The following is a 72,089-nucleotide window of genomic DNA, read 5'->3' as shown; positions in this document are numbered from 1 at the left end:
GTGCTGAGGATAGAACCCAATACCTCATATATGCTAGGTGAGTGCTCTGTCACTGACCTACAGCCCCAGCCCCCCGACAATTATTCTTGATAATTTTATATAATCAATCTCTTTGAAAATTAATCTTGTGTGCTGACAGTAGGTGGGTGGGTAGAATAGCTCAGTGGTAAATGCTTGCTTAGCATGCATGAGGTCCTGGGTTCAATCCCCAGCACTGCAACAGACAAACAAAAAACCAACATGCTTTCTAATCTGCTATCTGCAGAGATTTCCATTAAAAACCCTTCCAAGAAAGGCCAGGGTTCTTGAGTTTGAACCTTATATACAAAAGAAAAGTAGAAAGGCCAAGATGTGAGATAAGGAAGAAAGTCCTACTGATAAGCCATCAGCCAAGACTGACATTTTGCTGGCAAGCAATGGAAGATGGATTACAAAGAAAAGGAAGAAAGTGGCTTAGATCTCTCCCAAGAAGTAACAGCATAAGAGAAAGGAAAGTTGAGATGGCTGTCCTGGGACACTATAAGGTGGACAAGAATAGCAATGTTGTCACCTTCGTGGGGAATGCCCTTCAGGGAAATGAGGTGCTGGAGTTTTAGGACCAGCCACTTTGACAGGTGTTATTGTGATGAGTATCTCACTCACTGTTCTAATAAACCAGAAGCCAAATAAAGTGTATGGATTAATAAAAGACATGAATTTGGGCCCGGGTTGTGGCTCAGTGATAAGAGTGCTTGCCTAGTACATGTGAAGCACTGGGTTCAATCCTCAGCACCACATAAAAATAAATAAAACAAAGGTATTGTGTTCATCTACAACTAAAAAAAAAAGTATTTAAAAGCCATGAACCTTTTTAAGATATAAAATGTTTATAATCATTGAACTAACATTTAAAAAATTTTTTTTTCTTATCTACAAACATTTGTTGAGGAACTACATTGAGCGAGGCCATGTGTCAGAGGCTTATAGCAGTGAACAGAGATGGGTTCTGGAATTACTTATTGATGGGAAAGAGAGATTTTAAATAAAGTTATATACCAATATGCAATAAATTTTGCTCAGAGTCTTCTATGTGAGCATTTAAAGGGAGGTTCTCTTATAATTCCCCAGGGTTCAGAATTCTGGCTCGTCTTTCTTGGTTAGAAAATTCTATTTCCAAGAAGGAGGTATACAGACTGGCATTCTTTAATAAAAGCATTAATAGTGTTCCAGGAGGTAACAGACACCTATTATCCACATAGCTTTTTAATCTTTTCTATATCAATTCTTCTATTTATAGCCACTCAATATATAAAATGCAGCTGTCCATGTATTCCTTCAGCTTATAAATGACACAACAAAGTCTTAGCCTAATTAAAATACCATAAAGTGGGTAAAAAAAAAATTCCCAGCTCCTTTCCCTTTTCTTCTCCTATCAATAGGATTAGAATATTTCTCCATCCAACTCTGCCTTCGGATGCTTATCACAGGCATTCTCAGAGCCACCAGCTAATGAGAGGTATCAGCAAGTCAGGAGGAGGGAGAAAAAGCCTTATTTTCCAATTATGAATGTACTGATTCATTAACACTGACTCAAGTGTTCATTTTAGATTCAGGTTGTCATGGACTTGCACTTAAACAATAGTGGCATGTGGATCTTTGCCATCTTTCATCAATTTTGTGTGGGGATGCATTTAAGCAAAACAGAAAGGGGAGCTGAAAGGGAGTAAAATATTCAAGCCAAAGTCAAAATTATATAAGCTTGCTGAGAAACCCTAATTCCTTTTATTCTCTGTTGGCCAATTTCATAATACATTGAAATAATGGCTTATCCTATAAACTTCAAACCAAACATTAAGGAATCAAAGTACAGAGGCCATTACCTGATCCTAAGTTAAAACTTGCCTAAAGTCATGGAAAAGTTAACATCAGTATTAAAGCATCTACTTACAAAAAACTAAGTAGTAACTCTGATTATTATTATTCCTCAATGTTGACAAATGTACCCAGCCTTTTTATAAGACCACACTTCTTTAATAATGCTCCACCAAAAATATAGCTGATCTTTAGTAGAAAAAATCAGATTCCAATATCCTCCATTCTCTGTGCTTCACTTTCTGCAGTTTCAGTGACTTATGGTCTACCACAGTCTGAAAATACTAAATGGAAAATTCCAGAAATAAACAATTCAATTTGGGAGCCTTTTAAGGCAGCATGATGAAATCTTGGGTTGTCCCACTCCATCCCTCCCGGGATGTGACCCATCCTTTGTCCAGTATCTCCACGCTGTGTGCATGACCTGTTGGTAGTCACTGTGGCCATCTCAGTTACAGACTGTAGTATGCAGTACGAGTGCTCCAGTCACCCTTATGTAGGAGTCTAATTCTATATCCCAACGTTTTTGTCACACCTCACTTCATCTCATCAGATAGGCACCATATCATCTTACATCATTACAAGAAGGGTGAGTAAAGTACAATAAGGTATTTTGACACAGAGAGATCATATTCTTTTAACTTTTATTTCAGTACACTATTATGATCGTTTTGTTTTATTATTAGTTGTTATTGTTAATCTCTTGCTAGGTATAAATTAAAATTTATCATACTATGTATACATAAGAAAAAATATAGTACCCCTAGGGTTCACTCAGTATCATCTAAGGTTTTGGACATTCACTAAGATCTTGAAATCTGTTCCCTGGGGATAAGCAGGAAATATTTTGCTATCTGAAAGGAATGCTTTTCTAAGTGACTCCAAACTTCATATGCATAAAGCAATACGTGTACGTCAGAGGTTCTAGTAGCTATGGAGCTGGGGAGAAAGGGTTGAAATTTAAGTGCTGCCAAGTGACAGCGATCTAGTACACATTTTACACTTTCCACTAAAACTGTGGAAAAAGCCACACCTATGAGTAAGTCGAGGACTATGGACTACTGTAGAATTTAAGGCAAAACATAAATAAATGCACTGTAATAAAACCTAAAACAAGTTTCCATTTAAGATTAATGTCGGGCTAGGGATGTGGCTCAAGCGGTAGCGCGCTTGCCTGGCATGCATGCGGCCCGGGTTCGATCCTCAGCACCACATACAAACAGAGATGTTGTGTACACCGAGAACTAAAAAATAAATGTTAATAAATTCTCTCTCTCTCTCTCTCTCTCTCTCAAAAAAAAAAAAGATTAATGTGATCAGTAACTTAACTGACTCCCAAGAAAGATACAAAAATGTGTCATCTCTATAACTTATTATCTAAAATATCCATGGTAAAATAAAAACTTACTAGATATTTGGAAGCAGGAAAATATAAAGTACCAACTGAAGGGAAAACAAAAGAAACAGACACACAAATAACTGATGTTAGCATTGAGACAAAGATTTTCAAACAGCTCTTATAAATATGTGAAAGGATTTAAAAGGAAAAATGGGCAGAATGAGTAATCAGACAGGAAATCCCAGAAGAGAAATGGAAACTATAATAGAACCTAGTTGAAATTCTAGAACTGAAAAATGCCATGTTGGAAAAGAAAAATGTACCTAGTAGAAGTTAGAGTAGATAGGACACTGGAGGAAAGGATTACTCAACTAGAAAACAGGCAATAGAAATTAAGCAAACTTGAAGACAGAGATTTAAAAAAAATAAATAAAAGAATGAATAAGGTTGGAGATATAATTCAGAAGTAGAGGGCTTGTCTAACATTGTTAGGCCCTGGGCTAAATCCCCAGTACCACAAATAATCAAAAATTAAATTTCCCTAATATAGTGAAATATACCAATGCACAGATACAAGTAGCTCAGAGACTCCTTAAAGGTTACATACAAAGGACACTATATCTAATGAAATGATACTCCAACTACTCACCCAAAGATAAAGAGAAGGAATTTTAAAAGTCAGAGAAGAGTACATATTGCATTAAAATAATATACTATTCTTGTCAGAAAAAGAAATGGAGCAAAAATTCAATATAATGGCATCTTTAAAGGGTTAAAATAGAAAACTGTCAATTGAGTATCCTATGCCCTATAAAAATATCTTTAATCAATAAAGAAAAAAATGAAGATTTTCAGCTAAAACAATGCTGTGGTGATTTATTTCCTATAGATATTTACTAAAAGCAGTATTTAAAAAGTTCCTGAGGCTGAAAAAAAAAATGAAACTAGGGGGAAATTTGGAGGTATTTGACAGAATAAAGACAACACAAATGATAACTATGTGGACACATGTAGGTTACTTTTTTTATTTCTTTAAGGTCAATTAATATTTAAAGCAAAAATAATAATTAAATGTATTATGGAATTTAATGACATGTATAGTCATAAAATATATGACCATAATAGTATAATAGCACAAAGAGGAAAGGAGAGTGAATAGGTTTGTATTACACATGGAAAAGGACATACAAACAAGAGCTAAAAAACTAATAGAAAAGTTTAAGTAAAATACTTAATAAGTCAAAAAAAAAAAAAGAAAAGAAAAGTAGGGGAAAACAGAATGAGTGGAAAACAAAGAGATTTAAGCCCAACCATATCAATAATTTCATTAAACATAAATGTCAATATTTCAATTACCAGATAGAGATTGTCAAGTAAGTTAAAAACTGAAAACCCACTTAATAATGTTTATGAGAGATGCATTTTAAATATGAAGGAATATTCTCTCATATGTGGAATCTACAGAGAAAAAAAGAATAAAAAAGGGGGATCTTGTGAAAATAGAAGGGAGAGCACTAGAGTAGAATCAGGGGATCAAAGGTGAGGGAGAAGGGGTGGCAAAAGGGAATAAGTGGGGAACACAGTTGGTCAAATTATGCCACATGGATGTAGGAACATACCACAATGCATTACAATTTTATATAAAACTGTAATGTACCAATTAAAATGAATGAATTAATTAATAGAAGGAAGTAACAGAAAGGGATCAGAGGGAGGGAGGAAAAAAGGGAAGGAGATAGTACTAAAGGTTGAAATGGAGAAAACTTTTATATGCCCATTTGCAAATTTATCAAAATGAAACCTGCTATTATGTATAACTACAATGCATTAAAAATAAAAAGAACAAAGACAAATGTATATCTATCTAGATATATAGACACTCATATATAGACATATAAACATACAATTTGAAACTAAGAAAATAAAAAATGCATTCCATAAAAATATTAATTCCCTGAAAGCTGGTATGGCTATGTTAATATTTAAAAAGTAGACTTCTAAATAAGGAATACTGGCAGAGAAAGAATTTATGATGATGTATAGATTAATTCAAGACATAACAATTCTAAATATTTATGCATCTTAAAACAGAATTTGAAACTACATGAAGCAAAATATGTCAGAACATAAAGAAAAATAGGTAAAATCACAACTATAACTAGAGATTTCAATACCCATTCTCAGAAATGGAAAAAAACAAGCAATAAAAAAAAGTAAGGGGATGGTAAGACAACAACATTACCTAATACAATAGTATATATATATATATATATATATATATATATATATATATATAATAAAATATATATATATAATAGTATATATATATATTTTACAGCATCTATAGTATACATACATCTATAGTATACATTCTTTCTAAGTGTACCTTGATCAAAACAGATATTTTCTTAGTTGTAAACAACACTGAGCAGATTTCCAAAGTTAGATACCATACAGAATATGTTGTTTGACCACAATGGAATTAAATTTGAAATCAATAACTATATTATCTATAGTATTATCTATAATATTCTCTATAATATTATTATCTATAATATTTCTAAACATTTAGAAATTAGGCAAATCCGCTCCAATTAAATGATGGCTAAAGCTCCTGTATTAATGCAGAAATGTTCAGATGTGAAATGATTGAATTGTGGGAACTGTAAGCTAATCAGTTTATCCTAGTTTGAATGGACAAACTGGGTGGTAACTATAGCAGGTGAGGCATGATCAGAGGAGGTGGCTCACTGGGGGTGTACCCTGGAAGGGTGCATCTTCCCTGTGGCCCCTTTCCCCTCCTCCTTTCTGCTTCCTTGCTGAAATGAGGTGAGCAGTGTTCCTCCGCCATGTCCTTCCACCATAATGTTCTTCCTCACCTTGAGCCCAGAGTAATGGAATTGGCCAACTGTGGACTGAATCTCTGGAACCATAGAGTCAACCCCATGACCAGTGTAACTCCACTTCATGTACAACCACAAGAATGGGAAGTTATACTCCATGGATGTATAATATGTCAAAATACACACTACTGTCATATATATCTAAAAAGAACAAACAAAATAAATAAATTAACTTTCCCTCCTGTTACTTGTTCTTGTCAAGTATTTTGATCACACTGACAAAAAGTTGTCTAAAATATCACTAAAGCAGTGATTAGAGAAAAAGTTATAGCTTTAAATGTATTTATTTGAAAAGGAGACAGGTTCAGAAGCAATGATCTAAGTTTTTTTTTTAAAAAGTAGCTTTATTTCTTTATTTTTATGTAGTGCTGAGAATTGAATCCAGTGTATCCATGAGCTAGGCAAGTGCTCTACCATTGAGCTACAACCCCAGCCCAATGATCTAAGATTTTAATGTGAGGTGTTAGAGAAAGAACAAAATTAAATGCAAAGTATATATAAGTAAGAAATAATAAAGAGTGGCAAAAAGTAAAAACAAAAGATGGCTCCTACAGACCCAATTGGGAGACCAGCCCAAGTCAGGCCTAGGACCACACCTGCTGACCCATGCCAGAGTCCAGGCCCAGGCCCAGGACCATCTGGCAGGCCCAGGACTCCCCCCACCACTGATCCACACAGGATCCCAGGCCCAGGCCAGATCCAGGACTGCCCACATGACCTGTGTGAGAGCCCAGGCCAAGGACCACCCCTGCACAGAGTGGAGACCATGCTAGGGCTCCCCATTTATCACCATTTTTTGTTCCCCCAGCTTGCCTCCGTCTTGGGACACTGCAGCCATTGCCATAGCCCTCCCCACATAGTAGCCCCACATAGTACCCTTGAGGCAACAAACAGGGTCTGGAGACAGCTGCATCTCCAAACAGGCAGCCCAAAGTCATTGAAGTTTCACCTTTTCAGCTTCAACTCTGAAAGTGGTTGCATCCATCTTGGGACACCCCCACTGTTATCCTGAGTTACTTCACAATTGATGCCACCACCTTTAGTTGCAGTAGCATTCATTGTGGAACACTGGCCCAGTGATTGGAAAGTCCAACACCAAGTTGAGGTACAGGTAATCTATAGGGACACAAGCTTATAGGGTAGAAACTGTAATACCTCAGATTCTCACTGAAAGAAAGGATGACACATAGACAACATCAAAAATACAGGGAAGAAAGTGCCCCAAACAAACCAAGATACTACAATAATAGAATCCATTCACAGTGCAGTTGATGAAATGACAGAGAAAGAGTTCAGAAGGTACATAATTAAAATGATCTGTGAATGAAAAAATGACATAGGAGAGTAAATACAGGCAAAGATTGGTCATACCAACAAAGAGATAAGAGAGCAAATACAGACAACTATTGATCACACCAACAAAGAGATAAGAGAGCAAATACAGGTAGCAAAAGATTATTTCAAGAAAGAGAGAGAGAGCAGCCTGCAGCAGGGCCCCGGAGATCCAGGCCAACTGATTCGCGTGGCCTGCCCTGCGGCTACAGAAGGCGTGGCGCCTCAGTGAAGCCATTAATTAGCAAGCAGGGAGGTTAGGGAAGGCCATTAGGTGGAATCCCACCAGCCAAGCCCACACGGACCCTTGGGCCGAGCACGGGATCTCAGAAGGGGAAGGAAGCGGTACAGTCCCATCCCCCACAGCGGACACTCCACCGAGGCAGTCAGCGGCCACCATCCGGGAAAGCTGAAGGATACACCGCCACTCTCCTTCAGAGTGCAACATCAAAACAGGTCGGTGTCATTCAGCTCACCCCCCAGACAGCGGGAATTTGCATAAAATCTCTCCTAGGCTTGCCGGGAGAGGGAGTATCAAGCTGAGCCTCCATACAGACTAGGGGGAAACCAGAGACACCTGACCTCCAACCCCTCCTCCCAGTAGCAGCCAAAAGGAAACCTGGCTAGCCAGCGCTGGGGGAGGGGCAAGCAGACAAAATCAAAGTGATAGAGTGCCAGGGATCCCAGCAGCCTGCAGCAGGGCCCGGAGATCCAGGCCAACTGATTCGCGTGGCCTGCCCTGCGGCTACAGAAGGCGTGGCGCCTCAGTGAAGCCATTAATTGGCAAGCAGGGAGGTTAGGGAAGGCCATTAGGTGGAATCCCACCAGCCAAGCCCACACGGACCCTTGGGCCGAGCACGGGTTCTCAGAAGGGGAAGGAAGTGGTACAGTCCCATCCCCCACAGCGGACACTCCACCGAGGCAGTCAGCGGCCACCATCCGGGAAAGCTGAAGGATACACCGCCACTCTCCTTCAGAGTGCAACATCAAAACAGCGGACACTCCATCCAGGCAGTCAGTGGCCACCATCCGGGAAAGCTGAAGAATACACCACCACTCTCCAACAGCTTGCAACATCAAAACAGCCAGCAGCAGGACCCCGGAGATCCAGGCCAACTGATTCGCGCGGCCTGCCCCGCAGCTACAGAAGGCGTGGCGCCTCAGAGAAACCATTAATTAGCAAGCAGGGAGGTTAGGGACTGCCATTAGGTGGAATCCCGCCAGCCAAGCCCACCGCCCACGCCCGGAACAGGCCCAGCGATCTGCCAGCATTGTAGTCACGACACCCCAATTGGAATAGGGACAGAGCAGAGCCGCCTTCCACTCCCGGAACAGGCCCAGAGAGCCGCCAGCGTGGTAGACACGTCACCCCAATTGGAGTAGGGGCACAGCCGCCGCCCGCACCTGCAAGGGAGACTTTTCAAGTATACAAGAGCAACATAAATAAATAGGGGGTAAATTTCAAAACACAACAGTTGCACCAAGCAGAAAGAAACGCGAGCAGTATGAAAAGACAAGGAAAGAAAGGACCACAAGCAATGCAGGTCAACTCAACTTTAGAAGAGGTAATAGCTGCAACAGATGGAATATCAGATAAAGAGTTCAGGATATATATGCTTCAGATGATCTGGAGTCTCAAGGAAGACATGAGACAGCAAAATCAGACAATGAAAGATCACATTGACAAACAAATCCAGGAAGTAAAAGATCAATTTCACAGGGAGATAGAGGTAATAAAAAACAAACAAATTGAAATTCTAGAAATGCAGGAAACAATAAACCAACTTAAAAACTCAATTGAGAATACTACCAGCAGAGTAGATCACTTAGAAGAGAGAACATCAGACAATGAAGACAAAGTATTTCAACTGGAAAAGAACAGAGACAGCTCAGCAAGTCTGCTAAGAAACCATGAGCAGAACATCCAAGAATTATGGGACAATATCAAAAGACCAAATTTAAGAGTCATTGGGATACAGGAAGGCACAGAGCTCCATTCCAAAGGAATAAACAGTCTATTCAGTGAAATAATACGAGAAAACTTCCCAGAATTGAAGATTGAGACAGAATCCCAAATCCTAGAAGCCTACAGGACACCGAATGTGCAAAATCATAAGAGATCCACACCTAGACACATTATAATGAAGATGTCCAACATACAGAATAAGGAGAGAATTTTAAAAGCTGCAAGAGAAAGAAAGCAGATTACATTTAGGGGTAAACCAATCAGGATAACAGCTGATCTCTCAACACAGACTCTGAAAGCTAGAAGATCCTGGAATAACATATTTCAAACACTGAAAGACAATGGGCTCCAACCAAGAATCGTGTATCCGGCGAAATTAAGCTTCAGGTTAGAAGATGAAATTAAAACCTTCCACAATAAACAAAAGTTAAAAGAATTCGCAGCTAGAAAACCATCTCTTCAAAAAATCCTTGGCAAAACATTACAGGAAGAGGAAATGGAAAATAACATTGAAAACCAACAATGGGAGGTAGGACAGTAAAGGGGGGAAAGTAGTCAAAGAGGATAACAAATCAGGTTTAGTAACATCAATAAACAAATATGGATAGAAGAACAAACCATATCTCAATAATAACCCTAAATGTTAATGGCTTAAACTCACCAATTAAGAGACACAAGCTAGTAGAATGGATCAAAAAACAAGACCCAACAATATGCTGTCTACAGGAGACGCATTTGATAGGAAAAGATATACATAGACTGAAGGTGAAAGGTTGGGAAAAATCATATCACTCATATAAACCGCGGAAACAAGCAGGAGTGTCCATACTCATATCTAATAAAATAGATTTCAAGCCAAAGCTAATCAAAAGGGATATAGAAGGACACTTCATACTGCTCAAGGGAACCATACACCAACAAGACATAACAATCATAAATATATATGCCCCAAATAATGGTGCAGCTGTGTTCATCAAGCAAACTCTTCTCAAGTTCAAGAGTCTAATAGACCAACATACAATAATCATGGGAGACTTCAACACACCTCTCTCACCACTGGACAGATCTTCCAAACAAAAGTTAAATAAGGAAAGTATAGAACTCAATAACACATTTAACAACCTAGACTTAATTGACATATATAGACTATACCACCCAACATCAAGTAGCTACACTTTTTTCTCAGCAGCACATGGAACCTTCTCAAAAATAGACCATATACTATGTCACAGGGCAACTCTTAGACAATACAAAGGGGTAGAGATAATACCATGCATCTTATCTGATCATAATGGAATGAAACTGAAAATCAATGATAAAAGAAGAAAGGAAAAAGCAAGCATCACCTGGAGAATGAACAATAGGTTGCTGAGTGATCAATGGGTTTTAGAAGACATCAAGGAGGAAATTAAAAAATTCCTAGAGTTAAATGAAAACACAGACACAACATATCGGAATCTATGGGACACATTGAAAGCAGTTCTAAGAGGAAAATTCATTGCTTGGAGTTCATTCCTCAAAAAAAGAAAAAACCAACAAATAAATGATCTCATACTTCATCTCAAAATCCTAGAAAAAGAAGAGCAAAACAACAGCAAAAGAAGTAGAAGGCAAGAAATAATTAAAATCAGAGCTGAAATTAATGAAATTGAAACAAAAGAAACAATTGAAAAAATTGACAAAACTAAAAGCTGGTTCTTTGAAAAAATAAATAAAATTGACAGACCCTTAGCCATGCTAACGAAGAGAAGAAGAGAGAGAACCCAAATTACTAGCATACGGGATGAAAAAGGCAATATCACAACAGACACTTCAGAAATACAGAAGATAATCAGAAATTACTTTGAATCCTTATACTCCAATAAAATAGAAGATAGTGAAGGCATAGATAAATTCCTTGAGTCCTATGATCTGCCCAGATTGAGCCAGGAGGATATAGACAACCTAAACAGACCAATAACAATAGAGGAAATAGAAGAAACCATCAAAAGACTACCAACTAAGAAAAGCCCAGGACGGGATGGGTATACAGCAGAGTTTTACAAAACCTTTAAAGAGGAACTAACACCAATACTTTTCAAGCTATTTCAGGAAATAGAAAAAGAGGGAGAACTTCCAAATTCATTCTACGAGGCCAACATCACCCTGATTCCGAAACCAGACAAAGACACTTCAAAGAAAGAAAACTACAGACCAATATCTCTAATGAACCTTGACGCAAAAATCCTCAATAAAATTCTGGCGAATCGGATTCAAATACATATCAAAAAAATTATACATCATGATCAAGTAGGATTTATCCCTGGGATGCAAGGCTGGTTTAATATACGGAAATCAATAAATGTTATTCACCACATCAATAGACTTAAAAATAAGAACCATATGATCATCTCAATAGATGCAGAAAAAGCATTCGACAAAGTACAGCATCCCTTTATGTTCAAAACGCTAGAAAAATTAGGGATAACAGGATCATACCTCAACATTGTAAAAGCAATCTATGATAAGCCACAGGCCAGCATCATTCTGAATGGAGAAAAATTGAAGGCATTCCCTCTAAGATCTGGTACAAGACAGGGATGCCCTCTCTCACCACTTCTGTTCAACATAGTCCTCGAAACACCGGCAAGAGCAATTAGACAGACGAAAGAAATTAAAGGGATAAAAATTGGAAAAGAAGAACTTAAATTATCACTATTTGCAGATGATATGATTCTATACCTAGCAGACCCAAAAGGGTCTACAGAGAAGCTATTAGAGCTAATAAATGAATTCAGCAAAGTGGCAGGATATAAGATCAACACGCATAAATCAAAGGCATTCCTGTATATCAGCGACAAATCCTCTGAAACGGAAATGAGGACAACTACTCCATTCACAATATCCCCCCAAAAAATAAAATACTTGGGAATCAACCTAACAAAAGAGGTGAAAGATTTATACAATGAAAATTACAAAACCCTAAAGAAAGACATAGAAGAAAACCTTAGAAGATGGAAAAATATACCCTGCTCATGGATAGGCAGATCCAACATCATCAAAATGGCGATATTACCAAAAGTTCTCTATAAGTTCAATGCAATGCCAATCAAAATCCCAACAGCATATCTTGTAGAAATAGATAAAAGAATCATGAAATTCATATGGAATAATAAAAGACCCAGAATAGCAAAAACAATACTAAGCAGGAAGTGTGAATCAGGAGGTATAGCGATACCAGACTTCCAACTATACTACAGAGCAATAGTAACAAAAACAGCATGGTACTGGTACCAAAACAGGTGGGTGGACCATTGGTACAGAATAGAGGACACAGTAACCAATCCACAAAACTACAACTATCTTATATTTGATAAAGGGGCTAAAAGCATGCAATGGAGGAAGGATAGCATCTTCAACAAATGGTGCTGGGAAAACTGGAAATCCATTTGCACCAAAATGAATCTGAATCCCTATCTCTCGCCGTGCACAAAAGTTAACTCAAAATGGATCAAGGAGCTTGATATTAAATCAGAGACACGGCATCTGATAGAAGAAAAAGTTGGTTATGATCTACACGCTGTGGGATCGGGCTCTAAATTCCTCAATAGGACACCCATAGCGCTAGAGTTAACAAATAGAATCAACAAATGGGACTTACTCAAACTAAAAAGTTTTTTCTCAGCAAAAGAAACAATAAGAGAGATAAACAGGGAGCCTACATCCTGGGAACAAATCTTTACTCCACACACTTCAGATAGAGCCCTAATAACCAGAATATACAAAGAACTCAAAAAATTAGACAATAAGATTACAAATAACCCAATCAATAAATGGGCCAAGGACCTGAACAGACACTTCTCAGAGGAGGACATGCAATCAATCAATAAGTACATGAAAAAATGCTCACCATCGCTAGCAGTCAGAGAAATGCAAATCAAAACTACCCTAAGATACCATCTCACTCCAGTAAGATTGGCAGCCATTAGGAAGTCAAACAACAATAAGTGCTAGAGAGGATGCGGGGAAAAGGGCACTCTTGTTCATTGCTGGTGGGACTGCAAATTGGTGCAGCCAATTTGGAAAGCAGTATGGAGATTTCTCGGAAAGCTGGGAATGGAACCACCATTTGACCCAGCTATTCCCCTTCTCGGTCTATTCCCTAAAGCCCTAACAAGAGCATGCTACAGGGACACTGCTACATCGATGTTCATAGCAGCTCAATTCACGATAGCAAGACTGTGGAACCAGCCTAGATGCCCTTCAATAGATGAATGGATAAAAAAAATGTGGCATTTATACACTATGGAGTATTACTCTGCATTAAAAAATGACAAAATCATAGAATTTGGAGGGAAATGGATGGCATTAGAGCAGATTATGCTAAGTGAAGCTAGTCAATCTTTAAAAAACAAATACCAAATGACTCCTTTGATATAAGGGGTGTAAACAAGGACAGGGTAGGGACGAAGAGCTTGAGAAGAAGATTTACATTAAACAGGGATGAGAGGTGGGAGGGAAAGGGAGTGAGAAGGGAAATTGCATGGAAATGGAAGGCGATCCTCAGGGTTATACAAAATGTCATATAAGAGGAAAGGAGGGGTAAGACAAGAGAATACAAATGGAAGAAATGATTTACAGTAGAAGGGGTAGAGAGAGAAAAGGGGAGGGGAGGGGAGGGGAGGGGAGGGGGGATAGTAGAGAATAGGACAGACAGCAGAATACATCAGACACTAGAAAGGCAATATGTCAATCAATGGAAGGGTAACTGATGTGATACAGCAATTTGTATACGGGGTAAAAGCGGGAGTTCATAATCCACTTGAATCAAACCGTGTAATATGATGTATTAAGAACTATGTAATGTTATGAATGACCAATTTAAAAAAAAAAAAAAAAGAAAGAGAGAGAGATTCTAAAAAAGCAAACAAACAATCAGAAATCCTTAAAATGAAGAAAACAATAAACCAAATAAAAAACTCAGGAGAAAGATCCCTTAGAAGACAGAACATTAGATAATGAAGACAAAATATATAATATTTTTTAAAAATATATTTATTTTTTTAGTTGTAGTTGGACAGAATACATTTATTTAATTTATTTATTTTTTTGTGGTGCTGAGGATCAAACCCAAGGCCTTGCATGCGCTAGGTGAACATTCTACTGCTGAGTCACAACCCCAGCCTCCAGAATATACAATCTTGAAAATAAAGTTGACCACACAGTGAAGATGGTAAGAAACCATGAATAGAACATCCAAGATTATGGGATAGCATCAAAAGACCAAATCTAAGATTTATTGGGATAGAGGAAGGCACAGAGATTCAAATCAAAGGAATGTACAATCTCTTCAATGAAAAAATATCAGAAAATTTCCCAAACATGAAGAATGAATTAGAAAATCAAATACAAGAGGCTTATAGGACACCAAATGCACAAAATTATGACAGATCTACAACAAGGAACATTATAATGAAAATGCCTGGCATACAGAATAAGGATATAATCTTAAAGGCTGCAAGAGAGAGTAATCAGAATACATATAGGGGGAAACCAATTTGGATCTCAGAAGATTTTTCAACCCAGACCCTCAAAGTCAGCAGATCCTGGAACAAGATATACCAAGCTCTGAAAGAATACGGATGCCAACCAAGAATCTTATATCCAGCAAAATTAAACTTCATATTTGATGACAAAATAAAAATCTTTCATGATAAACAAAAGTTAAAAGAATTTACAGCGAGATAGCCTGCACTACAGAACATTCTCAGCAAAATATTCCAGGACAAGAAAATGAAAAACGACAATGAAAATCAGAAAAGGTAGAAACTACACTAAGGAAAAGGCCAATCAAAGGAGAAACCACATCAAATTAAAAACCAAAAATAAACCAAAATGTCCAGGAATACAAATTATATTTTAATAATAACCCTGAATGTGAATGGCCTAAACTCATCAATTAAAAGACATAGACTGGAAGATTGGATTTTACAAAGACCCAATAGTATACTGCCTTCAAGAGACTCAACTTACAGGAAAAGACATCCACAGACTAAAGGTGAAAGGGTGGGGAAAAAATGTACCACTCACATGGACTGTGTAAACAAGCAGGGTTTTCCATCCTCATATCAGATAAAGTGGACTTCAAACCAAAGCTAGTGAAAAGGGGTAAAGAAGGACATTTCATTACTGCTTAAGGGATTCATACCTTAACAAGATATAATAGTCATAAATATCTATGCACCAAACAATGGGGCAGCTATCTATATCAAACAAACTCTTCTTAACAACAAGAATCAAATAGATTACAACACAATAATACTATATGACTTTAATACACCTTTATCACCACTGGATTGATCCTTCAAACAAAAACCAAACAAAAAAAATATAGAAACCAATAAAACAATCAATAATTTAGACTTAACAGACATATATAGAATATTTCACCCATCAATGAGTGAATACACTTTCTTCTCAGCAGCACATGGATCCTTCTCCAAAATAGACCATATGTTATATCACAAAGCAAGTCTTAGAAAATATAAAAAAAAAAAATAGAGATACTACCTTGCATTCTAGCTGACCATAATGGAATAAAATTAGAAATCAATGATGAAATAAAAAAGAGAACCTACTTCAACACCTGGAAACTAAATAATATGCTACTGAATGAACAATGGGTTGCAGAAGATATCAAGATTCAGAAATTCTTAGAAGTAAATGAGGACTCTGATACAACTTATCAAAATTTCTGGGATGCTATGAAGGTGGTGCTAAGAGGAAAGTTCATTGTATTAAGCTTATTCATTAAAAGAATAAAAAGTCAACAAATAAACAACCTGAAATTACATCTCAAAGCCCTAGAAAAAGAAGAACAAAACAACACCAAAAGTAGTAGAAGACAGAAAATAAAATCAAAGTGGAAATCAGTGAAATTGAAACTGAAGAAATAATTATTAAAAAATAACAAAACAAAAAACTGGTTTTATGAAAAAATAAATAAAATTGACAAATCCTTAGCCAAACTAACAAAAATAAGGAGAGAGAAAACTCAATTTACTAAAATTTGTGAAGAAAAAGGAAATATCACAGCAGACACTACTGAAATACAGAAGACAAAACTATTTTGAAAATTTATACTCCAGTAAAATAGAAAACCTCAAAGATACTGACAAATTTCTAGAGGCATATGATCAAACCAAACTCAGTCAAGAGGACATACACAATTTAAACAGGTCAGTTTCAAGCAAAGAAATAGAAAACACCACCAAAAGCCTACCAACCAAGAAAAGCCCAGTATCAGACAGATTCACAACTACTCAGCTAAAGAGAAGAATTAATACCAATACTCCTCAAATTATCCCATGAAATAGAAAAGGAGGGAACCCTTCCAAACTCATTCCATGAAGCTAGTGTCATCCTGATATCAAAACCAAACAGAGACACATCAAGGAAAGACAACTTCAGACCAATATCCCTGATGAACATTGATGAAAAATTCTGAATAAAATTCTCAAAAATCACTTACAAAAACATATAAAATTTGTGCACCATGGTCAAGTGGTGTTCATTCCAGGGATGAAAGGTTGGTTCAACATACAAAAATCAATAAATGTAATTCATCACATCAATAGGCTTAAAAATAAGAATCATATGATTATGTCAATTGAGGCAGAGAAAGCACTTGACAAAATACATCCTTTCATGTTCAAAACAATATGAAAACTAGGGATAGTAGGAACATACTTCAACATTGTAAAAGCTATCTATGCTAAACCCAAGGCCAACATCATTTTAATAGAGAAAAAATCGAAAGCATTCCTTCTAAAAACTGGAATAAGATAGGGATGCCCACTTTTACCACTTCTATTCAACATAGTCCCTGAAGCTCAAGCCAGGGCAAATAGACAGATGAAAGAAATGAAATATACCTCTAGAAATTTGTTGGTGTCTTTGAGATTTTCTATTTTACTGGAGTATAAATTTTCAAAATAGTTTTTAATTGTATTCTACATTTCAGTAGTGTCTAATAGGAAAAGAAGAACTCAAGCTATCATTATTTACTGATGACATGGTTCTATACTTAGAGGATCCAAAAAAATAAAAAAACTTCACCAGAAAACTTCTAGAATTAATTAATGAATTTATCAAAGTAGCAATATCCAGAAATCAATAATTATTAATCAAATGAATTTCTATATATCAGTGATGAATCCTCTGAAAGAGAAATTAGGAAAACTACCCCATTCATTATAGCCTCAAAAAAAAAATAAAATACTTGGGAATCAATTTAACAAAAGAGGTGAAAGAACTCTACAATAAAAATTACAGAACACTAAAGAAAGAAATTGAAGATGACCTTAGAAGATGGAAAGATCTCTCATGCTCTTGGATAGGCAAAATTAATATTGTCAAAATGGTCATATTACCCAAAACACTATACATATTCAATGTGATTCCAATTAAAATCACAACATTATTCCTTATAGAAATAGAAAAGGCAACATGAAAGTTTTTTGAAAAAATAAGAGACCCAGAATAACCAAAGCAATCCTTAGCCACAAGAGTAAAGCAGGAGGCATCACAATACCAGAACTTAAACCATACTGCAAAGCTATAGTAACAAAACAGCATGGTATTGGCACCAAAATAGGCATATAGACCAATGGTACAGAATAGAAGACACAGAGACAAACCCACATAAATACAATTATCTCATACTAGGCAAAGATGCGAAAAACATACATTGGAGAGAAGATAGCCTCTTCAATAAATGCTGCTGAGAAAAATAGAAATCCATATGAAGGAAAATGAAACTAACCCTCTATCTCTCACCATGCACAAAATTCAATTCAAAGTAGATCAAGGACCTAGGAAATGGACCAGAGACTCTGCACCTAATAGAGGAAAAAGTAGACCCAAATCTTCATCATGTTGAATTAGGCCTCAACTTTCTTAACAAGAATCCTGAAGTGTAAGAAATAAAATCAAGAATCAATAAATGAGATGATTTGAAACTAAAAATCTTCTTCTTGGCAAAAGAAACAATCAATGAGGTGAAGAGAGAGCCTACATTTTGGGAGCAAATATTTGCCACATACACGTCAGATAGAGCACTAATGTCAGATAGAGCACTAATCTCCAGGATATATAAAGAACTCAAAAAACTTAATACAAAAAAAGAAAATCCCAATCAATAAATGGGCTAAGGAGCTGAACAGACACTTCCCAGAAAAAGATATATCTGATCAGCAAATATATGAAAAACTGTTCAACATCTCTAGTAATTCGAAAAATGCAAATCAAAACTACTCTAAGATTTCACCTCACTCCAGTCAGAATGGCATTTATCAAGAATGCAAACAATAAGTGTTGGCGAGGATGTAGGGGGAAAGGCACACTCATACATTGTTGGTGGGACTGCAAATTGGTACAACCACTATGGAAAGTACTATGGAGATTTAGAAAACTTGAAATGGAACTTCCCTTTGACCTAGCTATCCCACTCCTCCATCTCTAACCAAAGGACTTAATATCAGCATACTACAAAAACATACCACATCAATGTGTATAGCAGCTCAATTCACAATAGTTATATTGTGGAACCAACCTAGATGCCCTTCAATAGATGAATGGATAAAGAAACTGTGGTATATATACACAGTGGAATATTACTCAGCATTAAAAGAGAATAAAATTATGGCATTTGCAGGTAAATGAATGGAGTTAGAGAATATCATGCTAAGTGAAGTAAGCCAATCCCCCCAAACCAAAGGCCAAATGTTTTCTCTGATAAGTGGATGCTGATCCATAATGGGAGGGGGCATGGGATAAATGGAGGAACCCTGATTGGGCAAAGGGGGAGGGAGGCGTGGGGAGCGAGCGTGAGGGCAGGAAAGATGGTAGAATGAGAGGGACACATTACCCTAGGTACATGTATGACTGCACATATGGTGTGACGCTACATCAAGTACAACCAGAGAAATGAAAAATTGTGCTGCAGTTGTGTACAATGAATGAAAATGCATTCTGCAGTCATATATACCTAATTAGAATAAATAAATTAATTTTTTAAAAATTAAAGTACACAACCATTAAAATTTTCAAAGCCATCGTACTTTGAAAAGATGAAAAAAATATACCCTACCATTTCTGCTCAAATGAAAAATAATAAAAAGAAAGTACAAATTGCTAGTATGTGAAAGGAAACATCACTTCAGATCTTATAAACATTAAAAGAATATAATAAAAGAATACTCTGACAATAAATTATACAGCTTTTTTTTTTTTTTTGGTAGTGGGGATTGAATCCAGAGATACTTTGTCACTGAGCTATATCCTCACCTCTTATTGTTTTTCATTTTGAAACAGAGTCATGGCAAGTGCTTAAGGGCCTCATTCATTTTCTGAGACTAGCCTTGAACTTGCTATCATCCTTTCTTGGCCTCCCAAGTTACTGGGACTATAGTCATGTGCCACTGGATGAATGACATAATTTTTAAAGAAATGGACACATTTTTTGAAAGCCATCAATTATTAAACTTAAAAACAAGAAATAGAAAATCTGAAGGATTCTATATCTATTTATTGAATATATAATTAGAAATCTTCCTAGAGAAAACCTGTGCCCTGATAGCTACCCTGGTGAAATCAACCATGCATTAAAGAATAAATGATACCGATTTTACATAATTTGTTTTTGAAAATAGAAGGATATGGGACTTTTTCCAACTCACTTCATGGGGCCATTAAATACTATATCAAAAACTAAAAAACATAATACTATCATAAAAAACTAAAGATCAAGCAGGGCCTGGTGGCACATGCCTATAATCGGGGACTCAGGAGGCTGGGACAAGAGGATTGTGAGTTGAAAGCCAGCCTTAGCAAAAGTGAGGGGCTAAGCAACTCAGTGAGATCCTGTTTCTAAATAAAATACAAAATAGGGCTGGGGATGTGGCTTAGTGGTCAAGTGCCACTGAGTAGTTCAATCCCTGGTAGAAGGAGGAGGAGAAGGAGGAGGAGGAGGAGGAGGAGGAGGAGGAGGAGGAGGAGGAGGAGGAGGAGGGGCAGGAATTGGAGAAAAAGAAAAAAATCTAAAGATCAATATCCTTCATGCAAAATATTCGTTCAATATAAATTCAAGCATGCAACACATAAAAAGACAAATATATCATAATCAAGAGATCAATCCCAGAAACTCATAAGGTTAATTTAACACTTAAAACTAGTCAATGTAAGTCACTCCATTAACTAAATAAAAGGGAAAAATAATATCTCAATAGATGTAGAGCAAATATTTAAAAAATCATCACCTTTTCCTATTAAAACCTATAGAAGAAAATATAGAAGAATATCTATATAAAATTTGGGTAGCCAAAATTTCTTATACATGACATTGAGAAATTTTCAAAAAGTGAAACATGTCGTACTGTAGAACAAAGCGTATAAAATGTATTAGCTACAGATCATTATCTTAAAAATTTAAATAGAGAAAAACCTGAACGGTTACTTCATAAAAGAAGATATATAAAGATGGCCAGTAAGTAAATAAAAAGATGTTCACCTTCAATAGTCATCAGTTAAATATAAATTAAAACCACAATTAGATACTACCTTACACCTGGTAGATGGTAGCGATTATGAGACCCAAAGCACGGAAGGTGGACAAAAGTGTTGTTACAAGTTGTTTTGTGTCCTCCCCTCCCCCCAAAAATAGATTGAATCTCTAACCTCTAATATCTCATATTGTGATCTTCTTTGGAAACAAGATCAATTAGATAAGGTTTTACTGGAGTAGGGTAGACCTTAATCCAATAGGATTGATGTTTTTGTGGAAGATGGCCATGAATGACGGACACCAGGAGAGACATCATGTGAAAATGAAGGCAAATTGGAATCATGTGTCTACAAGCCAAGGAACATCTGGGACTACCAGAAGATGGAAAAGATCCTCCTCTGGAGGCTTCAAAGCGGGTGTGGCCTTGCCAACCTCTTGATTTTGGATTTCTAGACTCCATAACTGTAAAACAACAAAAGATGATTGTTGTAAGGAACCCTGTTGGCAGTGTGTTGTTATGGCAGCCCTAGGAAACAAACACAGGTGTGAAGCATCCGGAGCTCTCATCTATTACTAGGAGTAACTTAAAATAACCATTTCTTGCTAAGTTAAACAAACATATGACTTGGCAATTCTGCTCTTAGGTATTTATCTAAGGGGAATGAAATGCCCACAAGAATATTTGTACAAGAATGCTCATAGTAACTTCAGTCAAAATAAACAGAAACTGGAGTTAAGCAAAAGTCCATCCATAGAAGAATGGAGAGACAATATGTAATGTTTATAATTTTGAGTTTCACTGAAAGATAAAACAGAAGGAGCTACTCCCAAATTCAACAGTGTAGAAGAATCTCAAAATTAACGTGCTGAGTAAAAGAAACCAGATATAATAAGGAACACATTGCATGATTCCACTTAGCTGGATATTAAGACAAGCAAAACTAATTGATTATGACCAAACATCACAACAGTGGTTCCTTCTATAGATTTACCTATAAAGGATCATGAGAGCACATTATGAAGCAATGGAAATATTCTGTATCATGATTTGGATGTTGGTTATGGCTGTATACATTTGCCAAACTTAGCTCTGAACTTTAGATCTTTGCATGGTGTGTGTTTGTTTTTATGCTATAATAAATGGTATTATCTTTCAGATTTTATTTCCTCATTTTTGCTGATGTATAGAAATCGACTTTATTGTACTTTAGTTGTGTTCCGTCTCTCCTCTCCCCTTCTTTTCTGTTTCTTTGCTGATGTCCTTAGCTAGAATCATTGTAAATGATTTTATGGAATTAATCATCACTAGATAAGTGCAATCAGACAGCAACAGTTTTCTTATCTTGATCTTTACTTTAAACCCACCCTGGATTAAATTTGGGGCAGATCCCTTGGCTTTTCCAATCATGCTTAGATAACAAATAAATAGTCCCTTTGGCTTGGCATTAAGAAATTCATTCTAGCCTAATAACCACATGACTTTAGTCTGGTTTAGGGTAACAATCAAAAACTTCAAACTCTTATCCCATATAAAGCATCTCCCTTTCCCCAGTGGGGGACCCGCCCAGGCTTGGAAGTACACAGAAGAGGTGGTACACTTTTACTGGCCACCTTCTTCATCTGTTATCAGCTCTATCTTCAGCTCACACACTAGCTGCTTATCTAAGCCCTTACTGTCAGTTGAGGCAGAGGGGATGACAGGAAATGGCACTGGATCAGCTGATGTGCTCTTGGCTCCCCCTGCATGCTGACTCTTATGGAGTGCTTTTGTGGGTTTTCTGCAGAGGATGCAGCTGAGACTTCCAATGGCAGTCGCCCTGATGATCATGATGCTTGTCCTCTGGCAAGAAGCTTTAGGATCTGCTTCCTAAAGGCCCAGGCTTCCAAATATACCACACACAACTTGGTAAAGTGTAGCCAGTCCTCCTCAGCACAATCCATTTTGAGAAGATTCCCAATTTGCCCTGTTATTTGTAGAACTACAGAACTAGTTTGCATTTCTCTGTATTCTCTCGTCTGGTGGCATATTGCTCACCTTTAAACAACCTGTTGAGGTAAATACACAAATTCCCCAGCTCTCCGAATTTGGGGGATGCCCTCAGTTCCCCTCACTCAAGTCTAGGTAAAGGAAAGTCACCCCTTCCCCTCTGCCAAGAGGACCAGTGGGAGGGTAACGAACAGCACACTGACCCTTCTCTCCAGCCAAGACCTCACTGCTGGCCTTTTGCACAGCAGCTCCTCGATGTTCCAAGGGTCCCCAGGCATGCCCTCTGTAAATGGTCAGACACCTTGCTCTGGGGCAGTGGAGTCATGTGGGGTACTTGGAATCTATCTGATTGTTCTCAAAGTGAGACAGCAAAGTCCCATTTTAACATCCTCTTGAATAATTGATCTCTTTCCTTTTCTCATTTCTCCTCGTCATTCTCAGTTGTATTTTGTCACTTTCAACCTTGCATTCCTATTACTGCGGTGCATGTCTATTTTTCACTACTGGAGGATACAGTTCTGGAGAATTGGATGCAAATGTGATTTGACTTTGCATCTGCCGTGGAACTCGGTGGAATGCTGGTATAGAGTTAGGGCTTAATATTCATCAAGGAATGAACAGATGAGTACTTGGAACTGCTCATGCAGGGTTGGTCAGTTTAGGCAGGGCTCAGACTGACCTTTTGTTAAATACCCTGGGCTTCTTAATTCCTTAGCCTGTGCCTAAAACTCATTCATTTGCTTGTTACTCAACAACTGTTTTTTGAGAATTTATTATATGTCAGATACTGAGTAAACAGTCAGTATTTAAAGATAGACATGTTTAAAAAAAATAGACAAGTCCTCTACACTTTTGGAGTTTAGAACTGACACATCATGGTGTGGATATGACATTGAGAGGTGAGTAAGCTTTGGCAAGGTCAAGAGGAAGAACAGCCAATTTATGAAGGGTAATAGCTGACCACTACTGTTGACTTGGAGATGAGAATGTATGAATGTGGACAAAGGGGCACAAAGGATAGCATAGATCAGCCTAGCTATAAACAAGCAGCATGGAGCAAGTGCATGGTCCAGACAAACACTGACAGGCTTGGGCAGATGTTATGGTGTGAATATGGTTTGTCCCCTCTGAAACTCATGTTGAAATTTAATCCCCATTGTGAGCTATTAAGAGAGGTTTCCTGAGGTGACTATCATGAATAGATAACCTATTCATGCAGTTAACGGATTAATGGGTTAAAGGGTTATCTAGAGTGAGGGTCTATAAAAAAAAAGCCAGTTTGGCTAGATCTCTCCCACATGCCTTGTTTCTTGCCATGTGCTATCCCATGCCACCTCCAGATTTTGCTGGCAAGAAGGCCATCACCAGATGCAAGCCCTTGACCTTGGTCCAGAACCAAGAGCCAAAATAAACCTCTTTTCTTTGTAACCTATCCAGTCTGTGGTATTGTGTTGTTAAGATCAGAAAATGGACTAGAACAGTGGATGTGAACAGCTGCTTCTGAGAACATTCCTGGAACTTGGTTTTCTTCAGCATATTCCTTAAAAAATATGATTTACAACATGCTCTTAGTCTTTTGGAAACGTCTAGGTTAATGAAAATAAGCACTGAGGTATACTTTCAATGCCTGTTTGTGATACCTGATTCTGAATTGATAAATAGCCTTGTCAATTCTATAAGGTATTTAGATGCTCTTGTCTCACGTTGTCGCTTAGTGAGGGTCTCGTTATCTGCCCTCAACTCCCCCCAGTTCCCACACACATGCACACACACTTACCCTGGAAACTGAAGCCTTTCGGCTGTGCTAAAGGCGGGTACATACTTATCTCTCATTAAACTGATTGACAAGGATTTTGAAAAGTGACCTTGGGGAAAGAATATGGCTTATCCTAACTGAATCCTTAACAAAATTATGCCACGTTTGCCTCCGGGAACAAAGGAGCTCTGCAAAATAGGCTGAGTTGGGTATATTTTCTCAGCATCCAAATATCACGCACAAACATCTCAGTAGCAAAATTCAAAGCCACATGAAGAACCAAGTGCGTGTGGTCTGGAATATTAAAAATCCATGTTAATTTGGAGGCATTTCTGCCTGCAGGGCTCTAACAGAAAAAATAACTAAAAACAAAAGAAGGTCAAATGTAATGACAGGCTGATCATAATCTCTGGCTTACAAGCAGAGGGCTATCATGACTCTTAGTAATGTGTGAATAAGCAAGGTTTACAGATTATTGAGTAGCAGATACAAGATATTAAGAATACAGAAAGAACAAGTCTTCACTAACAGCATCGATATTGGTGCCGAATGATTCTAGGATGCCCACTGAGTAATGTGGTGTAACCTGCAAACCCTCGGGAACACAAAAGAACCCAAACGCTAACATTGGGTTTTGGCGCACACGGTATTCTCCTGCTGTAGCTGGGTTGGGCTTTCATGTGGCCAGAGAATTCCTTCCAATATTTTGTGGTCCTGGCAAGCTTCAGTAGACAGTTACTTTATAACTGTGGGCCAAGCCACAGGTGAAGGTCAAAGACAGGGCTAGGGCAAGCATCTACAAGGGAAGCTGGAAAATATGTGTGTTGGGGGGGGGGGGCGGTGGAAGCAAGCAGGTAGGTGAGGCAGGTGGTGAGGAATGGGAGTATACTATTTGGAGCCGCAAGCAGAGTTCTCACACCCAGAGTAGAAGCCAAGTCTTGTAGCCAGAAAGAGAATGGGTTCTTGGAAATAAAAACAGCTGCCAACAGGCCAAGGCATAGAACCTAACAAAGATAGTAAACCAGGAGGGTTGAGAGCCAAGAGGGTGAGTGAAGCCAGCAGGATTGGAAAGAAGTAGCTGGTTGGATGGGAGGTGTCCTGGGGAATAGGCAGGGAGGCCTGTGCCTGCTCAGAGTGGTCAGAAAAAACACCTTGTGAAATGGGACATCTCTCTAGATGACAACTACAAACTAACAGATAAAAAAATCAACCCCATATGGCTCCCTCCCAAAATGTACTTCTCATGGTTACTGTTTTTTTTTTTCCTACCTGAGGAGGAAGAAAGTTGAGCAATAAGGCAACCTTTACCCTTTAAACAAGGGCATGAAACATATCGTAACAAAGGACTCTGTGGTCAAATACATGCTGAAAAAGGCTATCGTATATCATCTTCTCCGTAATTTGCAATGTACATTAGTTTATCAAAGGTTCTGAAAAGCCCTGGAGTGGAGAGACCTGCTTGTCCTTTCTCTGAGCAGCACACATTGAACATTTTTTCTAGAACTTTTGTTACACTGACTCAATTATAAAGACAAAATTCATGTTGATTCAATAACAGGGAAATCACAGAAAATCCTTCCCAACACTGTCCAGAAAAAAAGTCCTTGTTATTTATTTATTTAAAAATATCTATTTCCAAAAAGGATTTGAAATGGTGTGTGTGTGTGTGTGTGTGTGTGTTATGATTTGTCATCAGAATGTGAAGAGAGATGGTCAGGATGATCATCCAGTTTCATTGAATTATGTCTTTGAAGCAGTAATGACATTGATGGTCCTGATAAACCAAGCAGTAGGTTCCAGGTACTTTGAAGACAGCAATATAGAGGCTACATACAGAAAGTAGATAGAATTTCTGGCGGCAAATCCAGCAAATTCAGCATCAGAAAATGGAGATCATGTTCTGTCTGGCCTTCTCTTTGTTCGTTAGTAACTGCAACACAGGGCTGTGGACTGTTGGGGCAGGTATGTGTCAGGATGGAACCAGTAGCTCTTAAAGCCTTTGATGTTAGAACTCAGTCCCTGCCTTCAATGTGCTTGCATCTTTTGGAGCTGGAAAGGACACTTGAGATCCTACACCTTTCATAAACAAAACAAGTCAATATGGGATCCCAGGCAAGATTTAGGTAGCTTGGTGTATGTTTTACTCTCCTACAGATTTTTTGGTAAGAATATTTTCTGCTTGAATCAGATAACTCAGGTTGTTATCGGGACCCATGTGCCACCCTGTCACCTGTTTCCACAGAGAGAAGCTCTGGTGGCAAGGACAAAAATGGCATTTTACTTTACCTATTCTTCTTTGAGATCAGGGTCACAGTCTTTGTGAGAGGACTAAGGAACTGAGGATAGATGCCTTTTCCAGAGAGAGCCCAGGGTGACCCTGAGGGCAAGCTAGCTAATGAGCGGCCCTGGGCTAGGCTGAGGATTAAGCCTTTGTGCTGTGACAGAACAGAACCAAAGTAACGTTTGGTTCCTTCCAGCACCTTTCTGGAGCCTGCTCTTCCAATTATATTTAGATAGAAGTGGGTTTTCTGTAATGTTGTGGAAAGTTGCAAAGGAGACACTCTTTTAGCACAAAAGGAGGGCAGATACACTAGCAAAAAGGTCAACCTCAGCTTAAGAAAGCTTTAAAAAAAAACTTTAAAAAAAAAAAAAAACTCTTTCAAATAAACACCAGATTCTTATGAGAAATTCTTTCCTCTCATTTCTTCCAGATTGCCCAGGTCCTGACCTTCATCTTTCTATATTCATCATCAGTACCTAAAAAAGGAGATGACTCAGAGGGTGGACAACAGAAGAGGCAAACTTTTGGGAGAAAGGAGCAAGATTTAAAAGTACTGAAGGCCAGGCATGGTGGTGCATGCTTTTAATCCCAGCTACTTGGGAGGCTGAGGCAGGAGGATCCGAAGTTCAAGGCCAGTCTGCGTGACTTATTAAGATCCTGTCTCAAAGTAAGATTTAAAAAAAGAAAAAAAAAATGCTTGGAGAAGTAGCTCAGTACCTGCCTAGCATATGTGAGGCCCTGGGTTCAATCCCCATTATTACAAAAAAAGAAAAAAAAATGCACTGAGGAACTACAGAGGGTCCAAGGAAGGGAGGCAGAAGGAAGGAATGCAAGGAGAAGGCTCACTGCCTATGAAAGGAGGAGCCATAGGCTCTGATCTAAAAACATGTGGAGTTAGAGTGGAAACTGCTTGAGAAAATATTGCAAGGTAAATTGGGAACTATGGTAGTGAAAGAATCAAGCACCTAAGCACCAAGGAGAATCCAGTACTGCAAGGAGGTTCATGGGCTCAAGCAACTTCTCTCTTGTGTTCCTGTGTGCTGAGAGAGGGCCTACTGTGTGTGCAATGCCATGCTGAGCATTAATCCCCATGATCTTTGGACATGGGACATGGTCTCTGCTCCCTTGGAGCAGACTCAAGTACATAAAGGACAGAATGTAGACAGTGAAGAAGAGTGTGATTATGGAAAGGGAGGTGGAGGGAGAAAAATTTGGAGAATTGGATGGGCTTGAGCATTGAGCATGAGTTGAGGGCAGAACTGACCAGTTGAGAAGCTTTTGCAAAGCTGAGCACTCGTGTTAGCATCTTGATAGACATTTTTAAAGGTTGTGTGCCAACAGTTTTCACACACATGCACACATGCATGTGCACATACACATGCACGCACATACACAATAAAGTCATGACTCTGTGGGGTCATGGAGCAATTATTTATTTATTTATTAGTTTTAGGTGGACCCAATATCTTTATTTTATTTTTATGTAGTGCTGAGGATCAAACCCAGTGCCTCAACGTGTGCCAGGCGAGTGCTCTACCACTGAGCCACAACCCCAGCCCATAACAATTATTTTTTAAAGGTATTATTACTTTGGTGCTAAGACTTGAACCCCTTTATACATACAATGCACTTTACCACTGAGGTATGCCCTCAGTCCCTGGGGCATGGAACTTCTTGCTTCTAAAATTGCACTGCAGTAGACATTTGTCATACATTTGATCTCCCAGTATCTGAACCCCTTTCCTTTGCTTGGGAGTTTCTCACATTATGAGGTAGAGTGCATATCCCACTACAGACTGTAAAATAGACTTTTTCTTTCCTAGACTCTGTTGCTAGGATATTGGTCACATGATCTAGGTTCTGCCAAACAGCTTTAAATGGAAGGCTGGTGATGTGATGGACCAGGATCAGCCCAGAATCCATGCATGTGATAGCTGTGGCAGTGAAGTGGTGGTGACAGGATGGGAACAGGAATGTTAATGGGCAGTGGAGGATCTGCTGGTGGCAGTGATGATGGTGGCCATGATGGTGGTGAAGGCAGTCATGCATCAGCAGTTGCTTTCTAGAGGCAACAGGAACAGTGGTTTCGATGGCAGCTGTGGTGTCCAATGTCTAGTGATGCTGGCAGTGCCAGCAGTGGCATTGGGTGACCAAAGGTAGCAGCAGTTTTGCATTGTAATTTTAGGCATTGTACCTACCATTGTAGCCTCCAGACCTGGATCTCTGGTCCTCCTTAAGACATTGCAAGCTACTTAATAAGCATTTCACCTTATGTTAGTCTCAGTGTTTGTTGCTTACAATTAGAAATCCTGGCTGATAAACAAAGCACTTGAAAAAATACTTTTTAAAAAAAAGTTTGAGGGGTTGGGGCTGTAGTTCAGTGGTGGAGTGCTTGCCTAGCACACGTGAGGCACTGGGTTCAATCCTTGGTACCGCATACAAATACACAAATGAAATAAAGGCATGCTATCCATCTACAACTAAAAAAAAAAATTAAGAAAAGTTTGAGTATAATTCCACATGACACTATTCTTGTTCACCAAAGCCAACAATGACTCAGAGTAAATTTTTATTCATTCAATAAATACTTATCAAATATGGAATCTAAAAATGGCTAATGTATAGTAAAAAAATATAAAGACAGTTACCAAGGAGCCAGGGTGTGGGAGAAAGGAAAGACACTAGTCAAAGTGTACAAAATTTCAGTTATACGATGAATGAATGAGTATAGCATGGTATTTATACAGTATCATACACTTGAAATTTGTTGAGGGTAGATCTCAAATGTTCTCACCACACACATTAAAAATGGTACCTAGCTTGCCTAGCATGTGCAAGGCCCTGGGTTTGATCCTCAGCACCACATAAAAATAAATAAATAAAATAAAGGTATTGGGTCCAACTACAACTAAAAAATAAATATTAAAAAAAGGTACCTAGGTGAGGTGGAGGTATGTTAGTTAGTTTGATCATGGTGGTCCTTCCACAATGTGTATATATCAAACCATCATGCACTATACTTTATATAACTTTGTCCATCATATCTCAATAAAGCTGAGAGAAAAAAAAACAAAGACGAATATCAAATACTTATTAGGCGTCTGCTTTGTGTCAGACATTGCAAGAGACACTATTAAGGGCAGTGACCAACCCAGATACAATCCTTGCCACTGTGGAGCTTATGGCCTAGTAGCAGATACAGATATTAAATAAATACTGGAAAGTATAATGGCAGAGTTCTATAAAATATTAAGTGCAATCATGTGCTATGGGAAGCTTACCACATAGGGAAGCTTAACCTAGTTTTAGGTGCCAGAAAAAGCATAATGCGAGACACGAATGATTCCGAGCAGTTAGCAAAGGGAAAGAAATAGAATGAAGAAAAGCATTTCAGATGGGGGAACAACACCTTTGAAGATACCAATGTGAGAGCTGTGGTTGGAATTTTGAGAATCTGAAAGGAATCTTTGACTGGAGGTAGAAAATGAACTGAGAGAAGAGGCTGGAGAAGTAGGTGAAACCAGGTCATGGAGGGCCTTGCAGTCTATGGAAACAATGTAGATTGCTGAGACCCTCCATCCATTAGGTCAGTCTCTGCAACCTGTACTGATTTGCCTCATAGAAAAGAGAACAGAAATGAACCCAAAGAAAACTTCGAAGTCACCTGAGTTTCTAAACAGATATTTGGTATTATGGACCGAATTGTGCCCTACCCCTAAATTCATATATCAAAATCATAGCCCCGCCCCAAGTCCACCAGAATGGGACTGTATTTGGAGGTAGAGCCTTGAGAGAGGTAATAAAGGTAAACAGGTTACATAGTTGCATCCTCATTCAACATGACAGGTATGTTTGGAAGAACAGATTAGGACACATCCAAGGCACAGACTGAGGGGAGGCCACATGAGGACCTGGGGAGGAGGTGGCCATCTTCAAGGCAAGGAGAGAGGCCCCGGGATAAACCAACACTACGGGCACCTTGATCTTGGATTTCAGTCCCCCAGAATTTTGAGAAAATACATTTTCACTGTTTAAATTACCCAATCTATGGCATTTGATTATGGCATCCATATTAACTAATACATTTTAAACCTTCACAGAGACAATGGTCTTGAAAAATCAAAGAGCTTTTGATTTGTAAGACCTGGAATTCTTGAAAGAGAAAAGATTTTTTTCCTCCGTGCTCAAAGCCAACTTTGAAAAACCAGAGGCAAATCCTATAAAAGTTAGTACATAAATTTAATATCATAAAGAAATTGAAAAAAATGCATCATGATCTTAAAAGAGAATAGTAATTATCTTTAAGATAAAATCAACATGCAGGGGCAATAGCAAATGCAAGAGAGCCAGACCTCAGAAACTCTCTCTCGGAGAAGGGGGTCCTGAGCTCCTGTCCTGGCTATTGGAGATCCCTAGATATTGGAGGATAGCTTAACAAATAGAGAATTTAATTTTCACCTCCTAACCAGGGTTTGTCGGCTTCTGCTGGCAGGAGGGTTCTGCACAAACTGTAGGCACCTACAGCCCAGAAGTATGGCAGCTCTTAATGGCAGGCTGAGCCCTTCGGTGTTGCAGCAAACCCCAGCAGCCCACCTCAACATCTTCTTTCTGAATTCTTGCCTTGTAAAATCCATAGGTAAAGATAAGCAAGGCTAAGAGTTGGATTTATTGAAAAAGAGAAACAGGAACAGAATTCTAGCAGTTCCAGAAGGAATCCTATAGCAGGTTTCCCCCTCTGTGGGCTAATCTAGGGATTTACATAGCACTTGGGTCAACACTATTGGATCACTCTTATGCTAATCAGGGTTTGGAAAAGTAACATGGCTACTGGTTCAAAATTATGCGAATTAGAGTTTGGTAAAGTACCAGCTATTGGTTAACTCTTGAGTCCAGACTTTAATTCAGGTCTGCCCCACTTCCATTCTCTCATCTGTAATCACAGTTTCCTAACAGGTTGGTCAGTAGATTGTGCATGCTGGGGGTTCTAGAGCTACAGTACTCAGGGGGAGCAGACTTCTGCAGCAGGTGCCCCCCACCATGGCCAGGCCTGGCTGCTGTGTGTGGCAGGTCAACTTTCCCTGGCTCACTAACCTACTTCACCCCATGTTGGATATAACTCTGCTGGCCTCACAGTGCCTCTAATACACAGCATGTTAGAGTTAGGCCCAGGCAAGAGCTAAGGAGACGACAGTCATGGTTGGGAGTCTATGAGGGTCCCCGTAGGATTATGTAGGCATAATCTCTTTTCATCTTCAAACTCAACCTGTGGGAGAGCTGTTGTTGTTATCATCTGTTTTACACAGAAGAAAACTGTATATGTCTTAGGTATTTACTAAAGATAAAAGATGAGATAGAACATGATTTTGCATTATTTATCTATTAGTGTGTAATACCTTACTCCATTCTTTTGCAGGTTAAAATAAACAAAAAGAACTATTTCACACAGTTTCTGTGGAACAGGCAATTTTGTTTTTTTTTTTTTTTTTTTTTTTTTTTTTTTTTTTTTTTTTTTTTAACATTTATTCATTTTTTCTTAGTTCTCGGCGGACACAACATCTTTGTTGGTATGTGGTGCTGAGGATCGAACCCGGGCCGCACGCATGCCAGGCGAGCGCGCTACCGCTTGAGCCACATCCCCAGCCCCAAACAGGCAATTTTGGAAGAAATAAATTGGTGCTTCTGACCTGGATCTTTCAGGAAGTTATAATCAAGAATTTGGTCTTCAGTCATCCGAAGGCTTTACTGGAGCTGATGGATCTACTTCAAGATGGCATAGTCACATGGCTATTGAGGGGAACTTCCTTAGGGCTGCTGGAGAGGCGCTGGACCTGTGAAAAAGGCAAATCTGTATCAGGTATGGTACTAAATATCAGAACAGCAATGGCCAAGTGATGGGTCTAAGGACAGTTTTATAAATTCTTAAACATACAACATAAAACAGTAAGAGGTGCCGATTTGGCTTAGAGAGGCCAATAGGCTTAACAGAGCTCCGTGTTTGGGATAAAGAATATCTGGACCTGTCAGTGGATGGCCAAGGTGGATCAAAGCCAATCTTAATGGATGCTGGTGGACATAAAGGCCAAAGACCAAAAAATGATGGGAAAGAAGTGTACTTCATCAGACACCTGCAAAAGGCAGAGGATAACTGAGGGTCAGATGCCTTACCATGTCGGAACAAATGGCTTCCCTGATGGTGCAAAGGTAAGGGATAGAGAGAAGAGCACAACACTGAATTTGATTATGGAGAAATCAGCAATTTGATTCTAAAATTATAAACCACATTTAGTTATGGAAACTAAAGGAGGTTTGTGCCCCCATGACATATTGTTCTTGCAGATAAGTATAGATCTTACACTATAAAGTATAAAGGCTTCAGTCTTGAGAAATATTTATTTTGCCTCAGAGCAAATGAAGTGACACTGCAGGTCTGCCTCTTTCATACCACATGCTAAGAGTTTAAAATTAGAGGCTCCATGCAATCTCTAAGCCAAAGAGCTCTCATCTTTGGAGGAGACCACTTCCCCTAAGAATCTTCTTGTGAAGATTCAGTAAGTTAATTTGTGTAAAGCACTTAGTGTGTAATGCATTACTCCAATGCTTTGCAGGTTAAAATAAGCAAAAAGAACTATTTCACACAGTTTCTGTGGATCAGACATTTGGGAGAAACAAATTAGTGATTCTGACCTGGATCTTTCATGAAGTTATAATCAAGAATTTGGCCAGGGCTGCAGTCATCTGAAGACTTTACTGGGGCTAATGGATCTGCTTCAAGATGGCGTGCTCACATGGCTATTAACGGAAACTTCTTTAGGGCTGCTGGAAAGGCCTTATACCATGGAACTCACTTTCTCTGGAGCAAGTGATCCAAGAGAGCGGCAGTGTCTTTTATGACTTAGCCTTACAAGCCTGTTATTCCTGAAATATTCTTTTTAAAAAAAAATACTTTTTAGTTGTTGATGGACCTTTATTTTTATTTATTTGCATGTGGTACAGAGAATCAAACCGAGTGCCTCACGCATGCTAGGCAAATGTGCTACCACTGAGCCACAACCCTAGCCCTTCCTGAAATATTCTAATTGCAAAGTCAGACCTATTCAGTGTAAGAGGACACTGCAAGAAAGGAATATCAGAAATTGGGGGACCATCGGGACTGTTTGTTGAGTCTTTTAGGAAAAAAGTGATTCTTACCATTAAGAATCCATGACTGAGTTGTTTATCTCATTAGTGCCACAAATGACAAAATTCTGAGTCACCATATAGAGTTGTACAGGTTGTTGGCCATACCAGGAAGCCAGGTAGAGAGGTTTGATCCCTGCACCATGATGCAGGGTTACGTCTATCCAAAGGAAGGACTGATTACTTTTTTTTTTTTTCCTGAACTTTACACAAATTCACTTGAAAGCTTGAGATTTACCTTTGACATCAAAGAAAACAACAAAAGTGAAGCTTAAACACCCATGATATCTTAAACAAAAATATACCAAAGAAACTTATAAGAAACCACTAGGGAGGTGTGAATGAGGAGTTCACTCTAGTATTTGTTGCAAATCAGCAACTTACTGAACTTGCTCTGCAAAATTCGACCTCTTCCAGACTTAACAGCTCATCGTGTGTAAATTACCTATCCCCACACTCTTCTAATTCTTAGTTTGCATTATTGAAATTTTCCAATGCTTTGAGGAGATTTTTGTTCTTAGACTCCCCAATATAGTTTTATATTTCTGTGATTTCCTGTTCTAGGAATCAATAGATGATAAACTCACAGGAAAACTTATACTGTTTTGCAATCAGGTATCCAAGTGGTAAAAACCAAAACAAAACAAAACAAAAAAACCTTTAATTGTAAATTCAGGGCCACCAATAGCTTTCTATACCGTTACATCAACTATCTGGTATTGTCCTAGCACATTGACACCTTGGAAAAAATACAGATGAAGAAGAATTTCCCCTACTATGTACATACAACTGGGATTTCAGCATCTTACTTAGATCTGAGGAAGGGGTTTTGCATTTCCTCCACTTTGCTGAGGCCTAAGGATTAAGGACTATGGGGATACTTCATTTTAGTGGAGACTTACTGTGGGCTCTAAACTCTCCTTTTCTCTTTCCAGGATTGCACTAATTAATCTATACTAATTATTAATCTATTAATTAACCTCCTTCACCCTGCTAGATAACATATCTCATTCCAGTGTCTTTTTGAATAGTTCCTCAAAGATAGCACAATCCCCAAAAGATAAAATTCTGGCAGCCTTGCCTAACCTACTAATGGCCCAAGATCATGTTAAGGTAGTTAAAACCTTATAATACAAACCCATTTGGGGGGAGAAAAAATATGAAATGAGAAATACATTCTCTCTTCAAGAATCAAATCAGCTTTAAATAAAAGAAAGTTCTATAAGAAATCAGAAATCAGTTGTATAAAAATACTTTGGTTTTTTAGGTACTGTGCTATATAAATTGCTGCTTTTGTGTTGATAAGAAAACTAAAGAATATAGAATGCTTAAGTTGCTAAATAAGATAACATACATGCTGACTAATCAGATTGAGGTAAATCTTTAAAATATGATTAAAATTGACTTTTTTTAAAAATTGAAAATACAAAGATTTCTCATTTGATTTTATTTATACTTAATACAAAAAGTAAGGACTTTTTGTTGACAAGTTGTTTTTTTTTTTCTTTCCATAAGACTGGAGATTGAACCCAAGGATTTACACATGCTAGGCAAGTGCTTTACCACTGAACTATACTCCCAAACCACAGTTTTTCTGTAGATCTTTTCATTTTTCATCGGACATAGCTTAGCTTCCATGTGTGAACAGACTTCAAGATTTAAAAAAATGTTTTATATAATTACTTAAAGTCATAAAATATGGCTGGTGGAAAAGGTAATGATGATTCAAAGCATAGACATTATTAATCATTTCAGATGAAAAAATTTGCAATGGCTGCATTTTGATTCTCTCTTCTTTCTCTTTTTTCCCCATGGCTTCTTGGTCCTTGTTTTCAAACACTGAAAATAATCTCAGAATATTTTCTTGTGTTGAAACATTAATTTGCTCAGCTGATTCTCTTGTACTCATGCTTTATAACAAGCTTGTTAAAGTGTTTTTGACAGTTTCTAAACCTAACCCCAACATGAAGCCAGGATGGATCAAAACAGATAGAATGTTTGAAGAGAGAAAGAATGTCACATAAAAGAGAACTTTGATTCTTCTACAATTAAATGGTACTATGGGTTGAATTAAACACACGCTGTCCTGCCGACAGCCAAACTCTGGGCTGAAATGGAGCTGATCCCTTTGGCTTCAAAATCAGTCAGAACCCATCTCCTGATAAAAAGAAATGCATAAATAATGTTGGTTTAAAAAAAATGTTAATTTTCTGTTAGCAAATGGGTTAGCCTAGGCTTGAGAAAAGTGAACCATGTGAATTTTTTTCTCTCCTAAAATGGGTATGAGCAGTCTGGTAGAAATAAATTATAAATTAGATTAAATTGTGGCAGAATAGGTAGAGTCAGTGTGTGAATTCCTCACCCCTCACCCCTCACCTTTTCTAATAATGAAGATCTGGTGTCAGTCACTCTTGGCCCCTATTCCTGCAGCAGTTATGAGTAGTGTGACCTTGGGCACGTGCTTTGAGCTTGGTGTCCTCCATTGTTAAATGGGTGGAAGGGAGAAATAAAAGTGCCAATGACATATAACAACAATGCTAGCAAAGGGGATGTGGCTCGGTGGTGGGACAGACTTGCTGACCATGTGCAAGGCCCTTGTTGGATCCCTCCAGCTCAAAAATAAATAAATAAATACTAGAAACCATTTATAAAGCTTGATTACTAATATTTATGAGTTTCCTTTTAGTTTCTCTCTCTCTCTCTCTCTCTCTCTCTCTCTCTAGTCAATAACACTTTAACAAGCTTGTTATAAAGTACTAATACTACATATGTGTGTGTGTGTGTGTGTGTGTGTGTGTGTGTGTGTATACTAGGGATTTAACTCAAGGGCACTAGACCACTGAGTCACATCCCCAGCCCTATTTTATATTTTATTTAGAGATAGGTCTCACTGAGTTGCTTAATGCCTCACTTGTTTTTGTTGTTGTTTGTTTTTTGGATGGACACAGCATCTTATTTATTTATTTATCTTTATGTGGTGCTGAGGATGGAACCCAGTGCCTCACACGTGCTAGGTGAGCCCTCTACCACTGAACCACAAGCCCAGTCCCAGTGCCTCGCTTATGCAGAAGCTGACTTTGAACTTGCCATCCTCCTGCCTCAGCCTCCCGAGCTGCTGGGATCACAGGTGTGCACCACTGTACCTGGCTTCTTTCTAGTCTATTTTTGAAGACATAGGCAACAATGAGAAGTTTGCAAGTCTCAGGGATCTACACACATAGCTAAGACTTGGACCTTGCCTAAGGAGCTAACCATCTGGCAGAGAGGAGGGCCACAGCAGCATCAGACACTTAGGAGAACACCTGATGGTCAGCTGGATTTATGGCAAACTTGTCTCCCCAAATCAATGACCTTAACCCAGGTCAAAAGGTCTGCCTAAGGTAGAAACAATTCTCTTTTCCATGAACAATTTACATCATGATGGAAGATGGCCAGATGTGATCAAATGGTAACAGAAGAGGGTAAGTATAAAGGACAGGTTTTAAGGTCCTAGCAGTGTGTTGGGAAAAGCCCTAATACTTGATATTAACTGAATGAACCTTGACTTCATTCTTTGTAGTGTCTCTTTTTTTTTTTTTTTGAGACTTTGTGCAAATGAAATTCTTTTGGGGCTTTGGCTTTCTAAGCTTTTATTGAGTGCTTACAATGTGCTGAGCAAAAAGAATAAGGGTTTTCCATACATTCAAAGAAAAAAAAAAGTCCTCACAACTGCCCTAATTGATCAGTACTATTACTTTGTTTTGCATGTGAAGAAACAGAAAGACTAAGTAATCTGCCTAAAATCACACAGCTAGAAAAATACTTCCACTATTTTCACAGAGGAAACACTTCTGAATCTGTTCCTAATCCGAAAAACAGAAACATGATTTCTTTCCCTTTTCATGTTTCTGAATACAGTGAAAAGCAATTGCCTCATGTATTTTAATAACAAGAATATTTTGAAAATTTTGTTGACTAAATTTATTCTCTGGATCCAAAGAGACCCTTTCCTGGTTTCTGTTCCTTCTAAACTTGAAACTACAATGCTGTCAGGATGGGATCTCAGCATTGCCCTCAGGTAAGCAAAGTTATCTGCTAATTATGCTCATCTGGATTCTCTTAGGCTAAAGTACTCCTACAGGAAAAACTGATTTTCCTCCTCCTCCTCCTCCTCCTCCTCCTCCTCTTCTTCTTCTTCTTTTTCTTCATTTTTTTTTTTTGATTATTCACTAGTTCTTTAGCACAAAAATTTCACAAATGATACTATGGTTTCCTAGTTGCATCTTGTTATTAGACCAACATTACTAGAATATTTCTTCCTAGATAGCATTAATAATCCCGGCAGGAGTCCTCCTGTGTAGGTATTATTGATAACGTCTCTAATTTCAACTGAGACCCAAAGAGGATGAATAAGGAGAATGACATCGCCCCTCCTTAAGAAATTTACATTCCTGCAAGATATTTAAGTGTTGCCTCTGCTGCGTACCACTGCTGGCCAAATTAAACAGTAAAGGAAGCACAGGTATACCTGCGACACTCTGTTCAAAGCTTTTCTCTGAATGTGGAGGGAGCCTGTAGGTGAAGCACACTCTCCCATATCCTTGCATACACAAAACAATAACAAACAGGACAGTTGCTTGAGGATCAGGGATACAGAGTAAAGAATCTGATGAGAAAAAAAAAAAAAACAGTTCAACTATGTGACTCCCTCTAGGCCAAACAGACAGTTGGATAAAATACTTTCCCTTTCCAGCTGGTTATTGTGGACATTTTTATGTGTGCGTGGTGCTGGGGAATTGAATATTCTGGAGTTTTTATAGACAGCGGAAGTCTCATGAAAGCATAAGATGAGTGTGTTATACTTTCTTTTTTCTAGTTTCTATCTGACTTCCTTCAGGCCCCAGGCACATAGGAGGATAAAAGTGATTTTGAATGGAGTTCCCATTGAACAAATGAATGGTAGAAGCTGGAAAGTTAATGAAAGACAGCCAACTTCTGCAAAACCACACAGCAACACTCAAAGCCACCATAGTCAAAATTACATACATCTGAGAAGAAGGTATAAACTAGAATGTTATGGGGAAATCGAGGGGGTTGTGAGAGGGAGCAGGGTCAGAGATTAAAAGAACTCCAAGGATGGAGGCAGAACCCTAAAAGAAACCGAAGGGGGGAAAAAAAATAAAAGCAAACTCTAAACAGCTCTCCTTACAAATGACTTTCACATGCATGGTAAGAAGTGAACTGAAAGAAAAAAACAAATACCAAGAGATATAATAGACACATTATGTAACAAGGATTACCAAGGAGGGGCTAAAACCAGAAACAGACTTGGAATAATTTGGATATGGAAAGTTTATACAAGGATAGACACAACAGGCTAGGGGGAATTATGCCAGCTTGGGTCAAGGCAGATATTGTGTCTGAGAGGAGAAAGAATGTCACATAATAAATAAGTTGGCTGTGGGACAAAATACATTTGGATGGAAATAAAAGATAAAAGGAACAAGAGGAATAATCGTAGGAAATTATTGTAGACCATCTGGGTCAGATAAAAATGCAGCTCAGAATGTTTATGCAGATAAAGATGCCCAAGAAAAACACGGCCTAGTCTGGGCCAGCTATTCTAGCATTATATTACTGGTCACGTTCCCGAAGGAGACAATAGGTTCTGTTGGAGCCCAGTTTGGGCATAATTTCTGGGGGGCCCAAATACCTTGAAAATGGCTGATAGAGAAGGTCCAGAACAATTCTGGGCAGGCTGTCACCAGACCCACATCCATCCCTTCTTTCTTAACATCTAGTGGTGTCTGTGAAGACTTGGTGATCTCACTCTTCCTGTCACACCACCCGCCTGGTGACCAGTGGTAATTTGATACTGTCTTTTATTGATCCCCTCCCCCACCCACCCACCCCCACTAGTCTCCTCACAGGCTTCTTCCTGCTGCAGTGACTCTGGCTACTTACCCCTGCTTTGCCAAGTCCAGCTCTTAAATTCATGCAGCTGGGTGCCCTCATAAAAGCAGAATTGGCCTATTCCTGCAGCCTCTGGCCATTTGCCTGGTCAGAGGGCTTTGACCTGGGGGTTGTGGCCAGGCAGCCTCGGAAAATGGAAAGGAAAAAAACAAGAGCCAACCAACAGCTGAGACTCTGACCTGCTTATCCCTGGGCCCTTGGATGGTAGTAACGATGACAGCAGCAAGCACATTGTATTGGTTTCTGTGTGGGGGGACAACCTGGTTGAATTCCTCAGAGCGTGGCCAGATTTTGAAGGTTTTAATAGCAGGGCTGGCTGATTTTCATGTCTCCATTTATCCTTCTCTTTGGGCCTCCCAAGCCTTTCCCTTCCCAGCACATAACATTGCTGTATTCCAGATTTTAGCAAGCCTGCATCCGGCCCTGAACTTGAGATGCTCCTCTCCGTTTTGCATCATCCTGTCTAGTGATTATGGATGTTCATTTATCATTTAGAATGAATAGAATGACTAAGGAGTGGATCAAAGGAATTTGTTGTTAAGTAGAAGGTTTCTGGCAGTTATTCTGGCAGGACAGGAGGTAGTTTGCCAAAAGGCTGGCTGGGTGGGAGCCCATGAGAAGGGCTGGTCCCTTTCTGGTCCTGCGGTTCATTCATACCTCTGTCTGGCATTCCCTCCCGTGCACACATGAAGACCAGCCCCTGGGAATGCCTCTCTGATCCAGAAGTTGAAAGCACCGCCTATGAAGATTGGAAAAGGAAATGATCCCAACAGAGATGCCCCTGGTGTATCTTTCTCATCATTTCTATAAGAGTATCAACTTACTCGTGAATCAGCTCCTCTGGGTCCCCTGTAACACCTAACAGTTTTGGATAGAATCCTCTAGAATACTTATGTCTTAAAAATGAGTGGATGTAATGCAATGATCTCAGCCTCATTAGCAACATGTTTTAGCCCAGTGGTTTCCAAATTGCTATAATAGAATCACCTAGGGAGTTAAAAAAGAAAAAAGAAAAGAAAAGAAAGAAAGGGGTTGAGACAGATTCCTGGTTTCATTCCCAGCTTTACAGAGTCAGATTCTATGTGGTCTCAAGAAATCTGCATTTTTCATCCTCAGGTATTTTCAAAGTATATCCTGATTTACAAACTGCCACTTTGAGTGAATTCCTTAAACAAGTGAAGGGCCACTCACTTGGTTTTAATATATCCCCAGTGAACTTCTGTACTATTTTTAGAAATGCCTAAGTCATAGATGATAGGTGGAGCTCATTTTGGTCTGGAGCAGTGTGTAATAACCCTGCTCACTGGAACCTTCGTCCCTAAAAGAAGTAATGAATCTAATTACCAACTATATTTTTAAAAAAATGATAATTTTGTCTCTTATGTCGTCAATGACTAAATAAAATTTATTAATATTTAGCCATGCCTGCATTCATCCTGTCTGATGCTAATGATCTGAGCTGGTCATCTAGCCGTGCTGTGATGGGGAGGATGCATGGGGCCCAGTGCCAAGCAGATTCCACTTGACCATGAGCATCAATTCTCTACGTTTCCTGCTTGGGGAACCACTGGATGTTACTGGACGTGGCTCAGGAAAGAAAAAAGCAAAGGAGACACTGGAGTGTCTTCAAAATTCCAGGGTATTCAGAAATGAGAATACAATGACCCATTTTGCCGTTGGTTCCAGTGGAAACCGATTGCCTGCGGTTAAAAGGCCTTCACTGTTTTGTGAGTAAATAATGGTGGTACAGAGAGAGGGACATTCAGAAAAATCCAAAGGTCTCCACCTTCAAGGTGGAGATAAATAGTTACAACTATTTAAACATGGTTGGTGCTGTAGCAGAAGTAAAAATCAAAAGTGTTCTAAAACGGTGAAATTAACTTTGAATTATACAAGAAAAACTAATGACATAGACGAACTCCACCAAATATTCAAACATTTTGAAATTATAGTAAATAATTATGTGTGATGCAGATGCAAAAGTCAGATGGATGGAGAAGACACAGCCCAGAAAAAGACCCTACAGTATACAATCATTTAACAATGAGGAGACGAATTAGTGGTGAGGGGACAGTTTATTTAACAAATAGCTCTTAAAACAATTCAAAGCAGATTTGGATCAAAATGAATTAGACCCTTCTCTCAGATCATCACTAGGGTCAAATTATTTGTTTGGTCTTTATATGGTAATGGAGATTAAACCCAGGACTTTCTTGTTTTGTTTTAATGGTGCCAGGGATTGAATCCAGGGCATTGTGCATGCAAGGCAAGCACTCTGACAACTGAGCTGTATCCCCAGGACTTTGGATAAGCTAAGAACATGCTTTATCACTGAGCTACATCCCTAGCTCCTCAGATCAAATTATTAAAATGACAATAGTCAATTCTAGCAAGGTTATAGTGAGTACTCTTTTATGCAGCTAGTGGAAGTACAAAAACTAACCTTTCTGGAAAGTCTTCTTTCTTTTCTTTTTTTTTTTTTTTTGTTCCAGGAATTGAACCCAGGGGGTGCTTAACCACTCAGCTAAATCCTCAGCCATTTTCGTATTTTATGAGACAGGGTCTTACTAAGTTTCTGAGGCTGGCTTTGAACTTGTGATCCTCCTGTCTCAGCCTCCAGAGCCAGACGTATACTACTGTGCCTGGATGGAAAGAATTTGGTAATATGAATTAACACAATCTTTTGAGTCAGCAGATCTGTTTACACGTGTACATAAGGATATGTATAAGACATACACATGGGCTGGGGTTGTGGCTCAGTGGTAGAGTGCTTGCCTAGCACGTGCGAGGCACTGAGTTTGATTCTCAGCACCACATATAAATAAATGAATAAAATAAAGATCCATCAACATCTAAAAAATTTTTTAAAAAAGATATTCACATGTGTGAACACATATACAGAGACATACACATTCCTAAGAATGTGAATTTCTGTTAAAACTTATAAAATGGTTATTACAGTGTGATTTATCATGGTGATAGAAAAATAGCAGTAAAATAGGAGAATTATTAAGTCATGTTACTTTACCTTATAAGATAGAAAGCACTTGATAAATCTTATTGGTTGAAAGTGTTTTCAATAATAATGGAAAATTGCCTTTGATAAGACAGATGAAAAAAGTAGAGTGCTATCATCTCCATATTTGAAACATATAGAAAAGGATAGGAAATATATATTTCAAAATGTTAACTAATTACTCGGGGACTATGGGTATGCTTCTCTCTTTTAGTACATTTCATTTCCAAATGTTCATCAATCAGTACATTTTTACACTCATACATTGTTGTTGGGACTGCAAATTGGTGCAACCTCTCTGGAAAGCAGTATGGAGATAACTAAGAAAACTTGGAATGGATCCACCATTTGATCCAGCTATTCCTAGCCTCAGTTTATATCCAAAGGACTTAAAATCAGCATACCACAGTGACGCAGCCACATCAGTGTTTATAGCAGCTTAATTCACAATAGCTTAACTATAGAACAACCTAGATGCCCTTCAACAGATGAATGGATAAAGAAAATGTGGTACATATACACAATGGAATATTACTCAGCTTTAAAGAAGAATGAAATTATGGCATTTGCAGGTAAATGGATGGAACTAGAGAATATCATGCTAAGTGAAATAACACATTCCCAAAAAACCAAAGGCCAAATGTTTTCTCTGATAAGCAGATGCTGATCCATAGGGATAGGGAAGAACGAAGGAACTTTGGTTTGTATAGAGGGCAGTCAAGGGAGGGGTGGGGTTGTGGGGATGGGAAGGACAGTAGAAAGAGACAGACATTATTACCCTACAAACATGTATGATTACACTAGTGGAGTGACTCTGTACCATGTACAGTTAGAGGAATGAGAAGTTGTGCTCCATTTGTGTACAATATGTCTACATGCATTCTACTGTAAAATTAATTAATTAATTAATTTTAAAAACTGTATATACCTAAAAAAAAAATCATTACATTCCTGACATTTACAGAGGACACATTTGAAACAGTTGCTAATTCTCAAAATGCAAATATTTTCACTTATTTGACTTCACTGCTTTCTTTTTATTGCCATCCCCAGTGCTATCAGTTGGCTTTTTCTTGCACAGAACATTCTGTCGTATCACTGGAGTTACTCCATACTTGATAATGAGAAGAGAACAAAACAGCCACAGTGTGCTATGGATTCTGGGTGGTCTGCTAACAGCGATAGCAGCAAGGAGCAGATGCCCCCTTCTAAAAGTCCCTTTCAAGACACCCAGTTAATAACCATAACAATAAAGGATTCTTTGATATGGACAATTGACATTCTTTGAGACTTATACAAACAATGGATAAATGTATCCTTAGAAAATGTTTTGATTTTTTTCTTGATCAGAGTTGTAATATTGCCCAGGCAAAACCCTGCAAACCAGACTCTAGCCCACGGATGCACTCCCACAACAGAGAAATGTGGGAGCTACCACACTGTTAGGCTTACAAATAAGTCATTTTGGTTCTATATCTTCTGCAAAGAACTTATCATTAAAATTCACATTGGTGCAAAATTACCAACTACCAGATCATAGAACTTGGGTCTTTTTCTTTAGTAACTTAATCAAGGCACAATAAACTACCAAATGCCAGTCTGTGTTAAAGTTGAAGTGCAGGCTGTGTGAGGTGGGGCAGGCCTGTAATCCCAGGAACTCAGCAGGCTGAGGTAGGAGGATCCCAAGTTTGAGGCCAGCCGTAGCAACTTAACAAGACCTTGTTCCCCCACCATATATATATATATGGCTGAAGATGTTGTTCATTGGTAGAGTATTTCTGGGTTCAGTCCCTAGTGCTGCAAAACAAACCAACCAACCCTCAAAAAATCTAAATAAGGAAATACATAAATAAAATTGTAGGAGAGAGGACTGGAAAAACAAAGAAAAAGAAGAGATAAATTTGATGTGGGGTGGAGCAAGTATGATTAAAAAATTAAGTATTCACAGGTTTAAAAAAAAAGTAGTTTTCTTTATTTCTTCAGGATTGACTGTATCAATGTCCTCAGTGTCCCCCAGCCCATATCCCACAAATTCCTTAATCTTATGATAAAACTCTCAATATTACCAAATAAGGTGTATCAGTTTCTTATCACCATGTAAAAAACTACCACTGTGGATGGGATACACGTCTGTAATTCCAGCCATTCAAGAGGCTGAGGTGGAAGAGTTGCAAGTTCAAGGCTAGGCTGGTCTATTTAGAGAGACTCTGTTTCAAAAACAAACAAACAATAAATAAATAAAATAAAAATAAAAAGGACTGGAAATGTAATGAAGATGTAACTCAGTGGTGGAATACTTGCCTAGCATGTATGAGACCCTGGATTCTTTTCCAAGAAAAGGAGAGAGAGGGAGGGGTGCAGAGACTGGGTGGGCGGGGGAGAGAAAAAGAAAGGAAGAAATTGAAAATAGAAATACATAATGATCCACCAATCCCACTTTTAAGTATTTTTCCAAAAAGACTTGAAGACGGGATCTTGAAGAGATGTTCATGCTCATTGCAGCACTAGTTCCAATAGACAAGTGGTGGTGTCAAGTTAAAGGCCCATTGATGGATAAATGAATAAAGAAAATGTGGTAGAGCCAGATTCGGTGACATATGCCTGTAATTACAGTTACTTGGGAGGCTGAGACAGGAGGATAGGACATTCAAGGCCATCCTCCTCCAATTTAGTGAGACCCTAAGCAACTTAGTGAGACCCTGTCTCAAAACAAAAATAAATATATAAATAAAAGGTACTAGGGGTGTAGCTCAGTGGTTAAGCACCTCCGGGCTCAATTCCTGGTACCAAAAAAAAAAAAAAAAGAAAGAAAGAAAGAAAAGGTGGGATATACATTATACATACAATGGAATGTTATTTGGCCTTAAAGAAGAAGGAAGTCCTACAATATATGACAACAAGGATGAGCCTTGAGGACATAATGCTAACTGACAGGATAAATACTGCACAATTCCTCTTATAAGAAGTATGTAAAATAGCCAGACTCAGAAGCAGAGAGTAGAATGGTGGTTGCCAGGGCCTCAGAGGAGGGGGAAATGGGAATTTGTGGGTCAACATCTTTGCACTCTGGCTAACACAGGATGAATAAGTTCTAGAGACCTTCAGGACAGTATGGTGTCTATGACTAAAAATGGTGTATTGTGTTAAAAATCGGTTAAGAGGGTACATCTCAGAAGGGTTCTTACAACAATAAAATTTTTATAAATGCTTCAAGTTACCACAAATGTAATAGCTTGGAACACCAAGCATTCCGGCCTCAGCCCCTGTGGGTGAAGAATGTGGGCTTGGCTTCGCCAGGTGCTCAGCAAGTCTGATCAAGGTGCTGTCGAGGGCGAGGTTCTTATCTGGAGGCTCAGTTGGCAATGGATCCGCTTTCCAGCTTGCTCACGTTACTGGTAGAATTCGTCTTCACGTGGTTGTGAGACTGAGAGCCCTCGTTTCTTGCTGGCTGTGGCCCTCAGCTACTGGAGGTCTTCACCATGTGGCCCTTCACATCTGCTGTCTTCTAACATGGTATCATAACTTCCTTAAAGCCAGGGAGAAAGACTGCGTCTAGGCAAGATGGAGTCCTATATAAGTAACAAGACCTATCACCTTTGCCATGTTCTTTTGTTTAGAATCGAGTCACAGGTCTCACCTACACGTGAGAAGATTATACCAAGTGAGAAGATTATACCAAGGCATAAATATCAGGTACTGGGGATGACGGGGACATGTGGAATCTATTCAACATGCAACATTATTTTAACTCAGTCTCTTGGTTAACTCTTCCGCCAAATTCAGATTTCTTTTCCTTTCCTTCTTCCTAGGGCTTTACATACAAATTGTTATGGATTGAATTGTGTCTTTCCCCAAATCATATGTTAAAGTCCTAATACCCAGTAGAATGTAAAACTGAGAGCCTTATAAAAAGGGGAAATTTGGAGACATGCACACTGGGTGAGCACATGGCAAAAATCAGGAATGATGCTTCTATAATATGATTGCAGCTAGTCACTAGAAGTTTGGGGAGAGGCATGGAACAGTTTGTCCCTTCATGTCTCAGAAGGAACCAACTCTGCAGATACATCAATCTCAGATTTTCAGGTTCCAAAATCATGAGACAATACTTTTCTATTTTAAGTCACTCAGTTTTGGGGCCTGCCTTCCTTTCTTTCTCTCTCTTTCTAACCCAGGGCCTTGTGTCTGTAAGGCAAGCACTCTGCCAACCTAACTATATCCCAGCCAGTTTGGGAACTTTGTAACATCAGCTCTAGCCGCCTAATACACATGGCATAAAGATGGATATCCAGGGTCATGTGACATCTCAGAATTCCCCTAAAATCTAGGTTTCTAGCCTGGTCCTCCTGTCTGATGTTCTTTTAATGCATCTGTTGCTGTTTGCTGTTGTGTTGGGAATTGAACCCAGGGCCTTGTGCACGAGAGGCAAACACTCTATCAACTGAGCTATATCCCCCAGGCATCACTAAGAAAACAAAACAAAAAAAAAAAGAATAAAAAGAGAATTATTAGTAACCCATAGATTAGTAACTGCAAAAGCAGCTACAGTTGATAAGGCTGAGACACAAAGGATGAAGACAGAGCTACCAGACACCAGATATGCAGAGAAGGGCCTTGTGGCTGTGCAGGAACTAACAGCAAGAGGCCTTGTGACTGATACTGCTACTATGGGAAAGGTGGAGATTTCAGCATACAGCTACTATAGGGAAGGTGCTAGAAACAGAAAGGAAAGAAGAATGGCTTTTCTTTTTCTTTTCCATATTCTGCCAGTGACCCACACTGAAAGAAATAAACAATCAACTGCCAGGGAGCCCTGGGAAAGCCATACGTGGACCTTCAGGTCAGAATTATAGAACAAAAGCAAGAAAATCAGGTGTGGGCTAGAGGATGACAGATCTAAACTGGGAAATGTAGGTCAGGAATTGGAACTTTTGTGGGTGTGTAATAAGCAGAATTATATGAACTAAGCCTTGGGGATGTAAGGGTCCGGCGGAGCTTAGGAGAAAGAGACCACACAAGAGACTGGCTCCATGCAATTGGCAAAAGGGGATTTATTGGGGATCCATTCCAGCGCGCTGGGGCTCCGTGCTCACTCAAGAAGGGAGAGCAGCCCGGAGCCCAGAGCAGGGGTCAAACCGAGCTTAAGTACACTTTCTGGAGAGGGCGGTGGGCTTTGCATACATCAGAACAAATCATCATGAGGCGTGGGAAAATTGAACAACAACTCTGAGGCGTGATTGGCACATTCATTGGCGGGAACAGGTTGGGCGGGGGTGATTGGTCATTCATAAGCGGGTTACACATTCAAACTGATTGGTTCGGGCCCTGTGAGGAACTGCACAGGGCCCTAGGCTAAATGGCCAGTAGGGCGTTGTTTTAACTATCTCAGGAATCTGGGTGTAACAGAAGAACTTAATAATACCTAATCTTTTACATTCAAGCTTTCCAGCTTAGAAACTTTACCCTTTCAGGGAAGCAGTGGGCTAGCTTTCTTAGTTTCACTTCATTACCCTATAGCCCTTCTCACCCAGCCCAACAAACTTCTATGGGATGTCCTTTCTCTCTACATACCTGTATTAGAGTGAAGTTAGCCATACTTCCCACCCCTCCTACTACAGCATGGTACTGGCATTAAAGACATCAATAAAATAGGACAGAGAACCTGGAAATAAACACTACCATATATGGTCAAATGATCCGAGGTACCAAGATCACTTAATGGGGTAAAGGCAATTTCTTCAATAAACAGTGCTAAGAAAACTCTATATCCACATTCAAAAGGATGAAGTTCCAACATATGCAAAATTAACTCAAAATTAGATCAAATACCTAACAGTGAGATCCCAAATTATGTAACTCCTAAAAGAAAACATAGGTGAAAAGCTTAAGGGACTTGGATTTGCCAAGTCCAGTGATGTCTTAAAAATGACACTAAAAGTATAGGAAACAAAACAAAACATAGACAAATGAGACTCCAGCAGACTTAAAACCATTTGTGTATCACAGAAATAGGTCAAGTGAAAAAAAGCAACTTACAGAATGGGAGAAAATGTTTGCTAATTAAGATCTGATAAGGGTTTAATTTCCAAAATATATAAAGAGAGTCTACAAATCAGCAACAATAAAAATAACTGGATTTAAAAATGGGCAAAGGTCTAATAGACATTTCTCCAAAGATGATATACCAATGACCAATAAGCCCACAAAAAGATGCTCAACATCACTGATAACCAAGATACATCCTAGTTTCAACATTAAATTGAAAAGTATGGAGAGGTTTATTGTTTTCCAGAAACTCAAGATCACCCTCTACCATTGGTTTCAAGTGGGTGCACTGATGAATTAATGAGGACAGCCTTTCCCTGTAGGTAGTTTTTTGGACCAAACTTAACTGCCTGCTTTAACAGTCTATTGACCCAAAAGTCATGAAATGTTCCTAAATATTCATTTGCTTGTTTATTTTGCTGAGATGATTTCCTTTAAAAAAAAAAAATTGGTACCAGGGATTGAACCAGGGAATGATGATCCACATCCTTAGCCCTTTTTATATTTTATTTAGAGACAGGGCCTTGCTAAATTCTTAGAGCCTCACTAAGTTGCTGAGGTTGGTTTTGAACTCCCAATCTTCCTGACTCAGCTTCACAAGCCGCTTGGATTACAGCAAGGCCCCACGACGCCTTGTTGCTAAGGCCATTTTTATCCCTCCAATTTTTATTATTTCATCAATAACCTCATATTTTTAATCCAAATAGGACCTTTGAGCAATATTGGATCAGAGATAAGAAAATTATAGGTCTATGAATCCCTTTTTGCTTAGCTGTCAATATTTAATTAGTCATCAATATTTGATTATCTGCCTGTATCTCTCACTTAATTACTAACACTGGGAAAGCAAAAGATCTTTATGATGCACAAAAATTTCAAAATCTGGATTTCTGTCTTTTCTTGGAAAATTGTGTCTGTCAGGGCAAAAAACTGATCTGAAGTTTTGTGGTAATTAATCTTTTGGACAATTTATGCACATCTCAGTAAGTGACACTCCCACCCTGTCCATTCTGCTGATGTGTGAGAACAGCAAATCTTTGGGAGGAGGAGTGAACATTTCTGGGAGATGTCAACACTGAGGAGAATATTTACAAAGAGGTTTGCTTGTGATTCCAGCCAGTGTGGATTCAACACCAGCGTTCTGGGGTAGACATGGGACAGATATAACCTTATTTTTCAATGCTAAGACTTAAACTGAAAAGCAATAGAACACCGATCCAATGAGAAAGGGACAATGAAAACTAAAACTAGATATAACTTTGGGTCAAATAATTAGATTAGTTTGTCTCTGAAATGTGTTATTCAAAAACAAACAAATGTATGAAAAAAACAGTCTGAAAGGTTAGTAGGGACAAAGAAACAATCTCAAAGGTGATTTTTCTAGGAGAATAAGAAAACTCTATGGCATGTATTGTTATGCTCGGATTCGGGACCCCCAAAAGACCACCAGAGACCAATAAACAGCAAAGAGGTGTTTATTGCGAGCTAGCTCGGTCCTCTGCGTGCACACACACACAGCAACTGGTGACGCTGAGAGGCCCCGAGCCCAGGGTTTGCAGCAGTTTTATACATTCTTTGGAGAAGGCAGGGACCCCCACATACACCATAGCATCTCTTAGCAAATCATCACACACCGCGGGAAAATCAAATAACAACTCTAAAACATGATTAGAACATTCACTGGCGGGAACAAGTTGGATAGGGGTGATTGGTCAGTACAAAAGGGGTATTCAATTGAACTGATTGGCTTCAGCCAAGATGGGTGTTTGTGCTGAACTACGTGGTTTCCCAACACCATAAACTACTGGGAGGGTCATCTGGCATCCCAGGTATTTCCCTGTCTCATGCTGATTGGTGGCTGCTAGGGGGTTGCTATGGATCCCCACCTAGCCTGACTGAGTCAGGGACACCTGGCGCAGCAGATCTCTCCTGTTAATTGTAGATAAACCACTTAGCAGGGTGGGAATGTGCCTAGGAGTGCTCTATGGGTCTTTCCAAGAACAAAGGCCATGTCCCTTCCTTGGACAGGCTTTGCTCTGAGATAGAGGCTGGTTTTTCAGTATAAGTAGTGACCATGTGCCAGGCACTGTTCTAACCAATTTATGCACTTTGTGTGTGTGTGTGTGTGTGTGTGTGTGTGTGTGTGTATGTGTGTGGTGCTGGGGATTGAACCCAGGGCCCTATGCATGTGAAGCAAGCACTCTACCAACTGAGCTATATCTCCAGCCCAATTTATATAATTTTTGTATTTATTATACACAGAACCAACTGTATGATTGCTTACAACAGCCAAGTTCTTCCACTCCACCATGGCCATATTAATGTGCTTTGTCTCAAGGGTTGGTTCTGATCACTACATTTACTGAGTCCTGAATTATCCATGTTGTAGTTGTCTTCATTCTGAGAACTAATGTCATCGATGCGTTGGAGAATTTAAGAGCACCCTATAATTTCAGAAACCATGCCAGGCTGGAGAGCTGCAAAATAGACTGAGTCCATAGAGAATACCCCAGAAGGTGGTCATGGCCTGTTCAGTCCAACTAATCAATATTCAAACTTCAGCTCTGCCATTTATCACCTGTGAGACTGAAGCCAGATTTAAAGTTAGGTAGTTAGTGTAGTTAGGTAAATCGGGTCTAATACCGAGTGAAATCTAAAATGGAGGCCATGCTGGGAATGACTCAGGGAAAACTCAGGACAATTCATGGAATGTTAGTGAAGTCCCGAAAAGGCCCTAGGCCAAAGTCCACCTGGAAGAAGTATTAATGAATAGCCCCCAGCAGATTTGAAGATAGCCCATCATAAAGGAGTGATAATGAAGTCCTTCCTGCTCAGACCACTTCTTTGGCCCACCTGTGTCCCACCCCTCGGGCCTTCCAACCTACATTCCATCACTGAAAGAACTATAAAAAGGGGAGACAACTGCACTTCCACGGATTCCACCTTCTGGGTCCCCTTCTTCCTCCTGGAGAAGTCTTTTCTTCTGTCCTTTAATAAATTTCTAATCTCTACTCTGACCTTGCCTCAGCGTGCTTCTTTGGTGTTATTCTTCAACATTGGGGAAGCAAGGACTTGTCACCGGTCAACAGCGGTAACAAGACCATGGGCAAGTTACTTAGCTTCTCTGAGCCTGGATTTCTGCATTTGTAAAGCAAGAACAATAAGTGTTCATTCTCTAAAATTGTTCTTGTCAGGTCTTTATGGTAGCAGAAAAGCTGATTAAAACATCTTACAATGTCTGATAGTACCCTACCTGTTCTCCTCCCTGTCCCCTATGTAAGCTTTGTTCTGAACATGATGGTGTTCATGTCAGTCCTTGAAAAGCCATTTCCTAAGAACCTTCTCCCAGGTTCGCCTCACCTCCTATACATAGGGTTGAGCAACTCTCCTGGAATTTAATGAAGTCCAGGAAAAAGCCCAATGCCAAAGTCCATCCCAAAGAAATGTTAATAAACAGCCCCAGCAGATTTGAAGATAGCCCATCCCAAAGAAATGTTAATGAACAGCAAACTTGAAGATGCTAACTTGGAAGTGCCCAGATTACTTCTTTGGCCCCCCTGTGTCCCATCCCTTGGGCCTTCCCACCTACATTCCATCACCGAAAACTATAAAATGGAGAGACAACCGCACTTCCATGGATTCCATCTCTTGGGTCCCCTTCTTCCTCGGGAGAAGTCTTTTCTGCTGTCCTTTAATAAACTTCTAATTTTCCACTCTGACCTTGCCTCTCTGGTGTTATTCTTCAACATTGGGGAAGCAAGGACTCCTCACCGGTCAACAGCGGTAACAGTGCTTCTGTGGGCATGCACTGAGCTCTCAATTTAAAGTGGCAGGCCCTCTCATAGCACCATCCTACTTTAGATTTACCCGTGGTGCACATCATCATCTGTATTAGTGTATTTGGACTGCTACAACAAAATGCCATAGACTGAGTGGTTTAAACAGCACACATTATTTTCTCCCAGTTCTGAAGACTGGAAGTTCATGAATAAGAGGTCAACAAATTCCATTTTGGGTGAGGGCCCTCTCATCATGTCCTCTCATGGGGCCTTTCTGTACGTAATAAGCAAGAGTAAGTGAACTCTGGTATTAGCACCTTCCAAAGACACTAATCCTATTGGATTAGGGACCCACTCTTATGACCTCATTTAATCTTAGTTACTTTCTTAGTGGCTCCATGTCTAAATATAGCCACACTGGGGGGGGCTAGGACTTCATAAATTTGGGGGGATTGTGGAGGAGAGGCACATTCATCATAACACCACATTGCATTAAGTATTAATTCCTTTTGGTTTATTGTCTGTCTTTTCCCATGATAGGAGTTGTTTTTTTTTTTTTTTTTTTTTTTTTTTATCTTGTTCACTGCCTATTGTAGCACCTGGAACATTAATAGGTGTTTAATAAATATTTTTGAGTAGATGGGTTAGAGAGAGAAGATGGGAGTGGAGGGGAGGGGAGGGGAGGGGAGGGGGGATAGTAGAGGATAGGAAGGGCAGCAGAATACAACATACACTAGTATGGCAGTAGGTAAAAAAGTGGATGTGTAACTGATGTGAATCTGCAATATGTATACGGGGTAAAAATGGGAGTTAATAATCCGTTTGAATCAAATGTATGAAATATGATATGTCAAGAGCTTTGTAATGTTTTGAACAACTAATAAAAAAATAAATAAATAATAAATATTTTTGAAAGAAATGAATTAAATTCCCAATAATAAATTAAATGCCTGTAAATACTCTTTAAAATGGCTCCCAATGATTCCTGATTCCTAGTATTTGCAATCATGTGTTATCTCCTCCCCTGGAGTAGGGATTCAACTAAGAGAGTTACTTTAAGTGTGTACCATATGTAATGTTACTTCTAAGATCAGGGTTTAACAAAGGACTCTGGCTTGTGTCTTTGATTCTTTTTTTTTTGGTATGGGAATAGGGGTGGGATTAACTGGGGGGGGGGAGGTGGGGGCAGGGTTTAACCCTGAGCCACATCCCCAGCCCTTTCTTTCTTTCTTTATTTTTATTGGTTGTTCAAAACCTTACATAGCTCTTGACATATAATATTTCATACTTTAGATTCAAGTGGGTTATGAACTCCCATTTTTACCCTGTAAACAGATTGCAGAATCACATTGGTTACACATCCACATTTTTACATAATGCCATATTTTACATAAGGCCATATTTCTTGTATTTTATTTAGAGACAGTGTCTCACCGAGTTGCCTTGCTAAGTTGCTGAGGCTGGCTTTGAAATCGTGATCCTCCTGCCTCAGCCTCCTGAGTTCCTGGGATTACAGGTGTGAGCCACCTTGCCCAGCTCCTGGTTTCCATCTTGCTTGCCCTCTCACTTGTTCATTTTGATGGAAGCCAGCTGCCATGTTGCAAGCTGCCCCACGCAGAGACTCACATGGCGAGTAACTGTGGGAAGAATCAAAGAAATGAATCCTTCCAACAACCTTGTGAGTCCCGCATCCAGAGGAGACAACAGCTGTAGCTAGTGCTTTGATTCAGCTCTGTGAGATGTTGAGCCAGGGCCCATGCTAAGCTCTATCCAGATTCCTGACCCATATTAAATATTTGCTGTTTCTCTGGGGCATGTGTGGTACTGGGGATTGAACTCAGAGTCTCATACATGCCAAACATGTGCACTACCCTCAGTGCCAATATTTGCTGTTTTTTAAGCCACAAAGTTTTAGGATAAACATTTTACACAGCAGTGCATGACTTAATAAACTTAATAATATAGCATTCGTGTCTTTAGCAACAGATATTTGAACATTTTATTTTAGATCATTGGAAATTGGGGCTGTTCTCATAATTCGAGGGCCTTCAATTGTTAGAGGTTGATACTATGGCAATTCAAGCATTTTCTTTAACCAAGGCTAAAGTGGGGGGAAAGCAAACAACAGCCCCACAGGCCAGCTGTGTGTTTTGTAATAAGGTTTCAATGGAGCCCAGACACATCCATTCATTTACACAGTCTGTGGCTCAGCTTTGCAGAATTGAGTGGTAGCAACAGAGACCATCTGGCCAGCAAGCCTAAAATTTTACTACTTGATCCTTTAAGAAAAAGCTTGTTGACTCCAGTTGAAGAAGGAATAACTTCAGAGTTCTTTATATCTCTGCCCTTAGTGCTTTGAAGGAGTCCATGCTTTGCTTTTGCACCAAAAAGCCAAGTATATGGGTTTGATAACTCCCTTTTACCCATGTAGGCAGTATGGCTAAGTCGTTAACAGCAGTGGCCTTTATTATGATTTGGCTGGGATTGCAGCTCAGTGGCAGAGCACTTGCCTTACATGTATGAGGCACTGGGATCTATCCTCAGCACCATGTAATAATAAATAAATAAAATAAAGGTACAGTGTTTATCAAAAAACTAAAAAAAATTTTTTTTAATTGTTTTGATCATTACTCATAGTAAAAAAATCAACTATGTATCACTACCAAGGACAGAATAATATGCTTATATAGTTTTAAAAAAATGTACCACAAACTAAGACCTTTCATTCAGTGTCTCCTCTGTTATTTTCTATTTCATGTTATTGTGTTTATGCCTGTAATCCCACCTACTCTGGAGACTGAGGGAGGAGGATGGCAAGTTCAAGGTCAGCCTGGGCAATTTAGTGGGACCCCCGATTCAAAGTAAAAAGAACCGGGGATATTGTTCAGGGGTAGAGTGCTTGCCTAGCATACATAAGGCCCCACATTTGATCCCCAGTACTGGAAATAAAAAATGCTGGTGTCTCTCACTAAATCGCTCTCTCGTTGGGATTGCTGAATGGTCATGACCACGAGGGGGACAGTCCTGATGATGGCCCGAATGTGGCATCTGGCAGTCCTGCTTTTTAATCTCAGCTTTCATTCTTGCCACTTGTGGGATCTTGGGCTGGTGTTCTAACCTCTCTGAGCCTCGGCCTTCTGCTGGAAAATGAGGGTATGATGTATGTCCATGGGCAAGGAGGTGCTGCAGGGATAGATGTGAGACAGGTATGCAAAGTGTCTGTGTGCTCACACAGGGTGACGCTTCCACAGAGGAAACAATGAAAGCGGCAGGGCTCTTGACACAGTTGCATATTAAAGTCGTTTCTGGTCCTTCCCACCTGGTTGGAAAGACATTCCCCCAAAGAACCACAGAGGACTGACAACGTCTATGGAATCATTGTTCCTTTCTGAGGTTCAGACGTGCATGTGTTGGCAAACCCAGCGGGCTGTGGACCTACGGCAAGGCTGCCCGCAGGCCTACAAACAGCTGGCCTTTGCCAAATCAGTTTAAGGACACTCCCTTCCTTTTATTCAATCCCACAACCATTACCTTTGCCAATCATTGAATTCCCAGGGAAGGTGAAGAGTGGAACTGAAAAGGCTAACTCTACTTAGACTGGCCCGGAAGCAAGCAATATTTCTCCATACCCATTCTCTTTGGGGAAGGAAAACTTGCTCTTATTGTCTGGAGTCTTTCACACTTTTCTCCCTGGTTGCTCCCGGTTCTCTCAGTGCCTCAGACTGCTGAGGCTGTTGGCATCTTCCAGTCCCTTTCTGTTTAGGAGAAAGGTTTAATGGCACTTTATATGAGGCAAGTAAACCTGGCTGCAAATGAATTATATTCAAAAATCCACATTTGTTCTATTGTTGCCCCTCCCCCTAGTCTTTGAAAGCACCCACAACCTTGATTTCAAGTCGTTGGGGGCGTCCTGGGAGAATTCAATTCTTATTCTGAATTACAGAGACCATAAACCCCATTCTGAGGTCAAAGGGCAAGACAGGAGAAACTCCATCAACTGGCTCCTCTGCTGTCAAACTCTCTTTGTCCCCTCCCCATCCAGCATCCTACTTGGGACTCCCAGCTGGTGCAGTAACAACCATGGGACTTTTTATATAAGAAATAGCAACTGGACAGAACCTTCTTCTCAGTGACTTCTTATTCCCAGGTCCTAAGTTTCACCACAGTCCATCCTTTTATGCCCCCAGTTCTAGTACAGAGTGTAAAAATGTAAAGGTAAAATTTCAAAGCTGATTCTAAGCTGCAAAAGCCTGAATTAAAATGTAAAAGACTAGGTATTGTTAAGTTCCTCTGCTACACCCAGAACCTGAAATTCCTGAGATAGTTAAAACAACGCCCTATTGGCCATTTAGCCTAGGGCCCTGTGCAGTTTGTCACAGGGCCTGAACCAATCAGTTTGAATGTGTACCCCGCTTAGGAGTGACCAATCACCCCTGCCCAGCCTGTTCCCGCCAATGAATGTGCTAATCATGTATGAGAGTTGTTGTTCAATTTTCCCGCACCTCATGATTTGTTCTGATGTATGCAAAGCCCCCGCCCTCCCCAAAAAGTGTACTTAAGCTCTGCTTGACCTCTGCTCGGGGGCTCTGGGTTGCTCTATCTTTCTGAGTGAGCCTGGAACCTCAGCATGCTGAATTAATAAATCCCTTTTTGCCAATTGCATGGAGCCAGTCTCTTGTGTGGTCTCTTCCTCCGAGGCTACGCCGGACCCTTACAAAAAGATTCATAGAGAGTGAAGAGTTTCTGAAGAACTTCTAGACCCTGACTGTGGGAACCTGAACAAGCAGCCAGGGAGACGGGGTCCCTTTTATAAATGGGAACATCTTCCTTTCATCCCCAATACCTGGCGAGACAGTTAAAAAAAAAAATCCCACAGTCATAAAGCTTGTGGGAGGATCTTCATTTTCTCTTCTATCCTCTGACCTCTTCCTGGGAAAAGAGGAAGAGCAATCGGTTCTGCTGTCTGTCCGTAGCTCTTCCTGTGGGTTTCTTCATGCCTCAAAAACCTGTCTTCCCTTGTAGAAATGACTTATCCTGTGTAGATTCTTGCATGCCCTGTCTGGATTCTGGGCCATTGTAAATAATAACACGAAGCTCATGAGAGAAGAATTTTTACACTAAACAGAACAGGAACTCTATTCCCAGCTTTACCAGTCATTAGTGACCTTGGGCCAGTAACTTCATCTTCATGGGTCTCAATGTTCCCATAAAGCAAAATGATTGGATTAGGTTCTCATTGGCAACTCCAATTACTTGGTAGTGGTTTCTAGGAATGTTGTGTAGAAAAGATCTCCTGGGCCACATTTAGGCTCAAGAATTGATTAGTGATGTCAAACAGGTTGAGGGTAATGTTACCGCTGTTGACCGGTGACGAGTTCTTGCTCCCCGATGTTGAAGAATAACACCAAAGAAGCACGCCGAGGCAAGGCCAGAGTAGAAATTAGAAGTTTATTAAAGGACAGCAGAAAAGACTTCTCCCGGAGGAAGAAGGGGACCCAGAAGGTGGAATCCGTGGAAGTGCAGTTGTTTCCCCTTTTTATAGTTTTGGTGATGGAATGTAGGTTGGAAGGCCCGAGGGGTGGGACACAGGTGGGCCAAAGAAGTAATCTGGGCAGGAAGGACTTCATTATCACTTCTTTGAGGTGGACTTTGGCCTAGGGCCTCTTCAGGACTTCATTAACATTCCATGAATTGTCCTCTGTGTTTTCCCTGAGTCATTCCTAGCATGGCCTCCATTTTAGATTTCACTCGATATTAGACCTGATTTACCTAACTACACTAACTACCTAACTTTAAATCTGGCTTCAGTAAGGGTGAGGAGCTATAGAACCCATCACCTATTTGCCACCCATAAGAGAGATGCTTTTCTAATTATCCCTAATTTTATATTGCTTTGGTTCTATACGAGTGCTATTGAGAGCTCTTTCAACTCAATTTAGTCTCACTATTTTATGTACTTGCTTTTGTGCCAATGAGAATGAAGAGAGGGAAAAAAGGTTGATCTTCCAGATTAATACTGCCCTTCGGGTAATGAAGACCCAGGACTCTGGTCCACTGCTTCTCTTTGAACCAAAGCATTTTAATTAGCTGCAGAAACTGGAGAAGATGAATTCTTTTATGAAAGTTAAGTCCTTGTTTTTCTTGTCCTAAAATGGAAAAAAAATAAATGTTTATCTTCTTTTTATGCCACTGGGCCCATTTTAGACAGAATTCTGATTTAAAGGATGACTTTCAAATGTTCTTTGGTAAAAATTAAATTAAAAGTCTTTAAGTTGATTTTATATTGACTCTGAAATCAAAGACCGTGGGGAAACTAAAACAAAAACAACTAATAAAATATATACCTGTACTTGTTTGAAAGGATAAATAAAAAATAGTAACTCTGGAGATCCAACGTATAGCATGATAATAATAATATAAATCTGTGTTGTATACTTGCCCTCTGCTAAGAGAGAGGATTGTGTTATTGCCACACACAAACACACAAAAAGGTAACTGGGGGAGGTGATAGATGAGTTAACAAAGCTGGAAAGAAATCATAGTAAGAAGGACATGGGAACTTTTCAACTTATGACAAGTGTGTCTGAGGGGAGTGGTTGAGAAGACTGAATACACCAATGCACACAAACTAACCCACATCTACTAAAAACAATGTGAAATAGGGTGAATATTCAGTTTCATAGACTGGTGTTTAATGTAGCATGTGTATGCCACATTGTGTTTATCTATTTATCCACTGATGGGCATTTGGGTTGTTTCCACCATTTGGCTATTGTGTACAGTGCTGTGATAAGCATGGACATATAAATACTTATTCAAGTCATTTGGGTATATGCCAGAATTGCATGTGCTGGATCATGTGGTAATTCTGCATTTACTTTTCTGGGGAAATGCCATGCTGTTTTCTCTGACCCCTGTACACCTTCCCAGCAGCAATGCACAAGTGCTGAGAGCCATAGCCAAGTAGGAATGATGCATGGCATTTTTGGTTGAAAGGTGACCAGCAAGCCATTGAGATGATAATGATTATGTTAAGATGTGCGTTCAATTGGAGATTAGACCCCTGCTGTCCCCCTCGGCCTGCTACTTTGGAGCTCTCACAGGACTCCTGGAGAGTTCCCATTGGTTGGGGAAGTGCGGTAGGAGGGAATTCCAGAGGAGGGATTTCCTGTTGGTATAGTGTGTCCCGGGAGAAGGCCACGTGCGTGGCATTCTCGGGAGTTTTGGAAATAAAGTTTGTTCCTGCTTGAGTTGCTTGTGATTTTGTGCCCAGCCAGACTGCGGCACACAAGGGTTCCATTTTCTCCATATCCTCACAGCATGCTTGTTTTCTTGACAGTAGCCATTGTAATGGATGGGAAGTCACTGTCTCATTGTGGTTTAATTTGCATTTCCCTGATGATTAGAGATGTTGGTCATATCATGTGCTCATTGGCCATTTGTGTATTGTCTTTGGACAAATGTCTATTAAAAAAACTTTGCCCACTTTTAAGTCAGTTTAATCGATTTTTTTTCATTGTTGAGTAGCAGGAATTCTTTATATAGTCTGTATATTAATCCCTTATCAGACATGATTAAAAAATACTTTCAGTCTATAAATTGGCTTTTTACTGGTGGTCTTTGTGCTCTTTGAGGCAAAGAAGTTTTAAAGTTTGCTGTAGTTTCATTTGTCTATTTTTTCTTTTGTTACCTATGCTTTTTATGTCATATCCAAGAAACCATGGCTAAGTCCAATGTCATTTAGCTTTATCCTGTATGTTTTCATCCAGGCCTCATGGTTGGGTCTTCAACTTAATTTTGAGCTAATTTTGTATATGGTATAACTTCATTTTTTTTGGAATGTGAATATCTAGTTTTCCCAGCACCATTTGTTGAGGAGATTGGCAAGGAGTGACCTTGGCACCCTTATGAAGATCATTTGACCATATATGGAGGATTCTCTATTTCAATGGTCCGCATGTCTGTTTTTTTTTTTTTAAATAGAGAGTGAGAGAGGAGAGAGAGAGAGAGAGAGAGAGAGAATTTTTAATATTTATTTTTTAGTTCTCGGCGGACACAACATCTTTGTTGGTATGTGGTGCTGAGGATGGAACCCGGGCCGCATGCATGCCAGGCCAGCGCGCTACCACTTGAGCCACATCCCCAGCCCCCTGCATGTCTGTTTTTATGCCAGTACCCTCCTATAGCTTTGTAATTAGTTTTTAAGTAAAAAATAACCTTTGGACTTATTCTTTTTCATGATTGTTTTGTCAATCTGGATGTCACTGGAGTTTTGATAGGAATAATATTGAATCTATAGATTGCTTAGGGTAGTAGTGAAAGACCCTAGCCCAGTTAGCCCAGTTACCTAAGGCCAAGATATGAAATCAAGATACCGGGCTTGTCACAAACAGGCTCAGATGCCGGATGTGCTTTCCATATAACCGGTTGAGAAAGGACAGAGCACCCACATCCTGAGGCATGAATGAATAAACAGGAACAGATAAGCAGGAACAGAAAGAATAGAATGCAGACCTGTGGTTTTTGGAATGCAGACCTGTACCCCCTAGGTGGCCTATATGCTAGATTTAAACAAACCAATAAGAAACCTGTTGCTTCCTGCCCTCGCAAAACCTGTCCCAAACCCTATAAAAATCTCTGTATCCCCAAGCCTGGGGTGTGCCAGCTCACCAAAGCTCCGGCTGAGGTTCTACTGGGCACCCGCAGGCGCCTGTGTCCCAATAAACCTAAACCTCTTGCTTTTGCAGCCAGTGTTTCGTGTGATTCTCCTTGGACAGGGAAACGGGGGTCTTTCAAAAATGGGGTGTCTTTCAGTAGTAACATCATAACAATAATAAGTCTTTTAATCCATAGACACAGGCTTTCCTGTTTTTTTTCTTTTTCTCAGTATTGGGAATTGAACCTTGGGGTACTCCATCACTGAGCTACAACCCTAGCTCCTTTAATTTTTTTATTTTGAATCAGGGCCTTGCCAAGCTGCCCAGGTTGGCTTCTAAGTTGTGATCCTTCTTCCTCTGGCTCCAAAGGAGCTGCGATTATGGGGATGCACCACTGTTCCCAGCTTGAGCTTGGTTTTCCTTTCATTAGTTTCTTCTTGAATTTCTTTCAACAACATTTCATAGTTTTCAAGGTGCAAGTCTTTTTTTCTTTATTTCTAAGTATTTTTATTCTTTTTGATGCTATTGCAAATGGAATTGTTTCCTTAATTTCCTTTTCAGGTTGCCATTGTTATGCATAAAAACACAAATGAATTTTATGTGTTGATCTTGCATCTTGCACGTTTGTTAAATTTGTTTATTAATTCTAACAGTTTATATTTTTATGTGCAAATGAGAAAGGCAAATGGACATAATTTTTCTTTTAACTGAGAACACATCTACAAAGCAGAAATAATCCGTTTTTGCGATTTACACCCAATTAGCTGTGAAAGTGCTATCCTTTATTGAGTCCCTGACATGAGGCAAATGTAAAGCTAAGAATTTTCACCATGACCCTGCTAGGAGCAAATTGTTATCTGCTCACCTAATAAATGAGCTCAGAGAAGGTGAAACTGCTCTGAAGAGACGTTTGAAACTCAGGTCATCTGGCTGGAAGCAGTCCCAGAGTTAGAGCAGAAGAGACAGCTATCAGGGTACAAACCAGGGGAACTGAAGGAGAAATACTGAAGTCACCTTAAAGGGGCAGTTCTTTTATCAAATGTGAACTGCTTGTTTCCAGGAAAGTTACTGGCTTGAGACTAGAATATTCTTTTTAATTTTTTTAGTTGTCAATGGACCATCTTATTTATTTATATGTGGTGCTGAAGATAAAACCAGGACCTCACACATTTCAGGCAAGCATCTACCACTGAGCCACAACCCCTGCCCAAGACAAGAATATTCTTTTAAAAAAAAAATTTAAAGAGAGACAGAAATTTTGATATTTATTTATTTATTAGTTTTCGGCAGACACAACATCTTTGTATGTGGTGCTGGGGATTGAACCCAGGTGAGCGTGCTACCGCTTGAGCCACATCCCCAGCTCCAACAAGAATATTCTTGATACAAAACATGAGTGAGAGCAGCTGTCAGAAGATATTGATATTTGGTGGTGAAGAACAAAGTAGATTCCTGATCTTGGCTAGGTTTGGGGTGACTCTCACTCTAAGTTTTTATTTGATGTTCATTACACTTGGTGTCCAGAACTGTTGCGTGGGGCCTATTCAGGAAGGCAGACTTTACTCCTGCTGGAGAAGAATGAGATTGCACAAGCTTTTCGTGTCTGGACACCTTAGTGGCTATGTATGTTTTTTTTCCCAGGTTATTTTGTATTAAGATGCCAAACCTTTTAGGAATTCCTGATTCGTTTTGCAGAGTGGGGAATCCACTGTTATTACCTTTTCATGTCTTGTATTTAGCATGCCCCTGTGGAGCACAAGTTCTCTTGGCACATATCACGGATCACAATGTGAGTTATGAGTCCCCAGCTGAAAATCAGAGTGTGTAACTGTGTCACGGTCCATTTCCAACCTGTAGGCCCAATTTCCAAGGAGGCAAGTGAAAAATGTCCCTGATGGGTTTTAACATAATACCATGCTGAATTTTTTTTTTTTTTTCCATTTTAGAGCTGACAGCAGCTAAAGATTACATTGAAACCTCAAAGGAATAGAGTAGTAAGAAACAGGCAGACAGTTCCCCTAGCAGGCTTCTGACAGGACTTGAATTTCTGATTTATTTTCTTGATGATGGTGATGGAGTGGGAGGAGGAAAGGGAGAAAAATCATTAAATACAGATTCAAAGGAGATCATGAGAGTGGTATTACATATCAGTAAATTTAAGCCTGATTTACTTCATTTTTAGGCCACAATGTTACTCATATTATAAATAATACTAATGAAATGCTATTAAATACAGCAGTCTCTGCTTACCTGGGAAGGTGTCAGTTTAGTTTGGTCTCATCAGCATAATGTAAACTGCAAAATGATCAACTCACATGACACCTTTTCTGCCCTGCTGATAAAATATGGTTTTATTACAGCCCTGACTATATTTTAAAGAGTAAGCACTGATGGCTGGATTGACTAATACAGCATAATGGATTCCACAACATAGTGTCTACTGTTACCAAATGACAGATACTCATGTGTGTCTATGTGTCTCCCCTGGAAGATTCTAAGTTTCTTGAGTTTGGAAGGCTTTTTTCCTTCATCATTATATTGTACTTTCAGTAATAAGCATTCGATTCATTCCTTTGTTTCAACAGGCTTTTTTTTTTTTTTTTTTTTTTGAGGCCATCTCTACACCAGATACTAGTACAGAGATGAAAAAGGCAAGTTTTTTTTGTTTGTTTGTTTGTTTGTTTGTTTTTTTATCCTGGAGAAGCTCTGAGTTAGCTGGGAACACAAGCATTTATTATAACCCAATAGTCAAAATACAGTTTCACTCATAAATATTAGAATAAGGAGCTGGTGCTGATGCGAGTGGAGTACAAAATGGCCGGCAACTCTGTAGGTTTGGAGGTGATGTGGCAGTTGAAGTTCAGCTCTGTTTTCCCATAGGCAAATCAAGTCTTCCTGAAATAACCCCAGGAAGAAAGGCCAAAGGAACAGTTCAGCCGACTGTTGGCCATTAACAGTCCAGGAGAAGCAGCCAGAGAAAGCCCACCCTGAGTCCTCAGATCTTCCCACACCTGGCTGGGGGCTGTTCTGTGATCCTGGGCTCTAGGTGGTGGTGGTGGTGGGGGGGGTGGCTTTGAAAAGTTTTGCTCTCAGCTCTCCTGCCAGCTTCTGGGGTACAGACATCCCCTGCCAAAAACAGAAGCAGGAGGACCAAGTTTAAAAGCAGGAAACACAAAGGAACTCCTCCTAAGGGTGGAGGCAGAGAAGGAAAAGGGGCGAAAAGAAGGAAGGGATGGAGGAAGAAGGGAGGAAGTGAGGAGGAAGGAAGGCAGCTTCCTCTGCTAGCAATTTTCAGTGCTGTTGCTTCACTGAGTCACCTCCATGACACTGAGAGGTAGCTACTACTATTTCCCATTTTTCTAGGCCATTAATTCATCAACTCATAAATATTTATGGGGCTTCTCCTCTGTGGGCACTGTGGGAGGCCCTACCGGGGAAACTGAGGCTGGCACCGTAGGTGTTGTGGACAAGTCCAGCTGGCTGGTAGTCTGACCCTGGCATTCTAGCTGCAGCATGGGACTCCAAGTCAACCTGGGGGTCCCCAGGAGAGGTAATATCTTGGGCAAACGACAGAAAATGCACCTCTAAAGTGGTTTGCAGGGGCTTTTTAGAAGCAATGCAGGCTCCCTGGAGTGAAGAATTTCACTCCTGCTTGTGAAATTGCAGCCACCAAACAGATTTACAACATCCTTGAGGCCTGACCCTTGAATATCCATGGAGAGGCATATGAAAAGGAGCAGGAAGTTGAGTGGATTCTGAGATTTTATGATTGTATTTTCATTTCAAAGCCTTGGTAGGGGTTGGGTGGGGGTGGGGGTGGCAGTTCCCCAGGGATTCCCTGGTTTCTTCCCGCAGCTTGGGAGAAGTGAGAGCTTCCTGTGGGGGTGGGAGGGTGGGAGGGAGGACCTAGGGAGAGGTGGGGGAGGCTACTTCAGGGCTTCCTTTGGGGAGCTGAATTTTAAAAGACAAAAATAAATTCAACAGCTCTTTCCAGGACTGGGTTGTATGGGTATTGAAAGTGAATGGGCATGAGGATAGAGAGGATGGTTACAAAGGCATTTATGAGAAATGGGAGCTGCTGATGGGTAGACAGAGGTTAGGAGTTTGGGCTCTTGTCTGAGACAGATGTGGCTGAGTCCCAGTTCTGTGTAAATCATTTCACTTCTCTGAACCTGTTTCCCATGGGAAGAGGAATAACAATACCCAAGGGGTGTTGTGTATATTCATTGTAATTGCCTCCTAAGCAGTCTTTCTTTTGCTCACTGTTCTCTAAAATTTAAATTAGGTCATTATATTTATGCTTCCAACCCTCTAACATCTTCCTATTGAACTTGAAATAAACAAATGTGAAAAAGTTGAACAAAGGGCTGGTGCTGTAGCTCAGTGGTATAGTGCTTGCCTGGTGTATGTGGGCCCAGGGTTAAAAAAAAAAAAGCAAAACAAGCCCCTGATTCTTCCAACTTATATAGAGTTCACCTATTCTGGGAAAATATGTTATTTTCCCTGACATATCCTGTGTCCTGTTCCTTATCTTCACGAAATGATCATTACTTATCATTTGATTGGTATTTATTCTCTTATTTATTGTTTGCCTCCCTTATAAAAGTACAATCTCTAGGAGAGCAGGGACTGCTTCTAATTTGTTCTTTAATCCACCATACGCTCATATAACATGTGAAATTTAGGTGGCCAACAAGAAGTTAACAAATGGCAGCTCTCATTCCTATCATGAGGAATGATGAGAAGTTTTTATGAATGCTGAAGAGCTTGACTGCCTTCTGACACATGAAACAACAAGAGTACTGAGTAGCTTTCCAGTTTAAAAAGCGCCTCTGCAAGTGGTATCTCATGGTCATCCTCACAGAAATCTTCAGAGGTTCCCCAGGCCAGGTGTCATAACCCCCATTTCACAAAGAAAACTAAACTTGAATGAAGGAAAATGATCGGTTTCAATGTCTCGCAGTCCATTCAGTAGATTCACGTGCAGATGGATGCCACCGTGCTCCTGTCTGAGAAGTGGGAAAAGGGAGGCAAACAGCAGGGAGGGCTGCAGTTCCTTCTGCAGAGAGGTGAGGGGTTCAGCTACCAGGGGGGAGGAGGAGGAGGAGGAGGAGGAGGAGGAGGAGGAGGAGGAGGAGGAGGAGGAGGAGGAGGAGGAGGAGGAGGAAGAGGAGGAGGAGGAGGAGGAGGAGAAGGAATCAGAAAAACGGAAACAGGAATTGCCAAATGATTTCCCCATTGTTCAAGTTAGGAACCTCTGTCAAGGTGGGCACAGATGCTTCCACTGTTAACAGAGTCCATAGATATCAGAAATGGATGAAAGAGACATCATGAGATGTAACTTGAGTTGTGCAGCAAAGCCTCCGCCCTGTGTTCCTCAGTTCCTGTCTCATTCTCCAACTTCTGACCCTTTTAGAGCTCTTGCCTTTCTTTTGAAAGCAGTGTCAATTGGTGGTTGTATTAGTTGCCTATGGCTGCTATAACAAATTAACACAGACTTTGTTGCTTGAATCATGGGTTTGTTCTCTAACAGTTTAGGAGGTCAGATGGCAGTAGCTGGTTTCATGGGGCAAAAAAGTAAAGTGTCAGCTGGCCAGTGATTCATTTTGGGGCTCCAGTGGAGAATATCTTCCAGTTTCTGGTGGCTGCCAGCATTCCTTGGCTTACAGCTACATCAACTGAATCTCTTTTTCATGTTGCCTCATGTTCCCCTCTTCTGTAGTCAAATCTCCCTTTGCCTCACCCACATTTACTCCCACCTGTATAATAATGGATAATCTTCCTATCTCAAGAGCATTGATTAATTACATCTGCTAAATCCCTTTTGCCATATACAATAGGTTCTAGGAATTAGGCCTTTTTAGATCCTTGGGAGCCACTAACCACAGTATTTATCATCTGAAGACAGACGATTTGAGTCAAATCCTGACATTGTGCTTACTAGCTACTTAGCCAGGGACAGGTCACTTGCTATTATGGTTTAGATATGAGGTGTCCCCCAAAAGCTCATGTGTGAGACAATGCAAGAAGGTTCAGAGGTGGAATGACTGGGATATGAAGCCTTCACCTAATCAATGCATCAGTTCCCTGATAGGGATTAACTGGTTGGTAGCTGTAGACAGGTAGGGTATGGCTGGAGCAGGTGGGTCATTGCAGGTGTGCCTTTGGGGTTTATATTTTTGACTGTGATAAGTGGAGCTCTCTCTCTGCTTCCTGATTGTCATGTTCTGAGCTGGTTTCCCCAGACATACCCATCTGCTCTGATGTTCTGCCTCACTCAGGCACAGAGCAATGGAGCCAGCTGTCTAGGGACTGAAACCTCTGAAACTGTGAACCCTAAATAAATTTTCCTCCTTTTAAATTCTTGTCAGGTCTTTGGTCACAGAAGTAAAAGAACTGACTAAAGCACTTGCTTATGACTCAGTTTCTTCATATCCAAACAAGAGTATGGGAGATAACAGTACCTATCAAAGGGTTCTTGAGCAGGTCAAAAATTAATGAATATGCAGCAAACTTACATCTTAATACTTGAATGCTAGCTATTATTATTTGGATGGAGTACATTTATAATTTTTCTCTGTTTTCTTATTTTTCTTCCCTTAGCAGTAGAGGTTCTTCTTCAACAAAATTGAACATATAGCCCCATACATAAAGCAGATCATGGCTGAGCCTCCATGATAGAGGAGGTGCCGGTCTTGTGACCCCTAGGTCCTTGGCCACCGCTAAGCCACCCCTGAGCTCCTTGAGGCTCTTTTCATAGGACACAGAGTGAGAGATGTGAAGTTGGACGATCTGTCTAAATCAATTTGCTCAGCTGAAATCTTTATGCCATTCTGTGTCAGATGTTAAGAGCAGGAGTTTCATCAGATTACCTGAGAACAATCCTGTCTCTACTCTTGATAGTGGCTTTGGATCAGTTAATTTTTCTGTACTTTGGATTTTTTCATCTGTAAAACAATAAGAATAAAATAGGCAACTTATGGAATCATTGCAAGGAATAAATGCTTACAAAGTGCTTATAATAAGGTTTCACACATGGCAGAAGTTTTTGTTATGTACTGGGACACTAAGGGGACTAGACATCATCTCTGTCCCAGGAGACCTAATAGGGTACCAGGGAAGGCAGAGGAGGGACCCTGATCTGAGGCAGTTTTTGGGTGTGAATGTGGGTGAGGGGCAGAAGGGGAGTCTGAGTCAAAGTTTTGCAAGAGAAGTGAAGCTACAGAGTGTGGCTTTGCTGGGGTGGGTGGATCTGGAAGGGGAAAGTCTTTTGGATGGATGGAGTCAGAGCAAGGCTGTAGACAAGAAGGGCTGGTGGCTAGGTGTGGCTGAGTGTAGGAGGTAGGGAATGCTGTGGTGAGACAGAATGACAGAGGAGGCAGGGACCAGCCCCTATGACTTTGGGTGCTCCAGAGAGGATCCACCTCATTCTGAGGGGACTTATAGAACCACTAAGGAGGAGCTGGAGGCTGAAGACAGATCACTTTCTTTTTCTTGCCTCCCTTTTTCTTAAAGGCCAAGAGGTTCCTGGGCTTCCTTGGAGGGTTAAGAGTGATGTGTGCCTTTCCTGCCGTGGGGTAATTTGCAGCAGACAACAGGCTCTCAGTGGCCCTTGAGTCCTGTGCTCTTGAAGTTACCTTGTAGTTCTGAGCAGGGATCCTGGGCTGATTTCCTAGTGCTGGGCCACCTGTACTGGCCAAGCTCTCCTTGACAGGCTAAAGGGCCATGGGCACAGGCAGCAGATCTGCTCCAGAAGACCCAGCCCCTCTGATGTAGTCAGTGATAAAAATTGCTACTCTCTCACGAAGAAATAGCCCTTTCTTTGGTTAATCAAATAAAACATTTTCTGTGAGCTCTGAGCCTTAGATGGAAGGACCTCAGACAGGTAGTTTCCCAGAATTTTGGGATTCTATAGAGATGCCTCTGGGATTATTTTAGGAAAAGTGCAACATAAGCCTGCCATGCCTATGATAACCAATGCTTCATTTACTAAAGTCCTTTATGTGGTCTTGTTGGAAAATTCTGAGTTTTAGGTCAAAATGATAAACTGGAAATCACTTTCTTAGCCAACTTCTTTTTTGATATGAAAAAACTGAGACCCAGAGAGCAGAAAGTTCAAAATCATGTGACAGGTGCAAACAATGCTGGCTTTAAGAAGCCAGGCTTTTTACTGCATGGTACAATTATGATTCTAGAAAAGTCATTTTAAAGGGAAGGCTAGGGGGTAGCCTGCCTTATAAATCACATTACTCACTCAGTTTGGAATTCTGTTTTATTTTTGAAGAGAGATGGGACAATCAACTACTTTTCTAGAATGTTCTCTGGGAATTCCAAAGATAGGAAGATGTGTTAATCTTTTTTTTTTTTTTTTTTCATGGCCCATAATTATTCCGGGCTCTGGAAATCCTGTACAGAGGCCTACTTTGGAGAGGAAACTGAAAGCACCTCTTCTTAGCACTTTTCCCCTGACACACATTCACACACACAATAAACACAGTACAAACAGTATACCACACATATACAAGTATGCATACATTCATACAAGTTCCATACACACATACACATACATAAAACACACCCCCACACCACATATACATGCATGCACATACATACCACACAGACTTGCAAGCATGCACACATATACCTCCCATGAGTACACAAACACACACACACACACACACACACACACACACAGGAGATGTCCTGTGTTTCCTACACTTTTCTTCTTGGAGAATTTTCTGAGAAGTCCTCAGAAGAGAACTTCTCTGGGAAGTAGGTCACCTGTGAGTAGGAAGATGAGTGCTTTGCTCTCCCGTGGCCTGGGGGCTGCTGCAGAGAGGAGGCCTGGCCACGGACCATTTTCACTCTCTTTCATCTCAGAAGCAAAAATGCTTTGGTTCAGAGCCAGGGACAGAAACCTTCACATTTCATCTTTTTCTCTCTGTCACTGTCACCCACACCAGCCCCATTCCTTTTTTATTTATTAAAGGTTTTCCTGACAGGCAGATTGAGCACCACAGTCTTCAAAGTTCCTGTTCTCTCCCCAGAGCCTCATTTTCTCCAGATGAAATGGCTGAGTCCCACAGAACGTCACTCACTGCTGTGTGTGCACAGAAATGAAGGGGCCCACACACTTGCTACAGCGCCCCCCCCACCTGCACACTATACCATATACACACCCACGCACACTCCAGCATGCGGGGCTGGTGGGAAATCCCAGTTTGAGAATCCAGTGCAACAAAATGCAATGTGTTTTCTGTCTTGCCTCTAGTATTGTCCATGTAACTACCTGATGTCTGCTCAAGACCTTGGTGTGGACAGCTGGAGAGCAGGGCAGAGGAGTGGCTCCTGTCTCAGGTACTCTGTCCTTGATTTACTAAGTTTCTCTTCTCCTGCTTTTGATGTTTGAATCTGGTTCTTCCTTGGCTGATGTTTTGATTTGACTTTCCCCAGAAGCAAAGCCTGAGCAGGTAGATTTATTTGGGAGGTTCAGGGGTCTGGACAGGAAATTCACCCAGGGAGAGAAGGCAGGCCACACAGTGTGCCTTCAAAAGCCAGTTAGTTACAAGGGTCCATGGAGTCATTTCTGTGGGTGCTCTGGGAGACAGTTTAAACCACAGACCTCAGAATTATCCTCCCCTAGGCACAGAGGAGTTGGAGTACTTACCTGCCAATCCTAGATAATCTTGGTTGAAGACTAAGAATCCCTAGTACTTCTGACTTGCCGTTCAATTGGGACAGAGATACTTCCCATGGCTCCAGAAATAATGTCCTTGTGCCCAGGGATGCAGATGCTAGCAGTTGAAAGCAAAGGGCTTGTGGGATCTGGATGGGTGCTGACAGTGTCTGCCGTGGATTGCCCCATCTCAGTTTTCCACTTGACTCAGGGTGGGCCAATCATATACCTTCCCTGGGATTTTTTGGAACTTGAAAAAAGGCAGAGTGAATGAATGTTAGTTGCTTTCTGCTCCAATCTGGGATTGGCATGTAAATATCCCAACTTCCTTGCTCCTGGGGGAGGATAATAGCTCCTGCTCTTGAGGGTCACTTCCAAACTCTCTCCCACTGTTTGAATAAATCAGGCTTTGTTCTAGTGCCTAAGTCTTTGATCCACTTTGAGTTGACTTTTGTGCAGGGTGAGAGATAGAGGTTTAATTTCATTTTGCTATATATGGATTTCCAGTTTTGCCAGCACCATTTGTTGATAGGCTATCTTTTCTCCAGTGAATGTTTTTGGCGGCTTTGTCTACTATGACATAACCAAATTTATGTGAGTTTGTCTCTGTGTCCTCTGTTCTGTACCACTGGTCTACAAGTCTATTTTGGTGTCAATAACATGCTATTTTTGTTACTATAGCTCTGTAGTATAGTTTAAGGTTGGTATTGTGACACTTCCTGCTTCACTTTTCTTGCTAAGGATGGATTTAGCTATTCTAGATCTCTTATTTTTCCCAATAAATTTCAGGATTGCTTTTTCTATTTCTATGAAGAATGTCATTGGGATTTT

Source organism: Urocitellus parryii, chromosome 11 (assembly GCF_045843805.1).
Source record: "Urocitellus parryii isolate mUroPar1 chromosome 11, mUroPar1.hap1, whole genome shotgun sequence".
NCBI classification, from domain to species: domain Eukaryota; kingdom Metazoa; phylum Chordata; class Mammalia; order Rodentia; family Sciuridae; genus Urocitellus; species Urocitellus parryii.
The sequence above is the reverse complement of the archived record's forward strand: the minus strand, read 5'-3'. Positions refer to the sequence as shown.